This window comes from Cannabis sativa, chromosome 5 (assembly GCF_029168945.1).
Source record: "Cannabis sativa cultivar Pink pepper isolate KNU-18-1 chromosome 5, ASM2916894v1, whole genome shotgun sequence".
Taxonomy (NCBI): Eukaryota; Viridiplantae; Streptophyta; class Magnoliopsida; order Rosales; family Cannabaceae; genus Cannabis; species Cannabis sativa.
In genome coordinates, this window is record NC_083605.1 from 76,021,541 (window position 1) to 76,093,327 (window position 71,787).

Below are 71,787 nucleotides of genomic sequence, written 5' to 3' on the forward strand. Positions count from 1 at the left end.
CCACCTTGGGATGACTGAGAAGAAAAAAAGAATAAACATAAGTAACTGTATAAAACAACATAAAAACACTATTAAAAAAATAACAGAAAAAGTAATGACAATTTTAAAAAAAAAAACCTCAATAAGAATGTCCAGCTTCTTGTTCATCTCAACAACAGATTTCATAAGAATCCTCATTGGGCCGACAACAACAGATAAACACTTTTTAAATTCCTCAAACTCAACTCGGGAGACATTCTCATGAGCGAGTTGATGAAGAAGAACCCATCGAAGCCGGAGTTGACCGGCGGGCTTGGAACCACCTTTAATTTTGAATTTCACGGCCTCGGGAGTAGTCTCACCGGAGAAAAATCGAGTGAGGCTCAAACTCAATCTCTCAACGGAAGTTGGAGTGAGGTTTCTTAATTTTAACTGAAACAACAAAAACCAACAAAAAACAATATGCACATGAAACTGAAATTATAAAATAACAACAACAATAAAAACATAAAGTGTAAATAATGTATACAAAAACAACATTAAAACAACAGTGAAAAAATAATAAAAAACAACAGGATTACCTCTTTCAAAGACCGATCGAAAATGAGGGTGTTCATGACATCCATTTTCACCATACCCTCCTTGTCCTTGGGTAATTTAGGCCAATTCAAGATCCTTGGAATGCCAACATTTGAGTACAAGGATAGTTTCCCAATAACATACGGGCAACACTCGAAAAACCAGAATTGAATAGCCAAAGGAAAACCCAATAACCTGTAATACCCACCATCCTCGTCACTACGAACTACCCTCTTATAACCAGAATCTATCTTACCCTTCAAAGAATGCATAGTGATATCAAAACAATGCTTGCCCCACCCAAATTCATTATATCGACCACTATCCACAACATCTATTTCCTCAAACGAAACAACTTTACCAGGGGGACCACCTAACAAATAACACCGCACAAAATACAATACAAACAACTTGACCGCAAGATCGTCGTTATCCTTAAGATTGTCGGCAATAAAAGCGATCGAATAAGCGCCTTGGTAATTTTTTTGTACCCCTTAAAACTAGATTTGACCAATTCATTATCATCTTGCTTAAACTTATAAAAATCAGAATCAACATGACAATCTAACCCCGTGACCAACGCAAACTCTTCAATACTAAACCTAAGGTATTTCCCTTGGACACAAACCCAAAACTCCAACCCATTAGCCGCTGAACCTCCTCAACAAAGAAACAATGCAAGAATTGGTAATGAATTATGTACTCAGGAATTCGAAGAAAATAACCAAACACAGATTTTGAAAAAATTTCCAATTGCCTTTCAGTTAAAATTCTCTTAATGTCACCAAGAACAGAGTAATAACCAGATGTTACTACTCTAGAATGATAAAATTGAGATCGAGTGTACTTGCATTCCCAATCCTAAAAAACAGAACAATGAAAACACTGATAAAACACCAAAAAAACAATACGAAAATAACAACAACAAAAAAACAACCAAAAAACATAGAACCGAATGCATAACATCACAAACCTCAACCGTCCTATTAACAGGAATTTCTTCAGAAACACCTGATGATGGCAACACCTTCACAGGGGATTTACCCTTGCCCTAAAATAAAAAATACCAACACCAACAAAACAACAAAAAAAAAATTAACAAAAACACAAAAATAAATCGAACAATATATATAAAACAATTACAAATACATAAACAAAAACAAACAAATACCCAGAAATATGAACCTCAAATATCGAATTTAACCAAAAAACAAAAAACCCCAAAAACAACAACAGATAAATAGTAAAATACCTTAACAGAAACAGGCGACTTAAGAAATTCCAATCCAACTCAAAATCCGAGTCCGAATTTTCAACAACGATTCGAGGTCTTTTTCCTCTAAAGTGTTCTTCGAAGGTCCAAAGAATGGTTTTTCTCTTAACGAAGGGGAAGTGGGGCTAGGAGGGTTCTCTTTCGCATTTTTTTACCCATTTTTGATTTGGGTCTGGTTTTCTGGGATTGTTTTCTGGGTTTTGTAACTTTGGCCGGAGATGGTGATGAACGAGTAACGGCCATTATGAAGAACTATGAAGGTATTTATAGACAAAAATAATAAAAATGGGAGGGAAAATGAGAGGGAAGTTTAAGATAGTGGGATGGGATTTGAAAATTTTTAAAATGAAAAAACTACCCACTATTACAACCGTCTAAGCAAACTGGAAAATGGGGAAGAAGATGAACAGTTGAAATGAGAGAGAATACCAATTACAAAATTTAGATTCGAAAATAATATGAAAAAAATAAAAGAAAAATACATAAATACAACACTTTTTCATCATAACACATAACCGTCAAAATCAAAACAATTACTTTTTTTTTATAAAAAAGAAAAAAAAACGTGGCAAAACCCTATCGTGACAAGTGGCAATGAAAACAAACACCACTCACATCAAGCGGCTAAAGTTTTAAAGGCAGTAAACTGCCAAAAAAAAAAAAAAAAAAAAAAACAGTATAAATGTTGAAAATGCCGTGCAACAGTAAAAAAGTTATAAATTGGGAAAAAACAGTATAGGGTGTAAATTTCCCTATTCTTAACTGACAAATTTTGCAATGTTTTGGTTTCAGGCCCAAGACAAATCAAGAGCCCAACAACCAAGCTTTATACACCATAAATCAAGAGCCCAACAACCAAGCTTAGTCAGCAAGAGTCAAACAAAGACTCTTTATCTTTTACAATGGTGGTCCGGCCCAACAAGTCTTCAGCCCAAGAAGACACCAAAGCTAACCCCAAAGATGTAATGTCTCAAAAATATTCAAATTTTCTTTCTTCTCTGCACAAAAATTCTAGGTAGGGTTCTAAAGGGTTCCTCTAATCTTCTTCTACTGAACACGGGTTAAGGGTTCTACAAGTTCTATAGTTCTACTCTTCTCAAACCCAGAAAAACTATGCCACTCAAACCCGAAACTAAAACCAACTCTAAATACCAAACCCAAGAATCTCAGGCCCAAAACACACCAAACCGAAGTTTGTATGCTCCTATTTTGGTGGATGTCTTTTCTAACGAAGTTTGTCTTTTTCAAAAAAAAAATAAAATAAATAATAATAATAAAGGGTTAATATCCCATAAATGAAAGTATTATTGATTACCATAGTAAATAAATAACGTTTACAGCACACCACAACACAATTTGAAATGTGTCAACATACAGAGCCACCTCACCTTTCTTTTATTTCTCAAATTTTATTATACTGTTTTGGGTTAAGAGGCAGCCAGCGACACTGAAACTTGTTTCTCATGCAAACTCATTACTCACCATCTCAAAAATTACGTGTCATCACAACCTACACCTTCACCTCTTTATATAAACATCACCTCTTTCTCTCTCTCCCTTTCATATTTCCCATCATTATTTTCTCAAACTCAAAGAAATGGCTGATCGTTCCCAACCTCACCAAGTCCAAGTCCACTCAACACATCACTATGGTGGTGGTGGTGCTAAGGGTTTTCAACGACACCAACAACAAGGCCCATCAACTGGAAAAATTCTTGCTGTCATGGCCCTTTTACCAGTAGGTGGGACTCTTTTAGCTCTAGCTGGTTTGACTCTTATGGGAACTGTTATTGGGCTTTTATTAAGCACCCCAGTTTTCCTTCTCTTCAGCCCAGTTCTTGTTCCAGCAGCCCTTACAATTGGGCTTGCTGTAGCCTCCTTTCTAACTTCTGGGGCTTTAGGGGTAACTGGGCTTTCATCTCTCTCTTGGGTCCTTAATTTCTTCCGACGGACCTCGGTGCCCGAACAGTTGGACCACGCCAAGAGACGTGTCCAAGATGCTGCTTCTTATGCGGGCCAGAAGACCAAAGATATGGGCCAAGAGATTCAGAACAAGGCCCAAGAAGGGAAGAGGACTTGAAAAAGCACTGTGTGTGTATCTAGAAATCATAGGAATAATAAAGTGAGTCTTGCATGTTTTTTTTTTTTTTTTGGTTTACATAAGTGTTAATGGGTATGTTGTGTTTAGTTTGTGTGTGTTTATGTTTTTTCAAGTGTTTTAGTTTTACATTTTTTGCTCATAATTTATGGTGAGTCGAGAATTTGGTCTATTGTACTTGGCTATCCGTATATTAATGTTTGGTGTTTTGTTTCTACGATTATTGACTTGCACATTTGTTAGCTTTATTATCTAATAAATAACACCAAAACAGTTTTGGAAAATTATACTTTTGAAAAGTCACACACAACTATAAATATAAGGCACACTGCTATACATTTTGTACACATGAAAATACAAAATAGTTAAAATAAGGCATTAAAACAATCATAACAACAAATATATATCCATATTGAGTAATGATATTGGAACCAATGCTTATATTATAATTAAAGATAAATTAATAAGGGTAAATATGGATCTTATGTTGCAAATTTTTGTAATCTTGTATTAAATGACAAAACGTTTTTTTTAAAATAAAATTTAATCTAACAGTAATATAATAAAACTGTATATTTTCGATTTGGGTTAGGAATTGTTTTTAAAATTAAGCAATTTTATTTTTATTATTTTAAAAAATATAGAATTTTTTTTATTATTTAATAAAATAAAATGTCTAATAGTATTTATTCAAGACAGCTTAGCTAATTATGTATGCACATTAGAACCATAGTATTAAACCTCTAGAAGCTTCTATAACAATGTTCCACGACAACAAGGTGAATTAGATTTTTGGATCTTCACTCTAAAAAAAAATATAAATAAAAAAATACAAAAAGTATTAAAGAACTTATGATATTATATAATATATCATACACCCAACTAAATAAAATAAGCTAGCTATGAATAAAAGCTTAAAGGAATTTTTTATTTTTTATTTTGGACTCCTAAAAATATGAACTCTAGGCACGGACCCGCTTATGTTTAAGACCGACCCTGAGTTGTACAAGCTCATTATATTTCCTTTTGTGAAACTATTAAGTAAACATATAAGTAATGGAGGATAAAACAATACGAATGACTAATTTACCAAAAAAAAAACAATTATACTATTTTTTTTTTCTTTGTAGTATTAATAAAAGTTGATATCCCAAATATTTGATTTTTTTTTTGAAGGAAAATGGTAAACTTTATTAGAATGAATTTTCAACCATTACAATAGATAAAAGATCAGCAGGAGCAGTACTCTCACTGAAAATACGATCTGAATACAAACAAGAGCTACGAGCAAGACAATGTACAGCTTTGTTTACCGAACGTTTAACAAAATTAATAGTGACTAAGGGTAAGGAAACCAACAATGTACGACAAGCAGACACATGTTGACCAAAAGGAGATGGAATGAATACCGAACCTCGAACTGCTTGAACAACAACCAAAGAATCCGTCTCAACATCAACCCGACCCCATTGGTGTCTCTTTATCCAACTCAGAGCCTCCTTAACCCCCACAACTTCAGCTATGACCGGGTCCACGCACCCCTCCAAGAGGACCGTGAAGGCTTCAATGAACCGCCCATCATTTGATTTTAAAAATAAATAGAATGAAAGCATTTGGTAGAACTAGAAATATGAACATACTCAAAATCCGATTTCATACATCACAGCCGAGTAGAGTAATGCCAAGTTAGCATTCAAACAAAAAAGTTTAAACTACTCAAAAATCAGATTATTACAAAGATTGAACCTTTGGAATAAGGTAAGAGAAACAAAATTCAATGCTTCATGAAGAAACTCCATAGGGTATGAGTGCAGCAGCCACAATCCTACCTTCCTCGTTCAGTATATTGTAAGTCGAAATAGCGTTTCTCTGAAACAAAAGTAAATGGATATCGTTAGAAAAACTCGAAGCTCAGACTTTGTGGGAGCGAACCGTATCATCGTGCCTAACCATTCGAGCTTATCGCTCTTTCGGTGTTGTTAAGAATTTCACTTGATGTCAATCCTATATATTATCTAAGGAATGAACATGAATACTCACCAACTACAATCCAACTTTTTATGGTTAAAGAGTTCATATAGTAGCAAACTTACTGAATCAAGAACTTCCAATTTCATTCCTGTTGATCGTATGAAGCGCTTTAGTTCAGGATCTACTGGTACAATGTTCCTCCCACAACCGAGAATCAAAATCTCTATAAATTGTCAAAGAGGAAAGGTTAATAGAAATGTCAGAAGCCAATAGAAGGTTGATAATGACACAATTACATATGGTAAAGACAAATCGGGTTCTTAACATAAAGTTGTACCTGGTATAGGACGCACAATTTTGAAGATGGAAAGACTGCATCATAAGATAAAACAAAACATCAGATAACAACATAACACAGGTAGAGAAGGACAAGCCATCTCAGAAAAACACGAGACAATCCGAACACAACACATAATAGCTACCAATAATTATTTTAAGAATCTTGTTCAGAATCATTCTTTACCACCTAAAATAAGATAATAGTACATGTTTGAATTCGAACTATGTAAAGTTTTAATCAGATATCAAAGATGTCTCACTAGTTGGTCATCAAGTATTGACAATTTTTCCCATAGAATATGAGAATCCCTTCCAATGCTTTTATCAATCTCCAATAAATAAGAAATGGTCACCACCCATTTCAGAAGGGTCATTCTGATCCAATAGGAGACCAAAAAGTCTGCAAAACATTCAGCATTTGCATATTCCGAATTCGCATGGGGAGAATCAAGATGTTAACTCTCCTTTCTACCTACAGTTTACAACTTCTGTTATCTCTCCAAACTAATAAGTCTACCATAAAAAGTCTCATTTCCACGAGCTTCTTAAGCAACTTAAAAAAAAGATAATTTCAATTTTGTAGTCCAGATCTTAATCAACGGCCTAGGTGACCCATCATGCTTGTACAAGGGACAATTATCTCTTGCTTTATGAAGTAAATGGTAAGTTGCCTAGCTTTAACTCCAAGAGGCTTATAGCATGGATACCAGTAATAAGACTGTCACCAAGCTCCACAGCAACATATTTACCTTCCTGTCTCATCTTTTGATAACCTTGAATCCAAATGACAAGGGTCGGGTTGCTGCTGCTAGTCCAGCCAGTCCAGCACCAATGATTCCTCCAAATTAGTACATTGTTAAGTACAATAGGAAATAAAAGGCCTATGAGATCAAATGTCTGTACTAATTACTCACAGTTCCTCAAATTTGCCCCTTTGACAACCACATTTTAACATTCCCCCCTCCACCTTACTAATTTATAAGTCCTAACAACAATTTAATCCTTCCCACCAAATTTTCTCACTACCCCAGCTCAAATTTCTTCCTCAAGAAGTGCATTATTTGATGTGGAAACCAAGAAACACAGCTATCTAGTGCATTAAACAGCACCTAGATGCTTTTCGACAATCTAATCATAATTCCAGAAACCTGAAATCTCTCTTAAAAATCACTTTGAAAAATAACCATTTGAAACCGAAGTTTCCATTGTCCTATAAAGGGTAATCTATTCTATCCAAGAGGTTTCCAATCAATCAATTACTTAAACTCACAGACCCAAACAGACATTTCACATCATCAACAGCATTATAAAACTAGCTCTGAATTTCTACACAGCTTCAACAAACCATATAGTCCATCTTTAATACCACTATAAAAACCAATAAATCAGAAAATTCACATCAATCTACTCACCATTTCCTAAAAAGCAAGTCTTTTTCTATAGCTATGTCAAAACCCAACAAAAAATATCTGATATACCAATCCTAATGAGTAAACCAATAATCCAAGTTATCTTCAAAAAAGCACAATCTTTCTTTCCAACTGACAAGAATAACAACATTAAGTTTCAAACACTTCAACCACAAAATCATACACACATACATATATATATATATATAGAATATACAAAAAAAGTACCTGTCAGGAGTGATTTGGGATAAATCTTTGGGTGACCAAGACATGAGCAAATTACCAACAGAAAGCAAGCTACCTTCATAGTCAACACCATTGACAGTAAACCCAGTATCCGTATACCTATAAAGAAGACAAATTTCAGCTAAACTGAATCAAATTGAGTTAGAATGGGAACAATTAAGCTAATAACAATACCTTTGAAAACGAAGCTGGTCTTCTGGAACGTTGTCGATGATATTGATCTGATCGTAGAGGGAAAAAGCTCGCCTTAGAGAAGGAAGCATTTGATTGTGTGGTTGGTGAGTTATGGGCATTGAAACCTTAGGCTTCGGTGGCTGATTTCTCAAACTCCTTATCAGTTTCGGCAGAGTCGCCACTGCTCTCTCTCTCCCCGCCATTGATTCTTCTCTCTTCTCTTTCTCTCTCTTTTTTTTTTTTTGGCCCCAAATCTTTTTGTTTTTGTTTTAATTTCAATTTTGGCCCTTTATTATATATTTATTTCACTTTTTGACCTTTATAATATAAGAAATTATCACATATGTCCTTTAACGTTTTTCAGTATTTCTCTTACATATTGTCGTTTTACTCGGTTTATATTGTTTTTATAAATTAGCGTCATTTTAATGATTTGTTGTCGTTTTCCAAATTTTCTCTTATTACTTATTGTCGTTTATTCATTTTTATGTCGTTTTTCTTATCCATTCATTGTCGTTTTCCAATTTCAGTCGTTTGATGTAATTTTTTTATTTGTCGTTTTCACCTTCTTTCTTTCTTTTTTATTTTTTTTTACATTTACTGTCGTTTTTCATACTCATGTCCGTTTGTATCCTTTATTGTCGTTTTAGTATTTTTATGTCGTTTTCAAAATTGAGTAGTTTGGTGTTCTTTTTTTAAAAATGTCGTTCTTTACTCTTTTTTTTTTTTGAATTGCTGTCGTTTTTCACATTTTTAATTGTTTTTCACCCCTAAAAAAAATACTTATTCATTTATTGTCGTTTTTATCATTTATTGTCGTTCTCTCATATTTTTGTTTGTCGTTTATTTTTATTTGTCATTAATCATGGTTGTAACTTGTAACTATTTTCTAATTTGAATACACAATTAAAGATGAATTTCCACAAATACTGACATCTCAATTTTAAAAACTGGATAAAAATAACAAATATAAAAAGTGCTTGATGAAGACTCATTTTGTTTATTTTGTAATGTTTAATTTGTAAGAAATTAAATTAACAACAGTTGATGGTTATATCTTCAGGCCACCCAAACTCTTCCAACAAAGCCAATACCACTCAATTTGACCAACCAAAACCAGTCTACAATAAAAAACAAATATATCATCAATTGTGGTAATTGCATTACTTAGGATGATATTTATTTATATATATATATATATATAGATATATATAGCTATATCATTTGTATCCCACATAGCTAGAAAGTTAAATTGTATTAAAATATTAAACTATTTAAAAATATAATTACTCTAAATAATTTTTCAAGAAAATATAAATTTATTTATTAAACTCTCTTTTTTAAAAATACTGGAAGACTGAGTGATTATTAAATTTTAAATTTTAATAAGAATATCACTTTATTTATAGTAATAATAATTAGAAAAAACAAAACTTCGATTTATACTAAAGATAATAATCATTTTTAGCAGTTACACTAAATGTTGGTTCAGGTTTGGTTTGTGTTGTAAAAGGAAGTGAAAGTTGAAATCAAAAGTAAAATTATGAATCAACACTCACAACAATTTTTACTCTAGGCTGTCTTGTATGTCAGTAAGTAAAATAATCAAATGGTGCTTGTTTGTTTGCTTCATATGTAATTGTCTCTCTCTTTCTCATATTTAAGATCTTTTCTTTTTTATCTTGCATGAAAGTGAAAGTGTAGAAATTTTGTCATATGGGGATTCTAGAATGGTGCATGAAAAGGGTAAAGAGGCATCTTAGAAGTTGATTTTTTTTTGAATTGAAATGTTCATTGCATATAAATTAGACCACATAGTCATCACAAAATAAATTTGTTGGAATAATCGCTACAGGCAAAATACTAAATTGTTCGTAAGTAAATGCCCACTTAACTATATTATGCACTGCAAAATTATAAGTTCTGAAAATATAAAAAAAAAAATACAACCATCAAAAGAAGTAGAAAGCTTAAAGCAAAAAGACGAGTAGTTTTCAATCTGATCACTATCCTTGAGTCACTTTTCACAATGATGAACTTGTAATATTTGGATTTTGCCAACTTGATTGCAAAGCAACACGTTGCCGCCTCTCCACAGAGTACATCCGAAAAAACTAAATCTGCCGTGCTAACCCCGATCACCTCACCCAAGTGATTTCTAGCAACAACAGCTATACATGAGCTTTCAAATCCCACTTTAACATCGTCGTTCAGTTTGATCCAATCCTGAGGAAGAGAACGCCAGACCTCCTCACGAACAGGAGAGGGAGCAGGGATAAGAATTGCTCTCAAGTCTGCATAAGAGTAACAAATAGAGTTAAGATATTGGTTCAAATTAAAAAGTTTATGATTATGTACCTTTTCATTTCGGGCTCGCCAAATAGTATCAACAACAATAGAAGCATAGATAAAGACTTCGTCAACATTAATGCCCCTATTATTCAGACTCTAAATAAACTTGACCCCGTCTCACATACGAAAGCTAGAATTACACATTGGAAAGATACCCCACAGAGAAGATCTCCACAAATGGAATGCAGATCGCATTTGAGAAACAGGTGCTCCAAAGATTCTTCCTCCACTCCACATAAAGGGCAATTAACATCCTCAACATTAAGTCTCTTACAAAGAATAGCCATGGTTGGAGGGGCTTTTGACAAGATGCACCAACAAAGGGTCTTATACCTCTCCAGGATTTTACTATTATAAAGCTTATTCCACATGGATGGGACAACCTCACAAGGAAGAACTCTACGTAAGGCTTGAGTAAGATAAGTCGATTTGTAAGAGAATTTCCTGTTGAACTCTTTTGTCCAGACCTATTTATCTTTCTCTTGATTAGGGGCTCTACCCCCTTTCAGAATAGCTGAAGTAGTTTCACTCTCAAACATACAATTCAACTTCTGAATGGCCCACTCTAAGGGTGAGCATAAAATTCAGAAAATCGAAAAACCGTTCAAACCGACCTACCGAACACCGTTAGAACCGAAACCGATGAAACCGAAAACTGAAAAATCCGCTAACGGTTTAAACCGCCATTGAACGGTCAATTTTTTTGTAGTAAACCAACCAAAAAAATGAAGCCGACCGCTATACATATATATATATATTAATTTATTAAGTTTTTTTTTTCATGTATTATAGTTACTAATAATATATAAAAATAATATATTATTTTTTTATTAATATTAAAGTTAAAAGAATAAGATAATTAGTTTTTGAACAATTAATTTATATCTTTGTAGTTGTAAAATGTAAAATAATGTATTTATAGAATAAATTGGATAATTTTTTTTTTGTTTTTTAAAAAGTTCGGTTTGGGCGGTTTAGACCGACCAAACCGAGGTTCAAAACGGTCGGTTTTAAGATATGTTCTGGATTGGTCGGTTAGTTTTCAGATTGCACCAATCCAAACCGAAAACTGAATTCTAGATTTTTATATAGAAAAAAACCGACCAAACCGAGCGATGCTCAGCCCTAGCCCACTCTCCTGAGCTAGTCAGGAGGTCTGCCACCTTCCTCAGGCCACACTCAGGGTGACCATTAGATTTAGGGTATAAGGATTTACCATGGGTGACCCTCAAATCCTCCCAAATATTGGTATCCCTTCCATCAGAGATCACTTTACAAGCTCCTTCTCTTAGGAGGTCACTAGCTTTGACCACATTTTTTTAAAACCAAGAATCTGAGTTCTTGTATTTACAATTAAGAAACTCCTTTCTTTAGAGGTACTTGGCTCTCAAAATATTACAGCAAAGAGACTTACTTTCACATAAAAGATTCCACTCCCACTTAGCTAGGAAGGTAAGATTCATCTCCTTAGTTTTACATAAACCAAGACCACCTCTGGACTTAGGAAGACAAATCTTATCCCAAGCTTTCAATTAGATTTCTCGGTTCCCTTTCTTAAATCCCCACCAAAAATCACGAACCAAGCCATCAATCCTTGGAACAAATCTATTAGAGGGCTTGGTGGTTTGCATCACATACATAGGCATGGACAATGCCACAAACTTAATCAGAGTAGCACACCCCACTTTAGAGAGGGTTTTAGCCTTCCAATCCTGCAATTTTGAGGTAAGTTTCTCAACAACAAAGTTAAAATCAACATCCTTCTGTCTAGAGCGAAATAAAAAAAGCCCTAGATATTTAACATTTCCTTCCGACCCTCCAATTCCCAAGGCATCTCGAATCCTTGTTTTACATACATATGGGTATTTCTATTGAAAAATATAAAAGATTTAAGTTTATTAACTTGTTGCCCTGGCCAAGAACAAAACTTTTCAATGCAATCCCAGTAGCCTTTTGCTTCAACCAGAGAGGTTTTACCCACCAAGATTAGGTCATCAGCAAAGAATATGTGGGAGAGAGTGGGGCCGCCCCGACAGAGTTTAATACTCCTTATATTCCCATTGCCCATGGCTCTATCAAAAAGTCTCCGCATAATCTCAACCGCCCAAATAAAAAGGTAAGGTGAAAAAAGATCTCACTGATGTAGACCACAAGTCAGAGTAATGTTCCCAACTTGACCACCATTAAAACACACATTCAAAGACGTAATTGTAATACGTTAGAAAACCCATTTACAGAACACCTCTAACACCCCATAGCGACAGTGAACATGGTCAATAAACTTGACATCATAGTTATAGTGATTCACCTCCTCAATTTTCCAAGCTATCTTTATTTAATAACTTCCTATTCCCTTCATTTTAATTCTTCCCGCAGCAAAATTGCTCACTCTCAATCTCATTTCATCCATGTGCTTTCAGGTCAGTATTAACTAATTTAATTTGACCATTAAGATCTCCATTCTTTTTTTTTTCCGAATGAATAACACTTCAAAAAATACAATATAGAATATGACATGCAACAAGTTAAAGATTGTTCTAAAATAGAGTTAGAGATGAATGAGAATGGGTGTAATTTGTTCAATTCAGTGTTGAAATGATAAGAGCATTGTTTTTAGGTGCCACTAATGTACTTTAGCATTTATTCAAAATAGCTTCACTTTCACATTCACTAAGTATCACAACATTACTATACAATGCAATGTTTCACTAAAACTCCATATTTATTCATGATCCTTAACAATATTACCACCATGGAGCAACAACCTAGGAAGATGTAAAACAATATTAAATTTGACCTTAAAATTCAAAGACAATGACAAGGTTTGGAATTGGATGAGTAAGAAAGAGTTGTATGTACTTCTTTCATATTTTGGATTTTGGGCTGTAACCAGGTACTTAAAGGAAGTGCCAAGAAGATAACCCTTGATCTCATCATTAAAATTTTGCTTGGCATTAACATATACTAATACATTCATTAAATATTATTGGTAACATGAATACCTAATCATAAACAAGAATGTAGGTTTCAATACTTCATTTTTCGGCTACCATCAATCAACCAACATTTGAGTGCCTCAACAAAGAAAAGTAACTGAAACTTTACAGCAACATAATTGAATTCACTGCCTCCCGAGCCGCCACGCGACTAGGAAGTTTATTAAAATAGGGATGGAAAACAATTTTCCAATAATTTTAGATGATTTTTCACCTTAACATAATTCAACCATAGCATCAAAGACATTCAGTTGAAAAAGGTTTCAATTATTCATATAGATTCACACAAATATCACTACATCTTTCTAAGTTATATCTCACAAGTAAAAAACTGAACTTGAAATTGCTTATAATAAACAAACACACCCACACACAAGCTTTCCATATAGAATCACTTTCATTACTTAAAACTGATGAAGTTAACCAATTTCTCTATACCTAAATTTCTCTATATGATAGTGAGTTAGGTTATTAACGATTTGAATAATCAATTGAATATAAGAACTCAATAAGCATAATTCAAATGATATAAAAAACCAATCTTCAAAAACAGTAAACATAAGCATTTAGCAAAATTAAGTAGTCATCAAACAATACCAACTCTCAAAATAAAATCCATTTTTTTAATTAAATTCAAAAAAAAAAACAGAACCTAATCGCCGCCGGCCTTCTGATACACATAGGTCAAACCACACTTGCCGCAGTAATGTCGGTCGAAGTGGTTAGCCATGAAAGTTCCGGCACCGCACTCAGCGTTGGGACACTCCTTCCTCAGTCGCTGCACCTTACCAGAATCATCAACCTTGTAGAACTGGAGAAGAGCGAGCTTAACCTTCTTCTTCTTATGTTTGATCTTCTTTGGCTTGGTATAGGTCTTCTTCTTCCTCTTTTTGGCTCCTCCTCTAAGTCTGAGCACCAAGTGAAGAGTCGACTCCTTTTGGATGTTGTAATCGGCTAGGGTTCGGCCGTCCTCTAGCTGCTTTCCGGCGAAGATGAGACGTTGCTGGTCTGGTGGGATGCCTTCCTTGTCCTGGATCTTAGCCTTGACATTGTCGATGGTGTCAGAAGACTCAACCTCTAGGGTTATAGTCTTCCCTGTTAGGGTTTTCACGAAGATCTGCATTGTTAGGGTTCTGACTCTGATGAAATTGGAATTTGAAGAAAGTGAGATTTTTATAGTGACGAAAATTAGGGCATATATTATCGGGCTGGGCCTTTTTTTAAATTGGGCTCAAAAGTTAATTAAGGGCCCATTAAATAGAAAATTCTTAGTTTCCACTAATGACTGGAAAAATGCCATTTTAATAATTTGTGTGTTTTAAAACAAATCAAAATAGTATTAGAGCATCTCCAATGGAGGTTGCCGAGTCTTACCACAAATGCGATGTGATTTAATTTTAAAGAGTAATTTTATGTGAAGTATTGCTTAATATAGACAATGATCGTGTGACTTTTTTTTCTCATTTTTATTTTTTTTTAGAAAAATGTTATTTTTTCACCTAAAAAGTCATTAATTCAATGTGAGGTGGGACCATAGTAGGCAACTTTTAGAGGTATAAACCATAGAGTATTTTTTTTAAGAGAAGATGACAAATCTTATGTGGATGAGAGAAAAAATAAAAAAAATATATTTTAGAATGATGTGTGTATTTTGGCAACTATAGGTGTTGTCCCTTGTTGGAGATGCTATTATAATATAAACCCTTTTTCTAGTAAAAATAGTTTCAAATTGAAAATTAATTGCTATTTTTTTTTTTTTTTGAGTTTTTTGTGGCTAAACTCTTTCAACTATCATTTCAATTGCATTTAACTCTCTAAACTCAAATTTTGGTGGTAAAACCTTCAAGCTACTGAACTATTAGCAAATTTAAGGTGTCATCTATTTTTCTATTAGCAAATTTAAGTTTTCATCTATTTTTCATAATTAACTGCCAACATGGATTATTTATGTGTACACTCTTGTACATATGCGTCACATTTATATTGGTATATCTAATATTATTATAAAAATTATAAAAAATTATTTCAAAATTTATAATATTTCTATTTTTTAAATCTTTTATTTAATTTTTAAATAAATTTTGAAATAATAATATTAGGTGTACCAATAGAAATGTGCAACGTGTACAAGACGGTACACATAACAATCCATGGTAGTAATTAACCAGATGACACCTTAAATTTACTAACAATTCAGTAGTTGGGAAGGTTATCTACAAAATTTGAACTTGAAATGTTAAGTCCAAGTGAAACGATAATTAAGAATATTTAGCCACTAAAAATTCTTTTTTTTTTTTTTTTTTTTTTTTTTTGCATTACAAATAACCAATAAGTCCCAAGCAATTACAATAAGTTAGAATAAAAAACATTCCAAACTACCTCTAATCTTAATGCAATCCTACCTAAATTATGAGCAAAAACATTCATCATCTTAGTCACAGAGGATAAGGACACACAAGGAAATAATGACAAAGACATCTATTTTCCTAATTTTACAAATAAAACTTTACAATTAGATTCAACAATAGCAATTGGCAATTTAATGGATTTACATCCTATAAGAAGGATCTGTCTCTCCATTTATGCTTTTTCCATAACAAGTTTAAGACTTAAGAGCATCCCAATTAATCTTACCCCTTTTTTTATTATTGATGGCAATAATAATTTCATTCACAATAAATATATTATCAAATATAAGCCTATGAGACAAAAAATACTTTGATTATAAGAAATAATAATATCATGAAGAACTAACTCGAGTCTATCAAAAAAAACCTTAACAACAACTTTATAAATAGTTGAGGAAAGACTAATAGAACAAAAGTTCCTAATCCTAGTCGCATGCTTTTTCTTAAGGACTAAAACAATAATAGTTTCATTAATCAAAGAAATATCAAAATTATTATTTAAAATAGCCAACACAACATTTCAAAAATCATTACCAAAAACAACTAATTCTTATGATAGAAGTGAGCATTGGATCCATCAAAATTCAAAACCAGGGACCTTAATTATCACCCGAGAGTTGGAATAACAAATCAGAAAAGTATTTGATTAAGACTCATCTTGTTTATTTTGTAAGAAATTAGATCAACAACAGTCGATACTTAGATCTTCAGGCCATCCAAACTCTTCCAACAAAGCCAATACTACTCCATTTGACCAACCAAAACCAGTCTGTAATAAAACAAATATATCATCAATATTTATCTTAAAAATGCATATAAATTAAAAAAAAATAAAAAAAATTTTATCGCTGAATTATAATCACTATCTAGTCATGCTTAAATCTTTTTCTCATTGTATTAGATTCATCTAAACTATTATAACTACTAAATCATATTCCTTTCTCAAAAATTTAAAAAGCATGATTTTATAATAGTAATAGTTCGCGATCACCACTTAACAATTAAATAATAATTTAGGATGCATAATTCTACAATAATAATATTTCGAAAGTGTGAAAAATTTAAATATAACATGTTACATAAGTAAAAGATATGATTTAACAAGATAACTAAATCAATAAAGTAGTAATATTAATTAAGGGGAAAAAATTAATTCTAAATATTAAACATCTAATAACACAATTTTTTTTTTTATTATAAGATCAACATGCAAACATAACTATTGAAAATTCTTCAAAAAGAAAAAATCAAACCTGAGGATTGTATTCACCACCACCTCCAAAATCTCCACAAATTTCGACGTTGTATTTCTCATGCATGGTTTTTGTTTTTTTGTAACAAGCATAATTAGTTCTTATCCACCTCATCGCAATATTTTCAGCCATTAATCTTGCTTCTTTGGATCTTGATTTTGCCAAACCTTCAATAATCATATGTTGGATTGGAGCCCACCCATTTGGGAAATCCCTATATTACGAAATCATAATAATGATTGATTTTTATTAAGTCAAATACTATAAAAAAAAAAGTAACATACTGTTATTGGTACATTTCAATATCAAATTTACACATTTTGATTTAATAATTTTATAAAAAATCATCAACTAATTATAAGATGTCACGTCGTTATGGTATTGAACAAGTACTATACAATTTTTACTAACCATTGTTCTCCTGAATCAGTCAAAGATGTTGCTATTCCACAAGAACAAAGAAGACCTGAGCTTTGAAGACTTTTCATAACTTTTTCTACCACAAAATCATCTTCATACACAAAACACACCAAAATAAATTCAAAACAAATGCTCATTGTTCAAGTTTATATTAGGATTAATATCAGTTTGAACTCTCGATTTTAAATAATTACATTAATTTTAAACAAAAAAATAGTACCAATAACTCAGAATATTTCTTCTCACTTTTTCTCGTTTTCTTAGAATAACAAATAAAAATTTCGAATAATTTATATATATAAAAAAAAACATCTTATTTGTAGTTATTTATAACAATAATGATACCACGAAATAAATGCATTAGAACTAAATTAATTCGTGCAAATTAATAAAGTAACCTGAATGAAAAGACTCAATCCATAAGGGAATGAAATTGGAAGCAAATATTTTCTGATTCTGATTCTCAACATTCCAAGTTTGAGTCTCTTGATCCTGCTAAATAACATTTAATTATAATATTAATGGCGAAACTCTCTTAATATTTACAATTGTTACACATATTATTCTAATAAATAAAGTTATTACAATCGTACTCTTTTTTGATTGTCAAGTGTCAATTAAACCTGTTAAGTGTCAATTCAAAAACACGTGACGATAAATTTATTTAGTTTATTTAATACATAGTTTAATAATATATTTTCACGTATTTCTGAGTTGACACTTAATGGCCAAAAAAGAGTACGACAGCAACAAAATCGTAACTTTTATTGTCATTTTTAAGATCATATGTGTAACAATTATAAATGTTAAGAGAATTTCGCGTTAAATATCTCTTAATTATATTAGTTATGTTTAAAAGCTAATAAATCATCATAATAAATAGAATAAACACACTAATTAAACCTCATGAGAAGAGTTTTTGTTGAGCCAATAATCAAACCATTGTCCCATTTCATCATTCCAAAAAACAATTTCCATTGCCTTTTTTCTCATTAGAGAAGCCTTTGTAAACTGTTCAGAGATGCAATCATCTCCTGTAACTTTTGCCAAGAAAGCAATATTCAATTCCATCTGATCATCAAGTTAAACATAAATTAATAAATCTTCTCATCATATTAATTAGGGATATTTGTGACAAAATTCCTTTAATATTTACAATTATTACATATATGGTCCTAAAAAAATAAGCAAAAGTACTTTAATTTATGAATTTTGTTGCAGTCGTATTATTTTTTGGCAGTTATGTCAATTAAGTTTGTTAAATGTCAACTTAGAAACACTTGAAGACATAAGTATTTTACTTATTTAATACGTGGTCCAATAATATATCGCCATATATTTTTAAGCTATACTTGATAGCCGAAAAATAATACGACTGCAACAAAATTATAAAATAAAATACTTTATAAATATTAAAAGAATTTCATCACAAATATCCCAATTAATTATATATATTAGGATCACTTTTGGCCACATACCCCAAGTATGAAAGCATTCAAGTCAACGGGTAGAATTGAAGTTGTAGCAAGTGTAGTAAAATCTGTGTGATCCCTATAACTCCAACAAATTTGATTATCAATTATAACTAAATAGAATTACATTATAAAAAAATCAAAACACCAAAAAATATCAATAGAACAATAACAACAATAAACAATTATTAATATTATATTATGATAAAATTATGTTTAAATAACTATAATCTTTAACACAAATATTACAATTTAGAATAAAATTATTAATTTTACATAAATAAATTTATAAACTATATGCATATATTTTATTAAGATACAATTATTCTTATATAGAGGGTATACAAAATTAAGAAAATATATAACTAATTATAATTTAGAGGTAATTTTTATTTATAATTGATTCAAATTGGAACTTGATTTTTTTTATAGCAAATTAGAGATTATTCTTGAATAAAATATCTTAAATATAGATTCTACTATATTAGTTAGCGTTGTGTGTCATAAACATGACCCCACTCAACTTTTAATAAATTAATTTTTTGTAATTATTTTTTTAATATATTTTCATATTTGGCTCCACAAAATATTTTTTTTCATTTTTTGCCATATTTTTATTTTTGTCTTTGTAAAATTATAATTTTCATTTTTATTTTACATATTTACATATTTATTCTATAAAAATATTTATTTTTATTCTCATATATTTATTTATATCTTCAAAAGATTTATATTTTTCTATTCTATAAGAATATATATATTTTATTAAAAAATTATTTTCCTAGAACAAAGTTCTTTTTTATCCCCTTAACATTCATTGTTGCCTCCGCCACTGAATTGAAAAACTATTAATTGTGGTAATTGCATTACATGGGATGATAAAAAAAAATATGATTTGTATCCCACATAGCTAGAAAGTGAAAGTGTGTTAAAATATTAAATTATTTAAAAATATGATTAATTTTAGCAATTTTTTAAGAAAGTATAAATCTATTTGTTAAAGTTGCTGTGTTATAGTCCAATAAACTAATGTAACCTAATATATTCCGGCTACCAAGATATTCATATTGTGAAGGTGATTATATTTTCATATAAAAATAAATTTTAACGTTAATAAATCATTTAATACCTCATCCATCTTGTACTAAAATCCCATCCAGATTCAGCAGCTGAAGCTACTTCACAATAAAATTGTTGCTTTGCATAAGGGTTAGAGATCATCAAAGCATTTTCTCTGTCCTGAAAAAGATTGTAGTTTATAAATACTAGTTTAATAAAATAATAAAACACATAATCTTATGAATACGTTAATTATTACACACAATAGTTGAAGACTCGGGTCTGGGTTTGTTCCACATAGCATAATATCGACTTAAAGTTTGATCACAAGTTTCATCAACTTGAATTCTCACTCCATGTATACCTTCAACAACAAATTATTGAAAAAAATTTGATAAGATCAAATATATTTTTTAGATAGAAAATTAAAAATCAAATAATTTTAACAATAAAAGTATGTTGTAAGCCAAAATACCAGAATTCCAAAATTTATATTCTTTGATTAGAGAAGGGAGAGATTTTTGAGCCAATTCTAGATCTTTAGTCTTCTTGTATATTTCACAAACCATGGCACTAAGGAGTGGAGGTTGGCTGCAAAAGACAAAATTTAATATTTATATATATTAAAAGAGCGGTAAATATTACTAAAAAGTATCATACATGATATAGTTAAATATTAGGTCCAACATATTTTAATTTAATAATTATTATGAAAAATTGACAATCATTCACGAGAAGATACCTTATGGTAGTTTTGAGCATCACTAATACCTAATAACAATGCTCTTATAAATTACAGACGAAATTCATCTAACTAATCACATTTATTTTAAATGAAAACTCTTATTTTAAACTTGTGTAAAATATTTTTATGTGCTCGTATCATTACTCTCTTTTTTCCGAAGCCTTTCTACGGAGGAGCCCTTGAGACCTTTCTAACTACGAGCACTCAACATAAGCATTGTCTATATCTAAGGCTGACCCTCCATTTAGACTATAAAAAGAGAAGAAAATGTACTAAGAAAGATATGGCTTTTTCTCACATACCTCCTATTTGTGTAATAGGCTCTTGCACCATTGAGTACATATCCATGTTCTTCTATGAGGAAAATGAGGTTATTCACAATTGCTTTTGCTGTTTCATACATTTTACTTGCTAGTAATCCCCTGCCAAGCAACAAAAAATAATTACAATTAAAAAAAAAAAGAATTTATATTAGATATAGAAAATAACGCTCTAATTCTTAGCTATTTAATTATGAAACATCAAACAAAACTAAAAAACTTAAGTGTTGTTTGATTGGAAGGAATGAAAACACATAAATAGTACTGGGAATGAAAATAGAAATATGAATGGAATCAAACTTAAAATACATTAAAAAAAAAAAATCGATAAAAAATTATTAAAAATTTTATCAGTTTACATTGGAATGGTCATTGTATCTATTTTAAAATAAAATAGTCATTCCACCAAAATAATAAATAAGTCTTTCCATTAGAATGACATTTCAATACTTTAAAATGCAACCAAAAACAAAATAAAAATTAGTTTCTTTCTGACCCTCCATTTAAGTGATAAGAATAAACAAATTCAAGATTAAGTACATGTAAAATAATTACTAGAGGGGAAGTATTACTGTCAACCTCCTATTACAATCTCTTAATCAATTTTCGTGCTTGAAAATATACCAGAATTTTTTTTTCATGGCAATATTCGTTAAAATGATACAACATCCCTTGTAAATTTTTTATTTTTTTTAATAGTTTACAGTGTTGAAAATATGTTTGAATTTTTTTTTTTATTTTTTATAAATTTTTTAAAAAATTTTAAATAGTTAACAATAGCGAAAACAAAATTTTTGATATTCTAGTTTACTATTCAAAAAAATTTAAACATATAATTTCGAGTACAAAAATTAATTAAAATGTTGTAATTAATACTCCTAGTTACTAGAATTAGCAAAAGAAAACTTCTATAAATAGAAGAAGTAACACAAAGTCATAAACTCATTTACACTCATCAAAATTACAAAAATACAAATTATGCTTTTTTTTTTTTTTTTTTTTGGAAAAGTACAAATTATGCTTTCTTAATGTACCATAAGAATATTATTTATTTATTTTGAAAATGAATATTATTTATTTTAAAGGACATTTTTCGGCACTTACTTTTTTTAAATAAAAAATCCAAAACTAAACACCTAAAACTCGCAAAACATGACCATTATTCAAAAACAAAAACTTGTTTTTTTATATAAACTTTTAATGCATGGGACCTAACAAATTACACAATTACCAAAAAAAACATCAACTGTTTGTTGGAAAATATAATAAAAATTTCATTAATTCATTCCATTATATTAAGCCGGAAAATTAAATAAAGGGTTATTTTTGGTAAAAATTTTATATTTTAAAATACTATAAAAATAATTAAAAAAAAACTATATAAAAGTAATAAGCAAACAATCACAAAACTATATAAAAGTAAAAAAAAAACAATTAAAAAATCATATAAAAATAATAATAAAACAACATCAAAACAACATAAACAACTAACAAAAATCAACAGTAAAACATAAAAAAAAAAATCATATTTGTCATAATAAAAAAACGTATTTTTATATATTTTTTAAAATAATTATATTAATAAAATTGGACAAAATTACTCATATTCAAAATAGTTAGAGAGAATTTTGAATGAAAGACAAATATATTAATTAGCATTACTTCACAAAAAAACAAAAATCATGAACTAAATTCCATGCACCAAAATAGGAAAAAAAAAAAATTAAAAGTTAAAAGATTTTTATTTAATAAAAAAAAAATAAAGGCTAACCTTATAACCCAATAAGAATCCCAATAATAAACCTCTCTGAATCTTGAGCCAGGAACCATAACCAATTCAGGCAGAGGAAGAAGAGTATGCCGTTCCGGCCGCCGCCACACCTCACCGGAAACTTTCCTACTCAAATTTCGCCAAAGTGAATGAATTTCCAATGCCCATTTTCTCACTTCTTCATTCTTCACCTTAGCCAAAAACCCTTCTGGTTCAGCCACATAATCTTCTGCTTCACAGTACACCAAATCTTCCCCTGCACCCTCAAAATATTCCTCTATATATTCCCTCAAACCCGACCCGGTTTCCACGACCCGATTCAACCCGGCTTCGGCAGCCTTCAAATCGGTCTTTAACGACAAATCAACGTAGAGTTTGGGGTCAAAGTTTGACTTCCCGAATGTTTGGAGTGCTGTTTCTTGAACCCTTTCGAGGAAAGTGACTAAAGGGGTTGTTGGGATTGTTATGGGGTCGGAATCTGAACTGGGTGGGAATGAGAATTTCACGGCGCCGGGGTTTTTCGTCGCCGGTGACGGTAAAGGTTGGGTTTTTGGGGTTTGGGAAATCGTGTGAGGATAAAGATTCGAACTTGACATTGTTTTTTTTTTTTTTTTTGAGAAAATATGGAAGAAGAGAAGAGATTGTTGGGGTTTTGTTTTGGAGATATTTGGATTAATTATATAATTTAGGAAAAATAATAACTGGCTTTATTAATAAAGACTCTAATTAAATAAAGACTTGGAAAAGGTCAAATTTGCAAAAGAAAGTAATTATAAGGCCTTAATAGCAATAATCTCATTATTCTCGCTCATGCATGCAAATACGTACTTTTTTATTATTGCAAAAAAAACTTTTTTTATTAATTTTCTTTTTATAAAGTTAGCTGTTTTTTTTTTCTCTTTTAATTTTTTTGCCACTTCAATTTTTTTTTTTGAAATTAACAGTCATTTACAATAATAGAGAAAATAGAACAAAAAATTTCTCCTAAATATCTTCCATAATAATTAGACAATGAATATTTTTGTAATCAAAATAGGAAAGTCAATATTCCATAATAATCTTTTCTTAACTAAGTCATATGTATTATTAAATTTTATACATTAATTAGATTAATGACACGATCCAAAAGTCACCAAATTGTGTTCACATGATTATTGATTATAGTTAAAAAAAATATGACAAATTTATTAATATGGATAGAATTCGAATAAAAGAAAAAGGTAACCTATGACTATTGGCTATGGCTATGCCTACCATTCATGGAGATTTTTTTATTCTTTTTGTAAGCAATATATTTATGGCTTATTTATACTACAAGTCCCTAAATTATATAGGTTTTAGCAGGTTAGTTCTCAAATTTTACTTTTTGACAAATTAGTCACCAAACTATATAAATTTTGACAAAATGATCCTCAAACTTTATTTTTTAACAAATTAGACCCTAAACTTTTGTTTTCTTGGAAAAATAATGTCATCACTCTTACATAATGGTATTTTATTTATTTAGTTTTGTTATAATTTTAAATATTTTTATATTGATATACGTTATCAAATTAAAAAAATACATTTTTTTTATTTACATGTATTTTTTTTAAATATGGAAAAATAAGAAGAAAAAAAATAAATCAAGGCATTTTCTTTAAACATGCCGAAATAAGATTTTTTTTTATTTACATGTATTTTTTTTAATCAAATCAAGACATATTTTGAACATTGCAAAACTATATATACATGTGAACTAATAATTTATCTTTTTATGAACAACATTCTTACACAAAATATTTCTGTTACCGAATAATTTCTCGATACTTTAAGCAAATATTCCTTCTCGTCCAATAGTTGATGTGCATGCCAAATATACATATGTATATAAGTCAATAAAAATTTTTAAATGCTCTAATTGTTTTCCCTACCATTAGAAGAGGATCATTTCTTAAATATATTAAAGAACTTAATATAAAATCTATTATATATGTAGTAAAATATTATTTTGTAGCCAAAATTATATTATAAAATTTAATTTTAACTTATATACTCAACGACGAACTCATGAAACCTTACCATCATTGATGTAAAGTTATAATGCTACATATTCTTAAAGCAGTAATAAAATGTACTAATAAAATATATTATAAATGCTAAAATATAAAAAGTGAGAGGGCTACAATTTTTTCTAAGCATTATATGGGTCCGTCAGTATTTATGTTTTTTTTTCTTATTAATAATATATATGAATAAAACATATTTTAGTATTAAATATTATATGAATACTTAAAAAATACAATAAATAAGTAAAATATATAAAAATAATTATTTTATCAAAGTATTAAAATTAAAAAAAAAATATGAAATTATTTGAATTTGACACAAGTTGAAGAGAGTGCATATACATTTCTATTAGGGTTAATTTCACAAATGCACAAAAACAACAAAAAAACAACAAAAATATAATTTCACGAAATTTTAAACATTTTTTACGATTTTTTTATTTTTATTTACATAAAATACGATCTTTTTATGTTGAAATTTTGTTCATTTGTTGTTAATTTTTTATTATATGTATGTTATTTTTTGTTGTTTTTTTGTTGTTATTTTGATGTTATTTTCATGTTACTTTTATGTTGTTTTCTTGTTGATTTTATGTTGTTTTCGTGTTATTTTTTGGAAAAACCGTAAAAATGTAAAAAAAATTCTTTAAAAGTAAAAATGTAAATATTTTACAAAAAATAATACCTTATGTAATTATTACTTTCTATTATTTGTTACACCAAATACTATTAAAAAAAATATTATTTGTTACAATATTATTTTGATAAATTAGGCAATGTGTAAATAATAATAATATAATAATAATCCTAACTAAGCAATTGGGCAATCAATGCTTAGATCTTCAGGCCAACCAAACTCTTCCAACAATGCCAACACTACTCCATTTGACCACCCAAAACCAGTCTGCATTCATAAAAAATAAAAAAAGTCAATATAACAACAAATTAAATAAATCATTAGTAATTTGATTAAATCATAATCTAATTAAACAATTAATTAAAGATAAAATTATGTTAAGAGTACCTGAGGCACATATTCACCACCACCTCCAAAAAATCCACATTTCTCCACATTGTATTTTTCATGCATTGTTTTTGTCTTCTTGAAAGTTACATAATTTGTTCTAAGCCAACTCACTGCAATTTCTCTTCCCATTGATCTTGCTTCTTTCAATCCAGATCTTGTTAAACCTTCAATAATCATATGTTGGATTGGAGCCCAACCATTTGGAAAATCCCTGTTTTTTTTGTCACAAGAATTTCCAACGAAGACCGAGAAAGTTGCATTTGTTAGAAATTCATATCAATTTTAATTCATCGATTTGGTTTTGATAAGAATTGTTACTAGGGTTGTTTAGTGATTGGAAGAAATCGAGAAATAACTTCTCACGTGCAAAATTATTGAAGAGTCTCTTTAAGATCGAAAAATATTAATGAACTCAATTACTACCTATTTTAGCTTCTAAAACCCTATTTATTAGTTTAAACCGAGTTAACAATTTTGATAATATATTCAATTCCATTCCTTCTTGGTTAAATTCCTATAACTCCAATAAACAAAATACACATATATTTATATATATAACCAATATAGGAAATAGCATAGTACGAACCATTGTTGTCCTGAATTTGTAAGAGATGTAGCAATACCAGCAGAATGAACAAGACCTGATTTTTGAAGACTTCTCATGACTTTATCAACCACTACACCATCTTCATGTAAATAAATGAAAAAAATTCAGTATAAAATCAACTAATTTGAGTGTCTCTTGTGTTCAGTTGTTAACTAATCTATTAAGGAAAAATTTCAACTTTATGTAGCAAATTGCAATCATTACATAGGTTCGGTACTGAACATAGACGGGCTAGGCCTGTGTCTAGACACGCCAAAAAAAAAAATTTCCTCTTAAAACTACATATTTCTTTAAAAATACCATATTTCTTTCTACATAAAGGCTTAAATTTTTTTTTCTTATGACCCACTAAAATTCAAAGTCGGCCCAAATCATGTTTTTCAACGAAGAATTGCTAGTAAGATTTTAATCTATGAGTTCTTCCTTTTCTACTAATAAATTTTCCCTATGTTCAACCCACAAGTCCCCAAAAAAAAAAAACATCTTTTAAAAATATACATTTTTTTTTACTAATTTTGAAAATACTACATTTCTTTCTAAATAAGAGCCTATTTTTTTTTTTCTATGGCCCACTAAAATTCAAGACCGGCCTAGATCATGTTTTTCAATAAATAATTGCTAGTAAGATTTTAATCTATGAGTTCTTCTTTTTCTACTAATAAAAAAAGAAGAAAATGTACTAAGAAAGATATGGCTTTTTCTCACATACCTCCTATTTGTGTAATAGGCTCTTGCACCATTGAGTACATATCCATGTTCTTCTATGAGGAAAATGAGGTTATTCACAATTGCTTTTGCTGTTTCATACATTTTACTTGCTAGTAATCCCCTGCCAAGCAACAAAAAATAATTACAATTAAAAAAAAAAAGAATTTATATTAGATATAGAAAATAACGCTCTAATTCTTAGCTATTTAATTATGAAACATCAAACAAAACTAAGAAACTTAAGTGTTGTTTGATTGGAAGGAATGAAAACATATAAATAGTACTGGGAATGAAAATAGAAATATAAATGGAATCAAACTTAAAATACATAAAAAAAAAAAATCGATAAAAAATTATTAAAAATTTTATCATTTTACATTGGAATGGTCATGGTATCTATTTCAAAATGAAATGGTCATTCCATCAAAATAATAAATAAGTCTTTCCATTAGAATGACATTTCAATACTTTAAAATACAACCAAAAACAAAATAAAAATTAGTTTCTTTCTGACCCTCCATTTAAGTGATAAGAATAAACAAATTCAAGATTAAGTACATGTAAAATAATTACTAGAGGGGAAGTATTACTGTCAACCTCCTTTTACAATCTCTTAATCAATTTTCGTGCTTGAAAATATACCAGAATTTTTTTTTTCATGGCTATATTCGTTAAAATGATACAACATCCCCGGTAAATTTTTGATATTTTTTTGAATAGTTTACAGTGTTGAAAATATGTTTGAATATTTTTTTTTTTATTTTTTATAAATTTTTTAAAAAATTTAAATAGTTAACAATAGCGAAAACAAAATTCTTGATATTCTAGTTTACCATGCGTATTCAAAAAAATTTAAACATATAATTTCGAGTACAAAAATTAATTAAAATGTTGTAATTAATACTCCTAGTTACTAGAATTAGCAAAAGAAAACTTCTATAAATAGAAGAAGTAACACAAAGTCATGAACTCATTTACACTCATCAAAATTACAAAAATACAAATTATGCTTCTTTTTTTTTTTTGGAAAAGTACAAATTATGCTTTCTTAATGTACGATAAGAATATTATTTATTTATTTTGAGAATGAATATTATTTATTTTAAAGGACATTTTTCGGCACTTACTTTTTTTAAATAAAAAATCCAAAACTAAACACCTAAAACTCGCAAAACATGACCATTATTCAAAAACAAAAACTTGTTTTTTTATATAAACTTTTAATGCATGGGACCTAACAAATTACACAATTACCAAAAAAAACATCAACTGTTTGTTGGAAAATATAATAAAAATTTCATTAATTCATTCCATTATATTAAGCCGGAAAATTAAATAAAAGGTTATTTTTGGTAAAAATTTTATATTTTAAAATACTATAAAAATAATTAAAAAAACTATATAAAAATATTAAGGAAACAATCACAAAACTATATAAAAGTAAAAAAAAAAAATAAAAAATTATATAAAAATAATAATAAAACAACATAAACAACTAACAAAAATCAACAGTAAAACATAAAAAAAATCATATTTGTCATAATAAAAAAACGTATTTTTATATATTTTTTTAAATAATTATATTAATAAAATTGGACAAAATTACTCATATTCAAAATAGTTAGAAAGAATTTTGAATGAAACACAAATATATTAATTAGCATTACTTCACAAAAAAAAACAAAAATCATGAACTAAATTTCATGCACCAAAATAGGAAAAAACAAAAAAAAATTAAAAGTTAAAATATTTTTATTTGATTGAAAATAAAAATAAAGACTAACCTTATAACCCAATAAGAATCCCAATAATAAACCTCTCTGAATCTTGAGCCAGGAACCATAACCAATTCCGGCAGAGGAAGAAGAGTATGCCGTTCCGGCCGCCGCCACACCTCACCGGAAACTTTCCTACTCAAATTTCCCCAAAGTGAATGAATTTCCAATGCCCATTTTCTCACTTCTTCATTCTTCACCTTAGGTAAAAACCCTTCTGGCTCAGCCACATAATCTTCTGCTTCACAGTACACCAAATCTTCCCCTGCACCCTCAAAATATTCCTCTATATATTCCCTCAAACCCGACCCGGTTTCCACGACCCGATTCAACCCGGCTTCGGCAACCTTCAAATCGGTCTTTAACGACAAATCAACGTAGAGTTTGGGGTCAAAGTTTGACTTCCCAAATGTTTGGAGTGCTGTTTCTTGAACCCTTTCGAGGAAAGTGACTAAAGGGGTTGTTGGGATTGTTATGGGGTCCGAATCTGAACTGGGTGGGAATGAGAATTTCACGGCGACGGGGTTTTTCGTCGCCGGTGACGGTAAAGGTTGGGTTTTTGGGGTTTGGGAAATCGTGTGAGGATAAAGATTCGAACTTGACATTGTTTTTTTTTTTTTTTTTTTTTTTTGAGAAAATATGGAAGAAGAGAAGAGATTGTTGGGGTTTTGTTTTGGAGATATTTGGATTAATTATATAATTTAGGAAAAATAATAACTGGCTTTATTAATAAAGACTCTAATTAAATAAAGACTTGGAAAAGGTCAAATTTGCAAAAGAAAGTAATTATAAGGCCTTAATAGCAATAATCTCATTATTCTCGCTCATGCATGCAAATACGTACTTTTTTATTATTGCAAAAAAAACTTTTTTTATTAATTTTCTTTTTATAAAGTTAGCTGTTTTTTTTTTCTCTTTTAATTTTTTTGCCACTTCAATTTTTTTTTGAAATTTTTTTATATTATTATAAATTAACAGTAATTTACAATAATAGAGAAAATAGAATAAAAAATTTCTATCTTCCATAATAATTAGACAATGAATATTTTTTGTAATCAAAATAGGAAAGTCAATATTCCATAATAATCTTTTCTTAACTAAGTCATATGTATTATTAAATTTTATACATTAATTAGATTAATGACACGATCCAAAAGTCACCAAATTGTGTTCACATGATTATTGATTATAGTTAAAAATAATATGACAAATTTATTAATATTGATAGAATTCGAATAAAAGAAAAAGGTAACCTATGACTATTGACTATGGCTATACCTACCATTCATGGTGATTTTTTTTTTCTTTTTGTAAGCAATACATTTATGGCTTATTTATACTACAAGTCCCTAAGTTATATAGGTTTTAGCAGGTTGGTTCTCAAATTTTACTTTTTGACAAATTAATCACCAAACTATATAAATTTTGGCAAAATGATGCTCAAACTTTATTTTTTAACAAATTAGACCCTAAACTTTTGTTTTCTTGGAAAACTAATGTCATCACTCTTAAATTATGGTATTTTATTTATTTAGTTTTGTTATAATTTTAAATATTTTTATATTGATATACGTGATCAAATTAAAAAAATATATTTTTTTTTATTTATATGTATTTTTTTTAAATATGCCAAAATAAGAAGAAAAAAATAAATCAAGGCATTTTCTTTAAACATGCCGAAATAAGATTTTTTTTTATTTATATGTACAATAAATAAATAAAATATATAAAAATAATTATTTTATCAAAGTATTAATTTTTTTTTTTAAAAAAAAATATGAAATTATTTGAATTTGACACAAGTTGAAGAGAGTGCAAATACATTTCTATTAGGGTTAATTTCACAAATGCACAAAAACAACAAAAATACGGTTTCACAGAATTTTAAACATTTTTACGATTTTTTTGATTTTATTTACATAAAATACGATCTTTTTATGTTAAAATTTTGTTCATTTGTTGTTAATTTTTTGTTATATGTATGTTATTTTTTGTTGTTATTTTCATGTTACTTTTATGTTGTTTTCTTGTTGATTTTATGTTGTTTTCGTGTTATTTTTTGAAAACCGTAAAAATGTAAAAAAAATATTCTTTGAAAGTAAAAATATAAATATTTTACAAAAAATGGTGTCTTATATAATTATTCCTTTCTATTATTTGTTACACCATATACTATTAAAAAAATATTATTTGTTACAATATTATTTTGATAAATTAGGCAATGTGTAAATAATAATAATATAATAATAATCCTAACTAAGCAATTGGGCAATCAATGCTTAGATCTTCAGGCCAACCAAACTCTTCCAACAATGCCAACACTACTCCATTTGACCACCCAAAACCAGTCTGCATTCATAAAAAATAAAAAAAGTCAATATAACAACAAATTAAATAAATCATTAGTAATTTGATTAAATCATAATCTAATTAAACAATTAATTAAAGATAAAATTAAGTTAAGAGTACCTGAGGCACATATTCACCACCACCTCCAAAAAATCCACATTTCTCCACATTGTATTTTTCATGCATTGTTTTTGTCTTCTTGAAAGTTACATAATTTGTTCTAAGCCAACTCACTGCAATTTCTCTTCCCATTGATCTTGCTTCTTTCAATCCAGATCTTGTTAAACCTTCAATAATCATATGTTGGATTGGAGCCCAACCATTTGGAAAATCCCTGTTTTTTTTGTCACAAGAATTTCCAACGAAGACCGAGAAAGTTGCATTTGTTAGAAATTCATATCAATTTTAATTCATCGATTTGGTTTTGATAAGAATTGTTACTAGGGTTGTTTAGTGATTGGAAGAAATCGAGAAATAACCTCTCACGTGCAAAATTATTGAAGAGTCTCTTTAAGATCGAAAAATATTAATGAACTCAATTACTACCTATTTTAGCTTCTAAAACCCTATTTATTAGTTTAAACCGAGTTAACAATTTTGATAATATATTCAATTCCATTCCTTCTTGGTTAAATTCCTATAACTCCAATAAACAAAATACACATATATTTATATATATAACCAATATAGGAAATAGCATAGTACGAACCATTGTTGTCCTGAATTTGTAAGAGATGTAGCAATACCAGCAGAATGAACAAGACCTGATTTTTGAAGACTTCTCATGACTTTATCAACCACTACACCATCTTCATGTAAATAAATGAAAAAAATTCAGTATAAAATCAACTAATTTGAGTGTCTCTTGTGTTAAGTTGTTAACTAATCTTTTAAGGAAAAATTTCAACTTTATGTAGCAAATTGCAATCATTACATAGGTCCGGTCCTGAGCATAGACAGACTAGGCCTGTGTCTAGAGACGCCAAAAAAAAAATTCCTCTTAAAACTACACATTTCCTTACTAATTTTAAAAATACCATATTTCTTTCTACATAAAGGCTTAAATTTTTTTTCCTATGACCCACTAAAATTCAAAGTCGGCCCAAATCATGTTTTTCAATGAAGAATTGCTATTAAGATTTTAATCTATGAGTTCTTCCTTTTCTACTAATAAATTTTCCCTATGTTCAACCCACGAGTCCCAAAAAAAAAAAATCTTTTAAAAATATATATATTTTTTTTTACTAATTTTGAAAATACTACATTTCTTTCTAAATAAGAGCCTATTTTTTTTTCTATGGCCCACTAAAATTCAAGGGGAAATTTGATTTTCTATGCTTAGAAAATCAAAAAATTTGATTTATAAACTAATAATTAAAACCCTAAAAAAACTATACCTTTTTTTTCAAAACCCCAAAAATACCCCCAAACTAAAACTATCTCTCTTTCTCTCTCTATCTAGCCGGTCCCAATAATCCCACACCCCAGGTCCGATGGTCGGACCATGGGGTCCGATGGGGTCCGACCAATCGGACCCATCGGACCCCAAGGTCCGACCATCGCACCTCTCTCTTCCCCTCTCTCTCAAATCGCAGAAAAAAAAAAAAAAAAAAAAATTAAAGTCGGTCGGACCTTCTGTCCGATGGGTCCGACCATCGGACCCATCGGACCCGAAGGTCCGACCATCTGACCCTTTCTTCCTCTCTCTCCAAAATCGCGAGAAAAAAAAAAAAAAAAAAAAATTCAAAGGTCGATGGTCGGACCTTGGGGGTCCGATGGGTCCGACCATCGGACCCCCAAGGTCCGACCATCGGACCTTTGTCTTCTTCCCTCTCTCAAATCGCAGGAAAAAAAAAAAAAGTTTCAAAAACTGGGGTTGCTCTTTCGGGTTGGGGTTGGGGTCGGAGGGGTTGGGGTCGTGGTCGACGGGGGTGAGGGTGGTGATCGGCGTTGGGGTTGACGTGGGTGGGTGAGGGTGGTTCGGGTGAGGGTGGGCGGTTGGGGTGAGATAGAGGGAGAGAGAGATGATGCAGAGAGAGAGAATATTGTGAGGGGGGTATTTTTGGGGTTTTGAAAAAAAAGGAATAGTTTTTTTAGGGTTTTAATTATTAGTTTATAAATCAAATTTTTTGATTTTCTAAGCATAGAAAATCAAATTTCCCAATTCAAGACCGGCCTAGATCATGTTTTTCAATAAATAATTGCTAGTAAGATTTTAATCTATGAGTTCTTCTTTTTCTACTAATAATTTTCAAGAAATTATATTGTATACCCACTTTTTATTTTCTATTTTAATTTTTATCTTTTTTTTATTACTCTTTAATTTATACTCAATGTTATAGGTAAGGTCTGTATCTCTAATATGTGCATTAGAGACTCTAATTTTAATTAGCTACGTGAGGTTATATTTATCATTTAAAATTATTTTAAAGTTATATTTAATTAATATATAATAAATAAGGTAGTTCTCAACTTATCCCGATAATTTTTTCTTATGTTCACACTCTTCTACCACAACTTTGAGTTTGAAAAATCAGCTCAAATAACATAAGTCAGATGAGGAACAAACCTGAGTGAAATGATTCAATCCATAAAGGAATGAAATTTGAAGCAAACACTTTCTGATTCTGGTTCCTAGCTTCCCATGTTTCATTTATCTAAGTGTCAAAAGAGAAATTTAAGTAAAACCGAAAGTTACCAAGCCTTAACCCCATGATAGATTGAAGTAAAATAATACCATGCAATTGCTATTATTGCTGAGCCAGTAATCATGCCATTGCCCTGTCTTTTCGTTCCAAAACACAGATTCTATTGCCTTCTTTCTAACTCGAGAAGCTTTCGAGAATCGCTTAGAGATTGTGTAATCTCCTGTAACATTTGCCAAGAAGGAAATATCGAGTTCCATCTAAATCGAAAAGTAAAACACATCTTTGTCACATGCTAATCGAAAAAAGGAAAAAAAACAAAAAGAAAAGTGATCTTCGAGGATTCTTCCTCGAAGATAAGAAATAATACCCCGAGTATGAATGCATTTAAATCAACTGGTAAGATTGATGTTGTAGCCAATGTTGTAAAATCGACATGGTGCCTGTATAGGAATCTTGTCAACTCATTCTATAAACAATCACATAATTAAGATTAGTTTTCACCTCATCCATCTCGTACTAAAATCCCATCCAGACTCAGCAGTTGATGCGACCTCGCGGTAAAACTTTTGTTTCTTAGTAAGAGATGAGATATTTGAAGCAAGTTCTTTGTCCTAATTAAGAAGCAAAATATAATTGATAACTAAATTGTTATGATTATCAGCTAAAAATAGTAATGTGAAATGAAATGACTTACAAGGGTGGAAGATTCAGGCCTGGGCTTATTCCACATTGCATAATATCGAGTTAAAGTATGATTATGAGCTTGATCACCATCATTAATGGACACTTTATGTATTCCTAAAACAACAAAACATAGGACTTAATAGAGTTAATACCCAACTGAAACTGAATACACATATATTATGTATATATTAGAATAAATTGGTATTTCGATCCTGAACTTTGTCACTAATAAGATTGTGCCCTCCAAAATATTAGCTGCGTTAAAAATTCCTTTTCAATCATATTTTGCTTCCCGAACTTTTACCACTGCCAAATCTATTTGTTTTAATAAAAAGGGTAGTGAAGATTCAGGAGACAAAATATGTTGTTGTAAAGGATAAAATTACTAACTATTTAACGAAAGTCCTATATTATAATAGTTCAGAGGGAATATTTACCATCAATAATAGTTTGGTACATGATCTTTTCAGGTATAAAATACATATTTATTTATTATATTATATATATATATAGTACCTGAAGTCCAGAACTTATGTTCTTTGATTAGTGCAGGGAGAGAGTTTTTAGCAAATTCTAAATCTCCAGTCCTCTTGTATATTTCAGTAACCATTGCACTAAGGAGAGGAGGCTGACTACATTGAACAAAAATTCAAACTTTTTCAGACCCCAAAAGAAAAAAATATGTATTACTCATAAAAATAAAGGATTATTTAAGTGTATATATATATATATATACCTTCTATTAATGTAATATGTTCTGGCACCATTAAGAACATGACCATATTGTTGAAGAAGTGAAATGAGATTATTCACAATTGCTTTTGCTGTATCATACATTTTACTTGCTACTAATCCCCTGTGTATAACAAAAAATTGTTTAATTATATATAATTCTTCTTATTCCAAATTATAAATTGATTCCTCATATCCAATTTTGAAAAAAAAAATGATTAATGTTAAACACTATGAGATGTTGTAGAGAGAAAGAGTCCTAAAGCAATAATTTTTTTTCTTTTTCATGAAACAGTGAAACCTATATTAAGAGTAGGTTCTCTTCTACATAAATAGTTAAAAAAGATCCCATTTTTAATCTATTATGAGCTTGTTTAAGTGCTTCCAACAAATGTAAAAGAGCCATGCTTTCATAATATTTACTCCATAAAGAAAAAAAAAAAGTAATCTTTTTACACACAAATACTAGAAATAGAAAGTCACTATTTTTAGTGTTATTTGTTAAAAAGAAATATGAAAGTGTGAACTTTTCCAAAATAACTAATAAGAATCCTAATAATTAACTAACTTAACAAAGAAGAAAGTAAACTTTTTTACACACCAATCCAAGAAAAGTCACAATTTTTAGTGTCATTTATATCAAAGTGTGAATTTTCATGAAATAAAAAAGAATGAAACTAACCTGATTACCCAATAAGAATCCCAATAATAGACCTCTCTAAACCTTGACCCAGGAATGATTACAGGTTTAGGAAGAGGAATCAAAGTATGCAACTGAGGCTGTTTCCTCACCTCATCAGAAACTTCTCTACTCAAATTCTTCCAAAGGGAATGAATTTTCAATGCCCAACTCCTAACTTCTCCATTCTTCACCTTTGGAAGAAACCCCTTTGGCTCAGACACAAAATCCTCTGGTTTACTACCCACCAAATCCTCCCCTGCACCCTCAAAATAACTCTCTATATACTCACTCAAATCCTTAACAGAAACTGACCCATTTGAGTATTTCACAAGCTTATCAAAACCCTTTTGGGAATAAGACAATTTGTACTTTAGGGATAAATCCACATAGAGCTTTGGGTCAAATTTGGGGTTTTTGAAAGTGAGGAATGCTGTTTCTTGGAGGGTTTGAAGAAAGTTGAGTAAAGGGGTTGTGGGGTTTACATGTCCGGAATTGGAAATGCATATTGGTGATGATGATTGTGAGAGAGCCAAGATGAGAGTTGGTAGTAGTAAATAAATGAAAAGGAATGGGAATGGAATGGTGATTTCCATTGTTGGAAAGGAAAGGGATTAGGAAGAGGAATGAAGGGTTGAGGGGACATAAAAGAATAGAAAAGAACATGAATGAATGAATGAATGGTGACAAAATGCAAAGCCGGCCATGTTGATGGGAATCAAATGGTTTTTGACATTTTTTTTATGGTATTTGGACATTTTTGCCGGTCACCATGCAAAGTCATGATTAAGTAAAACTTAGACAAGTGTTGTGTTGGTACTTTGTATTTCTCATTTGAGTATTGTGTGTCGTGTGCATTTTCATTTAATAAATATTATGAGAATTTTGTTATTTATTGAAATTTGTAGTTTGAAGAAGTTTTTAGTTCAATTGTAAATATTTATAAAATTTTAAATAATTTATAATGAAAAAAATATTTATTTATCACGTGTATAAGAAAAAATAAGTATGCATGTAACAAAATATTTAAATTTTAATTTCCATATTATAAATTATTTGATTTTTTTAAAATAATTTACAAGTGATTTTAAATAACTACAATCGTGAAAATAAATTAATTAAAATACACTTAAAGTCAAATATATGTGATTGAGTTATTCTCATTGAAATGAGTTTTTAGAATTTTTGTAATAATTTAAATAATTTATTTGCTACTTTACTTTGTTAGAGAATAACATAATAAATAAGCTTTTTTGTTTTGTGGTACTTTTATTTTAATTACAATTTTATAAATTATGTAATTTTAATAATGACAATCAACTAAAATAATAACCTACAATTTAATTAGAACATTTCTTTATTTGGAAACACGATAAGAATTAAAATTAAAAAAATTACTTAACTAAAATAAAATCAGATGGAAAAGATTACAACGTCATAATTAATCTTAAGAATACCTATATTTTATTACATCTACCGTTCAGAAGATACAATAGTAGAAACTGTTACAGCATGTTCATTCAACCTCGCATTCAACTATTGTGTAAGGTACGTAACTGCACTACTGACAACCTCTTCAGTCGCAGCGAACTTGTTATTACCAACCATTAACAATGGTTTTATGACGAGTCATCGAAAAATAAAGAAGAATCAACAAACAAAACAAAATGAAATCATGCCACAAAGACAAGATTAAACACTCCAAACTATGTCATAGAGATAAGACTAGAATACTAAAATCATATCAAAATAACAAGACTAATTACAATAGCAAAAATTAAATTGTAGTAGCAAAACATAATCCCAATAAAGCCGCACCTAAGCTCAAGGAATGTTAGCGGGCCTGAAGAGAAAAAAGAAAACCTCCAAATTCTAATAATAAAAATTAAAGAACGAGAAACTTTAATTTTTTTTCTCTTTTAATAGCTTTTATTAGTTGTTAATTGTTCTTTGTATTCTAGGCAGCTCATTTGGAGCATTTAAAGAGAGGGACACAAGTATTATTGGAACACCTTTCTATCTCATATAATATGTTTGTTTTATTAGTAACTTTAGATCTTATTAGCTGTCTAGAATCTCTTGTTCTTAATTTGTTGCATTTAGCTTCAACTATACACAAATAACACACATGATTATGACATAGAATAATAAGGAAAATACAAATACACATGATTAGGATGTTAAACTTAGATCTTGAACATTTGTATCTTAATTAATACAGGATTTGCATTAATGATTTTAATCAAGAAGGACATGGTTTCCTTTATGAAATGTTACATTATTTTTATTTTGTTTTATTTTATTTTATTTACTGTAAAAGTAATAGAGAGAAGTGTTTTCACATCTTAAACCAAAATGGTTGGGGAGAGAAAAAATTTTGTTTTCTTTTTTGGTACTCTCGAGAACAGATCCAGTGAAGAGTCTGGAGACAGGATAAGGCTTGTAGCTCAAAGAATTAGAGTACATGACTACAAACTACGATGTCGGGGGTTTGAATTCCTCCTCGCCCATGCCCACAACTGGCCAACAAGGGAATAAATCACAAGAAATATATTAACAATTTGTAACAATTGTGAAGCAAAATTTTATTCAATCTTGAAAATTTATGTTTTTACAAGTTTATTTGGTAGAGTAAACAATTGTACATGTGATCATCATATGAGCTTCTTTTTAAATAAAATATAACAACAACAAAGTATATTATTAATTCTTGTCAGCTTTTGTTAACCAATAAAAACTCGACACATGAGCTCGGGATAGTTTTTTTACCTTGAAAAGCAATTTTTATAATTGATATTTACTCCCAAAAAAATCATAAATAACAATTTTTCCATTTAAAAAAAAATATTATTGTTAAACAAAGGAAATAAATTTTCAAAAACAAAACTTTAGGGAGAGTGAAATTTGATTCAAAAGAAAACAAAATACACAATGCAACAAAAAACCAAATAAACATTTTGAGTAGAGTGATAGAAAATAGAGATAGGAAACCAACAAAAAAAATATGCAAAAATATTTACAACTGTGTGCTACATTGCATTGAGATGACATACCAATCAACCATCATGCTATTCATACAAAATCCAAATCTAAATAAGTACAAACACACCGACTTGTTTTTCCCGAAAAAGATTGGCGTAAGAATGTACATTTTTCGCACAAGAATGATCCAACGAAAGAAAATCTATTCGTAGCGAGATAAGAAATTTTCCATCTAAATAGGACATTGAGTGAAGATCGAAATAATTATTTTTGTCTTCCATCCAATTATTAAATAAGGCAAAAATTAGTAACTAATAAGTCGTCGTGATTATGCAATTCATGCTAATAAAAAGTATCTTCTTCTTCTTCTTTGAACCCTTTTTGCTAGCATTTGGAATTCAAGGTATGAGAGAAACAAAATTAGCAATGTTCTTTCTTTCTTTGATTTAAAAAAATGGAACTCTAGTATACATGTTACAAGTCTTAGGACAAGACTTTTCACGATCAAATTAAGTTCTATCTTTATTTATTGAGTAATTTATGGTGTAATATCTAAATTTAACTTATAAATAATTAAATTTAATTTTTGATGGTAATAATATCAATTGCAAAATATACTATTAATAAAAACTAACTAAAATAAAAATAAAAATAAAATACTAAAATAACCCTTATTAATTATTTAAAAAATTTTAACAAAATTTAAGTTAAATAATTGGAATTATTTACTCTAATAATAATAATAATAAATGTTAAAAGATATCAGTAGTGCCTAACATCTAATCGTATATGTCAATATCGCTATTGTTCTAATTAAATATCGAATTCTATATAATTTAATGTAATAATTTTTAAAATCGTAACCAATCACAAAAGGACTTCTCTAGAAGTACCAATAATATTTATAATAAGCTCCTCAGATATCTCTTCAGTTCCACACAAGCCAAAGAAAAAAGCTTCAGAAATTGGAACAAGTAATATAAATATATATAAATAAAATAAAAATAAAAATACAAAACATCATCAACGGAGCTCAAAACCCAATGAAAAAGTGAAAGAAAACGACGTCGTTTTTCAAAATCCACGTCAGTAAATATAAAAAACTCATTATAGCCTCTCAATTATTTATCTTAACGCATTGTGTTTGGCCTTTTGTGTTTTATTATTATAATTATTATTACTGAATATGCATTTATTAAAAAAAAAAAACAAAAAAGAAGGTGGGTTGTGTTCAAACTTTTCCTCCACACAAGAAAAAGCCAAGGTTGAAGCTTTTTCAAGACCATGACACTAGAAAAATCATTGCCACAAAAGAAAAATCACACACAAAAAACCACTCTCCCCAAATCAAGACCACATTAGATTAGATTAGATTCTCATGATTTTGGACACTTTCACACAAAACCACAAAAATATACATACATTATGATTTCCTTTCTATAATTATTAAAGGAAAATGTTTGGTGAAAGAGGGAAACAAAAGTAGAGATGAAGAAAAATACACACAAATTATCTATAGTATCGGTATGGGGTGCTCTTGCTCGTGCCCTAGAACCGGCCTTAGGCTAACGCGGACTAGGCCTAGATAAAAAAAACTTCTTTTAATAAATATTAATTTTTAAAAATACCACCTATATTCTATACATAATAAGCGCCCAGGAAAACTTATTTTTCTTGAAACCCACTACAACTTATTAGGGCCGTCTGTGCCCGAAGCAACATATGGCTCGATATTAAATTGCACCCGACCCAACTAGTTATCATCACGAGTTAATAACTGTAGAGAAGATTTTCCTCCAATTTGGTAGGGAAAAAATATTTGGTAGACCCTATTTTTTGAAGTGTTCCCACTTACATTGTTTCACTTCCTTATCAAATAACTCTCCCTCCTCTCCTCTCTCCACACCTAATAATATATAGCCTAAGCCCCACAAATTTACTATAAATATATTTATATATATAAGTTCTTATTGTACAAACTCCAAGAAGGGAAAGGGAGTCCTTGAGTGATGAGGCATTAATAAGTCAAGGATGACAACATCATCCTTTGACGGTTTAATTAAGAGGGGTAAGTAAAAGAATTGCTAAAAGGTATCACTGGTGCCTAGCACCCTTCTCGGTGTCATATCGTTATTGGTGTAATTAAATATTGTGTCTCATATGCTCAAACAAATACTAAGCAACAAAAGAAAGAAATTAAATTGATTCAAAATTTCCCTTCCCTATCAGTTATTGTCAAAGGTTGTAATAAAAGTAAGTAATAGAGAGGGGTCTCTCTCTGTAATTAATTTCTTACTTTTGTGTCATCATTCATCATTATTATTATTATTAACCAAAGCTTGTTCAGAACAGAGCGTTACAAATAATAATAACAGTTTTCTCATTTATAATAATATCAGAATAGGTTATATCAGCTAGGGAAGTAAGTGTAGGGCTACATGTAACACAGCAACAAACTTCATTACTATACATTTAGCCCCATTTTTAAAGGGTACATTTTCAGGAAGACTGTGATGTGAAAAGGGCCAAAAAGTTCTTCTAAATAGGCCTAACCAAGGCTAAGCTATGGTTGGTACTAACTATATACACATAATTCAATTATTCAATGTACTATACTATACTATTGGGAGATAAATAGTATAGACCTCAATGTTAATAAAATTTTTGTCTAATTCTGTCAATACAGACTCTGTTAGTATTTTAAGTAGAGTACAATAACACAAACTTCACTCTTCAATACTATAGATTAGCCTCGTTTAAAGGGTACATTTAAACTCTTATGATGAGAGAGAGAGTCAAATGATGGATTATGTATATGAGAAATGCTAAAAAGCACACCATCCTAGTTGTTTTATCGTCATTAGTATCATTAAGTATCGGGTCCTATGTATGAATATCGCTAACCAATTATAGGACACTACCTACAAGTGGTACTAAGCACTACTGGTGCTCAATAATAATACTCTCTAATGTGCATATATATAGGTCTAAACAAGGCTAAGCTATGGTTGGTTGGTTTGTACTAACTATATATACATAATCCAATTATTCAATGTACTATACTAAAGATACAATTATTAAGAGTTACTATATATACAATAATAATAAACAAATTTTGTTTATTTTTTTTATTTTTTTTCTAGAGCTATGTGGTCCATTTGTCTTTTTGGCAATAAATCCTAAAGCAGGCCACTAATATGGTTGGTTCAGAAGACAACTAACCTGGAAGTCCGGATGTTAGACCACAGAAACAGAAGCAGAAGACCACATTTGAAAGCTGAAATCCAGTTCCCTGTTTGACTGCAAAACCTCACAGTGGAGAGAGTCAGTCAATCAGTCCCCCCCTCCTCCTCATCCTCCTCCTCCTCTTCCATCAAGGCCTTTACTACATTCAACAATAATTTACTGACTTACTTCCAAAAGGGGTACTCAAACAACCTCTAGTAACTCCTAAAGATTCCTCTACATAAGGTAAATTCCTTCTCCTTTAACCACAGATACAAATAAAATACCAAATGCAGAAGAAGAAGAAGAAGAAGAAGAAGAAGAAGAAGAAGAAAGGCTAATAAACCAGAAAGAAGACAAAGTTATGGAGATGTCTAACTCCAACTCCAATTCTTCAGAGAAGGAAATAAAAGCTCAAACAACTAAAAGAGTTCTTAAGGAGAAGAGAGCAAGGTTGTACATTATCAAACGTTGCATTTTCATGCTGCTATGTTGGAAGGATCGTGGAGATTGATACATACACACAAACACACACTCACTCACACATAATCATGGTAAAGATGATAATGCTCTTTTTGTTTAGTAATAGTTTGTCTCTCTTTTCTTAGTGGTTTATTTTTACATACTTGTAAGAAACTTTTACTATTTGTAGCACAAATCAAACTTTCTTTGTTCATTTTCTTTAATGCAATGGTTTTGAGTAATACTCTCTAACTTTGAACTCAATATATTCAAGCAAAAGTAGATAATGCCATAAAGTTTCTTGAGCATAGTTAGTACTATTGTGTCTTTAACTCATAAGCCAATCAAAATTAAGAAACACCCTGAAAATAATAATAATAATAATTTATTTAAAGCTATGAGAAGTTAATAGGGTAGGCCATGGCCTTGAGGTTAGTAATGAACTCATAAACTTGTTCAGATATGAATAAGAACATTGTTCAAACTTGAATTGCAAAACAATATTAAGCTTATTTGAAGAAAAACATACTTTAATTAGTTATGAAAATTTTACATAATCAAAACCAACATACCCCAAAAGAAAAATTACTAATAAAGATTAAAAAAAAAATCATTTTTTTATTATTGTTATTACACATTCACAAATATATATATATATAATAAAAGCAAATCAATTTCCCTAATTCCACAAACCCTAATCGAGTAATTAACAACTGGTTTCAGAATTGAGAAATACCGAAGACCAATTCAAACAGGGAGCTTGGAAACGTCGTCGTTTTGGACCTGGGTCTGTTCTGTTACGGATAAAGGAGGGTTCTTTACCGAATTGGCTTCTTCTTTTTCTTCTCCGTCGTCGTCGTCTTCTTCTTCTTCGTCGTCGTCGGTGGTGACGTTGACGCAGGAGAATCGTTCGAGAGAGGAGAAGAAGGCGGAGGAGACGGTGGAGCCGACCCAGGTGGCTACCAGATCCAGCTTCTCCTTTGCCACGATACTGTTGTTAGCGTCTTCTTCCATTGGAGAGGTTCGCAAAAATCGAGAAAAGGGAATTTGAAATTGAAACCAGATAAAATGAAAGATCGAATCTTTAAGACGTGTAGAGTTTTGGGGATTGATTCGTAATTAATGTTTAATTGAGGGTTTTATTTGAAATATTAGATTGACTTAATAGTTGCAATTTGATAAGATTTGGTTTCCCCATTTACAAAAAATTTTAAATAACAATGTATATGATTATATAAAAATTTAGACTAAATTTTTTTTTTTTTTTCTAGATATTGAAATAGATAAAGTTACATTCTGATAAAATAATGGTTATGTTTATTGAGAAAAATTCAATAATACACTCTTAAAAAAGATCGATTGATGTAATCCTATCGGTTTAGTATTCGAAATAATTTTTTAGTCAAATTTTTTCGTAAGTTATAATTATTTAAGACTTCTTGTAAAATTTTAAGAAATTTAGAGAGATTTAAAACGTTAAAAATAGAATTCAAACAGTGTGTTACATGGAGGCTTATTTTATTATATACATATGTAAAATGGACAGTTGTTTATTTTTTGAATAACTCATATCATCAAGTATACCCATTTTGAATTTTATTACAATCAAGTAATCAGTTGCTGCCTATATATTTTGTGGTAACAAAAATATATTGTTTTAAGGTATATCAATCTACGATACGAGCCGATAACAGTTATATACCACATGTGTCTACGTTCTTGAAGGCACTCCTCTCTTTCAAGAGGATTCGCGGCATGTCAAGCTTTAGTAAGGTTCTTCGCTTTACATCGAATTAAATCACATGCTCCACCGTTTTGGTGGCCTTTATCAATTTCTTTGAGTTTCATTATTGAGAACGTTACTACTGGCAAGATACTTAATGTGTTTATTTATTTCTTTGAACTAAGATAAATATGTTTTATTTAGTTTTCTTTAAAAGGCAAATTTTGCATTATCATATTTTTTTTAATGTTTTAAATCTATTATTCGCATTATATATATTTGTTTAAAACTTATAACCAAAAATTATTAACAAAATGAAACAATTAATAATTCAATCAGCAACAACTTTACCATGGAAGCCAAGGACGAACATATTTTTTGCATCCATTACTAAAACAAAATAATCTTATAGTATATACATTTGGTATTAATAATAATATCAAAATCTAATAAAAAAAATGTAAATGATATTAGCAATATTGCCATTTACAATAATAGAGTGAGAGATTGAAAAAAAATAATGAAATTAGCAATTCATATATACATGAATTGGCAAATATTTCGTTTTCTTTTTTCTTGAATATACAAAATAATAATGTAAAAAATGAATTAAAAATACTTTTATCAACATTGCTACTTACAACAAAATACTTTTATAGTTCTTGTTTTTTTCTTTTCTCTATTAATTTCAATAAGGGCTCGTTTGAAACGTCGTATTAGGTCGTATTGTATTGTATTATATTGAATTATATTTTATACAATATATTTATGTAAAACTATATGTGGTATTAACTTTTTAGACACCTAAATATATAATATTTTAATATAAATTAAAGTTTAGCATAGTATTATATAAAAATATAATATATAATCCAATACAATACGACCTAATAGAACATTTCAAACGAGCCCTAAAGGTATTGCCACACCACTCTACTATAGTTACTGTAGTAGTGTTTGGTTTGATAATGGTATGGGCTTTTAGCCTTGCTTTCAGTTGGGTGATCGGTGAAAAATCAATTTACTTATGGCACTTCCAAGTGGTTAGCATGGTTACCTATTATTGTGTTCAAATTTAGGGGATTCTCAAATTGTTATTAGCCATATGGCTTCTGATTCATTTTCTTTAGATTGTTCTTTACATTGTTGGTCGTGTTATTTCCTTTTATTCTTGTTTGAATAATATAGTTATTATTGCCCAATATTCTTTTGTGACATCTTTAGCTGATAGTCATTGATATGTTTGATTTGTCGTTAGTTCACTCAAGTTAAAAATTTAGTATTTTTCACACTTTTTTAATACTTTAAAGTTGAGGGCTTAGTGGTTCTTTCATTGGAGATACTATTGGGATTTCTTTTTTTATTATTGTAAATGACTTGGTTGGCTTATTATTATTTTGTTAAGTCCACTCGTTGAACGATATCATCATGTAATAAATATTGTTCAATTTACCTATTAATAAATATTTTAGTGTTTCTTTCAAAAAAAAAAAAAAAAGTGAGAAATTAAAAATCAAAATAAAAGTATATATTGAAATTAATAATGAAAAAGCAATAATAATTAATTCATAGAATCAATCCATTAATCCCTTTCTAATCTAAAGTTACATCTCATCTAAAAATTCTAGCCAAGTATCTAAAACTAAAATATTCACTCAACACATTAACTCTCTATTAAAAAAAAATATTTATTAATTCTCTGATCTAATTCTCCATTCAAGTCGAATCTACGATTTTCAGCTCACCAACAGATAGCACAAATAAAAATAATTTCGGAGCTATACTATTATTTACATATCGACCTAAATTTAATTATTTTTTATGTGTTTTATGATTGTTTCGCAAAAAATTTAATTAAACAAAATATAATAGAAATAAATTCTACCTATAATTTTATGTTTATAAATTTACAATTTAGAGGAATTCCAATTCATGTGGGAATTTATTTAGTTGGTAAATAGTTAATTAACGTCCTATAGACTATAGAGTAGAAAATTATCTTACTTCACCAAAGGCAAATCGTGTATAGAAAATAGGTCATACATTTTCCTTCTTTTTTTTTTTTTTTTTTTTTGAAAGAAAACGAAAATATTCTATTAAATTTAAAAAACACAGCCTAAATAAAGATAAATAGAGGCTCAAAAAATTAAATAACTAAATCTATAGGAAGTTCCGGTTATAAAATACAGACTCATCTAAAAAAAAATTACCCTTTTTGCTAAAGAGTGAGCACTGAGCAATGGTATTCAAGAACCTATTACAATGAGAAAATTATAAATTGCTAGAGATTTTATATATCGATAGAAGATAAATTACAACTCAATTGTAAAAATAATACAAAGACTAAAATAAAAGATTTATTACATAAATATTACAACACATTTATAATATATATGTATAATATATATATATATATATTATATATAAGAAAGGTAAAAAAGATCAATTATAATACATGTAATATATAACATATACAATGTAATATGAAGAAGAAGATATATATTGTTGGGAATTCAAATAAAGTCCCACATTGGCTAGAAATGGAAAAGATCATGAGTATATAAGGATGTACATATCTCTATTGGTATGAGACCTTTTGAGAAGGTGACAATATCATACTTGGAGTAGAGATAGGTGATGTCCGATGTGATGTACCTCAATGTACTTTCATGATGTTCGTGGATGTGCTCAGTTAGGCAGTGTGCTTTGATTCTATTCGGAGTTGTGTCAAAAATCTTCCTGACAATGAAGGTCAGGGCGTGTTCCGATTGATGATAGCGACAGTGCAAAAATGGAAGATCGTTTGATAGGAGGATTGTTGGGAATGCAAACAAAATCCCTTATTGGCTATAAATGAGAAGGATCATGAGTATATAGGAATGGACATATCTCTATTGATATGACATTTTGAGAAAGTGCCCAAGAACAAAACCGTGAGGACTTAAGCCAAAGTGAACAATATCATACCTGGAGTGGAGATGAATGGTGTTTGATAGAAAACTTGGTTCATTCTAAATGAGCACCAAAGACCTATTTTTATAGTGTTTAAGTGATCGCATTTAGAATTCAAACACACCACACCTTATTTCTCTCACATAAATGAGTATCAATCCATTTTGTAACAACTATATCATCATAATTTTAAATTCTTTAAATCAAATTGTGTAAGAATTATTTTATTACATTAATTATGTGTGATCAACAAAAGAGTTACAAGTGATAACGAATTGTAACTTCTCTCCAAGTTACAACATGTACGTTACAAAGTGTAGTTTAAAACTATAGGTTACACATTTATTTATCATACACTTAAGGCCAGTTTGGCACATCTGTGCTTCGGGAAAAACAGTTGTAGTTGTACTGTGAGAAAAAACAGTTGTAGCAAAACTGTAGAAAAAAGCTGAATTGAGTGTTTAGTAAATATAAATTTTAAAGTGCTATGAATTTTCAAGATTCTATTATAATAATGAGAATGTTATAATCTAATTTATTATAATTATAATCTATATAAAAAAAATATGTTGTATAAATTTTTTATATATTTTTAATTATTTTTTCCTACATTATAAATTTATACACATTTGATAAAATAATTTATAATAATATAAATTATAATTTTATAACTTGTAATTTATAGAAAACTCTAAGTTTACGTGGTTTGTTAATATATCAACATAATATATTTATCACATTTTAATTTATACTTGTTATATTATCAAATAATATAACATAAACTATGGAAAGATTTTCAAATAAGAGATATATCATTACGTCATTACTATTGGGAAGACAAAACGAAGACAATCAGAAAAAGTTTGTAACTCTAATTAAATATAAATATGTAGATGGATAAAGGAAAATATTTTCTAATCAAGTTTTTATTTATATTCTCAATTTAAGTGTAACTCTTTTTTTTTTCTTTTCTTTTCTTTTTTTTAATAAAAAACATGCATAGATAGAAAATAAATCTCTTATTTCATTCATCTTAGAGGCAAATTTTGCATTATTTTGTTATTGTGGCATTTAATAACTCTTCTAGTTCTATTAAATGCCATACTAATTTTTTCATGTACATATAAATGGCCATTAAATTGGAAAAGATAAGCTTTATCATACCTCAAAATCCAAAATATACTCACATTTTTTTCCTTCTTCTAAAGATATAAATAAAATAAAATAAAAAATGATTCCTCAAGTGATAATAAGACTTGTAAAAGATTCAAAACTATATAAAAGGATGGTGCTCAAGAAGAAAATTTGAGTAAGTTTTTACTTGTTTTAAGATTGGAGAATCTTCTTGTACTCGTTGAAAGTTCCATGGAATGGATTCACCCTACCTTCCGACACCACCCATAGCTCTTCCACGCTTCCCGAAATTAGATGTTCGTCGTGACTAACCTGTTTAACCAAAACACACACACACACACAATTTGTAACTAAAGCTTGGGTAAAATTGCCTAGATTTATAGACGTTTTATTAATCGGGTTTTGAAATCATTACCATAAGAACGCCTCCTTGGAAAAGAACAAGTCCTTGAATTAGTGCCTCAACGGCATCCAAATCCTACATTTTCAACAACAATAGGTGAGAAAATTGTAATAGATGGAGATAATATTGTTTGTTTCTTGCAATATATACAGAATAAATGAATTAGCCAATAAAGGGCAAGCACACCTTGAGATTTCTAGACTAAAATGGCTAACTTAAATCGAGACATATTGACAGCTCGGCTTTGCTCGAAAAACAAAGAACCAAACCGAGTAGCCCACGAAGAGCATTAAACATAAAAAGAAGAAAGGGGTAGCTTACCAAATGATTGGAAGGCTCGTCAAGTAATATAATGTGAGGTTTCTTGAAAGTTATCTTAGCAAATGCAACTCTGCTCTTCTGACCACCTAATATTTCAGTTGAGCAAATTGGATGAGCAACCCAGTTAAATATTTTTAAAAAAAAGATAAATAATAAAAAGAAAAGAGCTACTAATCATATACAAACATATATATAGGATGTTGACCATTGTCAAAAGCTGGAGGCCGCGGGTAAACTACAAGTTACATAAAAGTTTTTAAAGTAAACAAGTTAAGAAAGGAAAATACCAGACAAAGTGTACATTGGCTGAAGTGCAAGATTTCCCGTGACACCAAATGAACCGAGGTGACTTCGGAGCTTCTGTTCAGGCACTCCCTGAAAGAAGAGAGATTTTGTTTTCAAATCAGAAACAAAAGTGCTTATATAAACTCCGCCAAAAACCACTCAACCCAAAGTGAGAATGTTTCAGGCAGGAATTAAACAACTTAAATCCCAGAAAAATTGGAGATTCAACTTATGAGCAAGAATAAACATAAACTTCATTAGATATATTTCCCTTGATTGAAAGTTCGATAATTCTAGCATGAAATTTTCTAATGAGCTAAAAATTTGCTAGGTGAGAATGAAAATTTCTCATGCTATCAGAAAATCCATATTGCTAAGGTTAACATGTATTTGAAATACAAGGAAAAGTAGAGATGGGGCAACACTAAGAACAGCTTTCTATATTTGTTAGCTTTGGAAGAAAAGTAGTTTTGTTAACAAGAACTTACTGGGTAGCAGCGCATCATATACAAAAGAGGATTTGAAGATAAGTCAAGTCCATCCACGTGGTGCTGACTGAAGACAGCTATACGAACCTGAATGAACAATATGGTGATCAGATTAAAGCATTAAAACTCCAAGTCCAATGAGTTAAGTTGCTAATCAGACAAGTAGATTGGTAATTAAGAATTATATATGCTTATTTATTTATGGGAAACAAGATAGCTTGATAATTATGAATCCAGCAGTCCTCTTATATTTCAAAGATATCAACCATCAACAAAACACAATCGCATTTCAATTAAAATATGAAATTCGGTTGCTATTTATAATAATAGCGGACAAAAAGCAGTTGAAGGAAAAATGATCAAACCTTAGCTGAGCGGAAAACTGTCCCAGAGGTTGGTTGTAGCTCTCCTGCAATTAGTTTGAGTATGGTTGATTTCCCTATACCATTTGGCCCAACCACTGCAAAATGATTTTGAAACCCAGAAGTGAATTTGGGAAAGAAATAGAAGAACTTACAAAGTTGACTAGTTGAAAGACATAAATGTTAAGATTACACTAGCAACAGTAAATTATTCCAACCATGAGCTTTGTAGGGATCAACATCATCCTTAAGATTGATTTTATATCAAATAAGCAAATGCAAATACACAGTGGGAAAACATATACACACCACACACACTCCTATGTGTCAGCATCACCTTAAAGATTGATATGAGTCACAAATATATTCAAACAAACTTACCACGAATACACACACACACACTGAGTATAAATATCAGCTTTATGATTGATTTCTATCGCATAAATATATGCAGCATACATTGGAAGATCCCACAAACGTGAAAATTATCAATTACAAGCGCAGAATAACGTTAAAAATAGATAAAAACTGTCTACTGCATTCCTAGATAATTTAGAAAGATAAATAAAAGAAAAATCCACTTCAACAAGATTCCTTACTTGCAACACGGCTGTCTAGGTCAATCCCGAAATTTAAGTTCCTAAACAATATAGGACCGCCAGGATAACCAAATGAAGCATCACTGCAAATAATTTCCAACACATCAAAAGATTATAAGCACTTGATCTAAGTGAGACCATGGGAATAGAAAACATCACAGGTTAATCAAGTCAAACATGGTATCTTAAACCAGACTATGACTACTAGGATTCAATATTTTGAAGTTTATCAAGAACATGGCTAGTTGAGGTTGTTTATTATAAGAAAAATAAAGCCAGTATGAATCACAATCACTGGAAGCAGGAGAAATAACAGAAAATGATTTTTTTTTACAACACTTCAACCCAAAGGCCAAAAAGGTATCAATAAATAAATGTAACCACTCAGAAAAATGAGTTGCAAACCTGAAACTTATAATAGGGGCACCTGGCCTGTCATCTGGAGTTGGGAACTCAAATTTATAGCTGCATATGGGGGATAAAGGGACAGCTAAAGATTAATGAAACATAAAAGAAAAGAACAATGGAAGAAAAGTTGATGAAAATTTGGATGTAGCAGCTTTTCTCCGAAATTCAACGTTGAGTATCCAAAAGAAAAAGGTGCTTACTCAGGATCATTAACAACTTCATCTACATGACCCATCCGCTCCAATGCCTAGCATTTAATGAAAAAACATTAATGAATTGCAAGGACAAAGTAATATAACGAAAAAATAAATAAATGGCAAAGAGTTAAATAGATCCAGGATATAGAGATCAAAGCAATCTTTAAATCACAAAACAACAATGTAGGAGGACAGGTCTACCTTGATTCTTGACTGAACAAGAGATGCTCTCTTTGCGTTGTAACGAAACTTATCAATAAATGTCTGCAGTGTTAAAAAGGTCATGTGGTAGTCAAATACGAGTCGTGAAAAATCCAGCGGAAAAAAAAAACAGAAAAGGATGATCTCAAATAACAAGATTTTAGTAACAGCTTAGTTAATTGCATCCACAATAGTGAGCAAATGATCAGTGAATCAGAAAACCACACTTCACCCCAACTAAGATACAAGAAGATCCCAAAGTGAAATGAATTACAGAAAAGTAAAAGAAACGAAGCATCAAATACCAAAAGAAATTACCAATGAAATACAAAAGATACAAAATCTGACTTAACTGCCACTCAGAAGTCAGAATCAGTTAAACCAAAATGTATAGAAGAAATGTTCTGTGTGTCATACTTCAGAGTTCAGATAGAGTTAAAGGTTTTTCTCTTTTGCTTTTCTTTTCTTTTTTTTTTTTTTTTTTTTTGACAATGAGCAGAGATAAAGGTTATTAACAAGGCATACGTCTTTGACAATAAACAATTGATCACCCTGTCTCGGTGCCAAAGCAAGCATTAACGTGGAAACAACCAATAATGCAGACAATGTTAAAAAAACAGATATCTAACCCTAAATAATAAAAAACAATCAGCATAATCATATTTATTTTATTATGAAAGGATTAACAACCTGCATATGGGATCTTGAACGTTCATTTGCTTCAAAAGCTTTCTGTTTATTTTTTATCTGTTCTTCTCGTGTCCTCTCAAAGATATCATAATTACCCTTGTACGCAGTCAGTTTTTGTCCTTGTAGATGAAGAATATCAGTAACCACCTGTAAATACAGGAAAATTGAATAAGACACAATTATTTCCCATACAAAGCTTGGAAGGCATAACAAAGATAATTACCGTGTTCAAAAATTCTCTAGCGTGAGAAACAACTATGAACGTCTTTGGCCATTTCACCAGGTAAGTCTCCAGCCACAACACAGCATGAAGATCAAGATGGTTCTGCAGGTATATAAAGAGTAAGGCAAGCAGCTCAACAAGAGTACTTGGTAAATAACAATACAGATTACAAATAACAAAATGAATGAAGTCAGAGGTACTTATAATGCACATAACATACTGTGGGTTCATCCAGTAGCAATAAATCAGGCTCTATGAAAAGGGCACGTGCGAGGGCAATTCGCATTCTCCATCCTCCAGAAAATGTTTTTGTTGCTTTTAGCTGCATTTCTGGAGTAAAACTAAGACCCTGTAGAATATTTTTATAGCACGACACCAATCAGAAAAAGAAGCCAAAACATAATTTCTTCATGGTTTTTACTAATTACAGATCAAATAAAGCAAACTAAATTTCAGAAAAGAGCATGCGCAATATGTCAAGAGAACTAAGAAGCCACAAAATTCAACCACCAAAACAGAACTCACAGCGAGAATGGCAGCTGCACGAGACTCTGCAGAATCTGCATCAATGAATTCAAGCCGTTTGTATATCTGCTGAAGCCTTTGTGAAATTGCATCTTTGTCCGCTCCTCCATTGGTTTTTCCATCATCCAAGTCCATGTCTCTCTTAAATTAATGAAGGATAGCCAAAAAAAGGGGCATAGAACCATCAATTCAACTAAAAATATCAACCAAAGTAAAGTAGGATAAATTAACACAAACAAAACAACAACAGAAAATATATATTCACCTGCAGAGCACTAAGGCGAGCTTCTTCTTGCAAGAGTTGGGTTCTCTCTATGTCAGAGTTGAGAACACATTGCAAAGCTGATATATCATCACCAACAACTTCTTGCTCCACATGCAATATCTGGCAATTTGAAGGAATGCCGTCAATGGCATGCATAGCCATGTGCCTGAGGAATGTTGTTTTTCCTGTTCCGTTTCTTCCAACAAGACCTAGAAAAATTGCACAAAAACATGTCATCATCATCAAAGTCGGATAACGAATTACAATGAATGGATAAAAGATTATATCATTTACAATTGCCTTTAAATAGAGACCATAAGACTGATGCAAGGTGACTTTTTTTTCCTTTCTACAACAAGCTCACCCTCCCTAAAATGAAGATGAAATAAAGATTATTACAATGCCAACAACATATATCAAACTTACCATAATGCCTTCCAAACGAGAGTGTAAGTTCACCATCCACAATGAGCTCCCGACCACCAACAGAAACACTGAAATTCTCCATACGAATGTCCTTGACAGTTGATCCACCACTGTTGTCGTGAGTAACACACACAACAGGCATCCCTTCCCTAGCTGCTTCCATCTCTGCCAAATGGATTTGGTATTCCACCTAAATAATAAAAATTAGTAAAAATATTGATTAAAAAAACCTTATCAAACAAATATTATGATAGTGACGCAGTTCATATGAAACATCAATCAAATAATCAGCAATGCTCAACATATGGTTTGTAATTGTATGACACCTAATATGTTGCAAACTCAGTTAAAAACTTGTTACTAATTTCTTTCATCTTGTTGTTATTTTGCCATTATGGTTATTAAAATTTACCTCTCTTTGGCGCTCGTCCTTCCTCTTTCGCCTTTCTAGCTTAGCTTTGTCACGTTCAGTGAGCAGAGGACCATCAAAAACTTCAACCTTCTTTTTTGGAGCTTGCTCTTCATCCATTCCATCATCCATTCTAAAAGGTGTTGCAAGGCTCCGCATAGTTGGTTTAGGTTTAACTAGTCCATGCTTCCCAAACTTTTCAGATAATATACTACATACCTATTACAAACAAAAATTAAAATCAATAATGAATCACAAGTTCCATGAATTCAACCTAAAATTGTTAAATTAGCAAAATAACCACATTGAATTTACACTGTGCAACCATATATACACTGTGCAACCATATAGTGTAATTTTTGGCAATAATTTTGTCTGACAAAAAATTTCATAATGACTATTTTTACAAAACACTCCAAAACAAATTAACTGGCATCGAACTCAATATCAATATATGAAAATCGAAAGCGTAATAGGATCAATTCAATGCTGTTACTGTTCAGCAAATTCAAGTAAAATATTCAACTGTCGAATGATTTTTTAGCTGATAAACAAAACCAAAAAGGTAATTGAGGATATGAAACTCACAGAACGACATTCGGTGGTGTCATCGACGCAACCAGCACCGACGAGAAGCTCACCGATGGCTTCAAAAGCACCTTCGCCGTCGATTCCGAAATCGAAGTCTTCGTCGGCGAGGACGTTGATGATGTAGTCCATAATAGGTTGATCCACATCCACGGCCCTTCGGCCAAGCACTTCTTGCACCACAGAGCCCGCTACCTCTGTCATTTTCTCGGAAACTTTTAATTTTCCGGGAAAACAATCTTTCTTCGCACCAAAGGGTTTTGCGGATATTTGAGAGCCCCCCTTTGATGAATAAAAGCCCTTTTAAGGAGTGAGAACTTAAACGACAGCGTTTTGATGAAACCTCATTAAATTTTTTATTTTTTGATTTTTTGAGTTTTTTTTTTTTATATATATATATAATAAGAGCGCGTTTGGAAAGTCACAATGTAATTAAATTTGTGTGTAATTAGAGGTAATTACACAATTTGACATGTTTTTCTGACCATATAATTACACTATAACTATGTAATTGAAAGTAATTGAGTGGTTCCAATTACACTCTCTAATTCTCGTGCCCCCATGAGAATTGAATGTAATTACACTGTGTAATTACTAAAAACTTTTCATATTAAACATTAGCTACTAAAAAATATTATTTTCTCATGTAATTACTAACTATTTTGCCAAACAAGATATTAGGAATTCATATATAATTACTATCTCATATCCAAACACACCTCGCATTTTAAAATATAGGTGGTGTTTGGTTCACATGAATGAGTATTGGAATGGACTTGCTATTCCTTAAGAAAGCTCAATCAAGTGTTTGGTTTCTTTATTAGAACTTGAAAGCCCATTCCAAAGGAATTACAATTCACCTAAACTAAGGATTTACTTTTCCACTATAAAATCACTTGAAAGCTAATTCCATACTAACAAAAGTCTATTTTACCCTATCAATCCTCCTCCACTTCTCACTTTTTTTTGGATGTTACCATCATATTACTAATTATTTAATATTTATATGCAATTTTATTATTTTATTTTTTAATAATTAAGTTTGAGAATGTGCACATTTCCCTCACATGATAAATATATTTTTTTGCTAAGAATATTATTTATTTGTTCAATTCATAAAATAATGGTAATTTAATAAAATAAATATAATTTTTGAAGAGTAAAGGGTAATTTAGTCAAAATAATAAAAGTTCTATTCCATTCCATACAATACCAAACATGATAATTCTTATTCCGTTGTTGATTCCATAGGCTTTACCAAACAAAAGAATAAAAATTCCATTCCTTTCCATTCTTATTCCTATTCCTATTCCCATTCCCATTCCATTTTCACTTAGTAACCAAACGCCACCATAGTGTAATTACTAAACTATGTAATTACCCTACCTAGTAATTACACAGTTACTTCCAAACACACCTTAAATTTTATCTTTCTTTTTTGAACAAGTATTTTGATGAATTAAATCTCATTGTAAAATTCATGAATGCACCCATACCCACGTTGAAGCGAGGTGGGACAGATGCCTCTCAAGAAATAGAAAAATAATGTATATATATTTTAGTTAGTTAAGATATATATTTTCTATTAAAAATAATAATATTAAACTTTGGTATGGTAGTTGAATCATACATAGTGGAGGTTGTTCAAATCTCAACAAAAGTATATTTACTTTTTAGTATTTTAATTTTTTTTTAACCTCTTTAATAAGATTCGTATTTAGTATTTTAATTATTGAAGTAAAATTTTTTATTGTTATTTTTTTTTTTTTACTTATATTTAATACTATAAAAATACAAATTTTTAACATGTTATATTACTTAGAAAAAAATAGTATGTCCCCCCACTTTTAAGAAAAAAAGTATGTCCTCCTCGACTTAAATTCTGAATCTGCCACCGGATGCACACTTCTTGAAAATATTAGAGATAATTCTAATTTTTGCATCTCGAATTTTCAAGGTCATTGAAAATTCTTCCCAAACTATTAAGATGGTTGAATTCAAGGACTTTCGTTCAATCGACTAATACATGTTTGACGTTGATGAAATTTTAAAGGGTATATTAATACATATCAAACTTCGGGAAACACAATTTAATACATATTAAAGTTTGGGAGCACAATTTGAACAGCTAAACAGAATTAGACAAAAGTTACAATTTGGTACATATTAAAGTTCTGAGGCATGATTGGAAATATGGACAATAAATTTTACAGAATGTAACAAAAGTCATTCCTTTCAATCAAACGCTACCTTACTTTCTTCATAGACAAGTTCTAAGACAAAATTATTGTATAGTAGACAATTTCTTCCCTCTTTGGTTCATTCTTAGACAACAATGTCTTATCTTAAAGAACTTTTGCTACTTTCTTCACTACCATAATTCCTTTGAGTCTATGTCTCCAAAGTGAGAATCATCTATAGCATCGAATTTATTAATCTCTTTTCTTTTTGATTATGTAATTGGTCAGTTGAATACAAAAGCTCTAGGATCTTGAACTTTCTCCAATTTGATCATTGAACCAAGCTCTGTTTTATAGGAAATAAAGCTCTAGTTTCCTAGTTTAAGAACCTTAGGGCTCGTTTGGAACGCCGTATTAAGTGGTATTGTATTGTATTGTATTATATTGAATTGTATTTTATGTAATATTTTTATGTAAAACTATATGTGGTATTAACTTTTATGGACACCTAAATATATAATATTTTAGTATAAATTAAAGTTTAACATAGTATTATATAAAAATATGATATATAATCCAATTCAATATAATACAATACAATACAATACAACCTAATACGGCGTTCCAAACGAGCCCTTAAAGTACATGGGTTGAAATTACGAACACTATAGGCAAAACTAGTTATCAAAATTGTTAGTAAACTAAGTATAAAAATGTTAGAATTTATGCTTTAAAAGCAAATATTTAATAAAAAAATATATTAAAAAATATATGAAAAATAAATATGTTAATTATAAAAATTTAATTAATAAATATTTTAAAAATTATGCATTCATATTAAGAATGTATGATCTAGTAAGAAAATACAAGAGAACTAAGATTATATGATATTATTAAAATAAGTTGATAGTTTATTAAAATATGAAATCTTTAATATGGAATTACCAAGTACGACTTACTAAGTACTATACTTTAGTGTGTGTGTAATTTTGATTCGGATTGCAAATGTGAATAGATATTTAATAAATATATTGTGTACAATTTGATATGCATGATTGGACCGATATGAACTAACATCTTTTATCAACGTGTCGTTTTTCATAAAAGAGTTATTCATATCACAACAATGATCATAAGTAGATCAGTCTGAATCCTGAGTATTCATGAACTCATATTTGTGTTTATTAAGTTCTTTGATTCACTTGTTAAAGTTTCTTAAAGAAGATGATTCTTACAAATTTTGTTTAGGAACTTAATAACATGAGAGGCTGAGAATGTTATACAATGGTAGAATCCAAACTTTCTGAAAAGATCAAATATTAGTTCTCTTATAGTGTTAATTCTGGAAGTGCTAACAATTAGATCCAAATCTATAATTGGAGTTATAGATTAGTTGTTCACATTGAATTAAGGGTACATAAGGAATTCTGGAGATAATTAGAAGAGTAAAACGATAATTTTGACCAGCTCTAATAATGAATTAATGATTTGAAGACAAACTACTTATATTGACTAAATCAATAGACTACTAAAAAGAATTCTATAAATATAATTCCATATTATTAAAGAGTGCAATTCTATATTCTCAAAGAGTACAATTTTATATTTATAATGGAGTAATAATATAATTAATAAACCTGAGTATTTTATTGATGAGTTAAGCACTTTCACAACATATATGTTTCTCAACACAATTTTCCAAAAATGGCTCTCAAACGCTAGTCAAAACTAGTATCAAGAGAATGACAGGTATTCGTGGCTCGCAAATAATAATAACCGTTTGTTTATTCTTTTTCTTTTTTCATGCAAATACTTCCAACCATTTATTTTAACAATATATATTTTTTATTTTTTATTTTTTTTGAGAGAAATATATTTTTTATTTTTATTTAAATGATATTCAGCATGTATTACTATAAGTGAAGATGCAACAAAAAATGATAATGAATTACTTTTTTGAAGATGATGAAACACCCATGTCTGAGATATGTTCCACTAAGAGAAATAGATCTCTTAAGAAGATAGCTTTTCGGTCCAAAATACCAGTTTTTATTGGCCAAAATACAAACTCAAATTTAAAAACACCCACTCAAATATCATTTACTCTAATATCAAATTTCCCAACAGAAAATATTATGGCCTCTAACAAAAGGAAGCTTGGCATGGAGAGAAGTTCAAAAGCTACCCTATTAAAGAAGAAAAGATCAACCATTCATGTCTCTAATGGAAAATCACCTCAAACTTCTATAGCAATACCTACCATATAGACTCCTCTACACTAAACACTAGGGCGCTTTAAGAAGGATGTCTATAGGTACGCCACTTATGTCACATTTTTTTTGGTGAATCAGAAAATGTATTCTACAAAACTTCATTTACAAACTAGCAAAACCATTTATAATAGGTCTGTAACTCTAATTCAACATTTGAAACAAATCTCTATCTTTTTTAGTTATCTTCTTAGGCATTATCCCTTTAATTCTATTCTTTACATCACTCTTAACTCTCTTTACAATGGAGTCAACTGTATATACTTTGCTATTCCAAAAAGTTTCATTTCTACACCTCCAAACATGGTATATTGCAGCAGCCAAAGTTGCCGAAAAAACCTGTTTATGAAACTTGTTGATTTTGGATTTTGAAATCCACTTCAATAGTCCCTGAGTAGTGTTGCTAGCCGAATACCATTTAAGCCAAGATTGAATCCCTGTTAAAACATTTTCACTCAAGTGACAATTGAAAAAAACATGGTCCTTTGTTTCCCTATTCAACCCACTTATGTCACGTTTATTATACAGTATTCAGAATCGGAATAAATTAATCGAGAAATGTAACGGAATAAATGAAAAATAATCAGAATCAATATTTGTAATATATTGTTTACTAATTTTTTTTTTTAAAACTGAATAGTTGTGATTTATCTTGTTTACTTTATTAGGAAACGTAATCGGAATACTTAAATTGACTAAATTGTCCTTTTGAGTTAAATTATATTATATGGTAGTTATTTTGTAAGATATATTTCAAAGGACAAAATTGTCATTATATATTTAATATTAAAAGGTAAAAAAAATAATTAAAATCTATTATCCTTAATGACATTTCTTATAAAATTAGTGGGAGAAGTTCTTTCTTTCTTTTCTCTTTTATTTAATTAAGTTGTCCATTTATTAATTTTAATAATGTAAGTAAATAAATATAAGATAATAATTATCTTATCAATTCTCATTACTTATTAATAAACATGCTATTATACTTGATAATGTTGCTGGCTCTTTAAAGAGCATGTGGAAAAGAAAAAAAAGAAGTCCAACTAAAATAAAAATAATTGGGAAAACATCAATTAGTTTATTATATAGTGTATTATATATATATGGAAAGTAGAGATTTTAGATGACAGAATTATAGACTAAAAATTCTCTTGTAAAGTGTATAAGACAAACCATTCGTCAATGAAGTGAATTAAAGAATTAGTTTCTTTTATATATATATATGGGTGACTATTCAATAGTTACATTTTTATTGTAATCATAGTTACATTTTTCTTTAACCTATAATAGCAGGTTACTAATAGGTAGACTTTGCTTTTTTAGATTTAATTAATTATAATTAACTATTTTCTTAAAATAATTAATTAAATAGACATTCCTTTTTTAGAATTATTTAATTATAATTAACTATTTTCTTAAAATAATTAATTAAATAGTTAACAAGACCTCTTTTAGTAATTAATATTTATATTTAAATCCTTACTTGAATTATTTTAATAATTAAGCCATTTAATTATAATATTTACAAAAAAATTTATTTTTTTACAAAAATTAAACTTCTTTTGACACAAATTAAAATTCTCTTCTTATAATAAATTTTCAAATAATTAATTATTTTTAAATGATATTTAATTATTTTGTTACAATTATATGAACTAAGTATGAGGCCTCAAGCTAATCAATCGATAACAAGTGCAGCCATTTTTTTGAAAAAAAATCCTTCAACTTATTTCATTTTTTACTTTTTAAATATCTAAATAAAAAAATTAAATAATTATGCGTAATAATTTAAAATTAAGATTACAAGTATAATAAAATTTAAATTATGATATTATATGTGTATAATTTTAAATTATAAAAAACTTTGCTATAAAATTTTAAATAATTTAAGTATAAAAAAATAAGTTGCTAAAAGATCCTTATATAGTAATAAATTGCAAAAAATTAATTAATAATTATAATTAATTTAATTTTAAAATATAATTAATCTTAATTAAAGTTTTATAAGGAAATAAATGATTAGGTTACTTTCAGGTTACAAGTTATTTTTTATTTATTTTTATTTAATTTCCAAATTAATCACAACCATTAAATAGTAATCCAATGGCTTAAAAAAATGTAACCATGATGGTTACAATAAAAATGTAACCATTAAAACCTCTTCCATATATATATATATCACATTTTAATCTATTTATTAGGTAATATAACACAAAAGTATTATCAAAATAGTTAATAAACTAAGTATAAAAGAATCAACAAATGATTTATACTAGTTAAATTTCAAGATTAATGTAATCTTTATCTTACTCTAATTTAAGAACTATTATCTATTTATTTATTGAATAGAAAAATGAGTTATAGGCATAATTTAATAGTTTCACATTTTTGTTTTACAAAAAAAAATATCTATCCTTTTTCCCAATATAAAAAAACTAGTACAAAACATCAAACATGATTCTAAGAGCAATATTGGATCAAACACTCAAATCTCACAAGTGTTTTTCTCTTAATATCTTAAGTAAGAACTTTATTGTGTTTCTCAATACAATCTTCTAAAGCCATCTCCTTCTCTCATAGTTTGATTGTTGCAAAATGACTTTTTTAAGTTTTGACTAGATAAAATTTCTCCTTAGTTCTTCTCTTTTTAATCTTATGTTACAAGTGGAATGAAATATCTATATAATGACTAATAAAAAATAAATGAGACTAGTAGGAACTAATTCTATACAACTAATTCTACACATATTTTATAGATAAAGATTAGCATGCGCCAATTGTATAAGTATTTTTTCCTCCAATTTTTTTTTAAAGCAATCAATTCATGGTACTTGTTGCTCGTACTAACATTCATTCATATTATAGGAATATTAGGATAATATTTTTTTAACCATGACACATAAAGTGCTTTGTTGGGTTATCACAAAAGAATTCCATCAATAAAATAGATAAATTCATACCAAGTCAAGTCTTAACATTATATTTAACAAATGTAGAAAATTACCTATGCAATAGTTGAATAATTAAATAGTCAAACATACTTATCATCTTATAGATAAAGAGATGAATATTACACATAAAAAATATTGTAAGGTCTTGAAAATTTTTCAAGAGATTACTTAATTTTAGAGTTCTTAAATGATGAATCATCATAAAATAAGATAGACTAATTAGGATTTTTGACCCCTGAACTTTGACATATACCAAATCATGCCCCCTAAACTTTTAAGATCGTTAAAAATACCCCCTGAACTATTGAGATTGTTGGATTTAAGGACTTTTTTCCAATTTTAGTAAAAAAGTCTAACATGGATGAAAGTTTAGAGGGAAAAATTTAGTACATGTAAAAGTTCGAGGGGCATAATTTGGTAGATATCAAAGTTTGGGAACATAATTTAATACATAAAAAATCTTTGAAATAGTAAAACTGAATGAAATTTGACAAAAATCCTTAAATCCACCAATTTCAATTGTTCAAGGGGCATTTTTAACGATCTTAAAAGTTCAAGGAGCATGATTTGATACATGTCAAAGTTCAGGGGGCAAAAATCATAATTAGCCAATAAGATATACACGGTTGATATAAATAGTACATACCAGTCTATTTAAATAATTTTCAATTGTCTTATAATTTTTTTTTCTTCCGATAATATTAGATTAGACAACTTACTCAATATTAAATCACAAGATACTTATTGTCACAAACACAATACAAAGCTTCAAAGCTTTAAAAACTCCTCTAACAAAGAAAAAACATGATAGAAAACTCACCCAACAAAACATAGCTAGTTTTTAGTTAGACAAGAGAATGTAATAAGTACATTTTACATTATTCTTTTCTTCTTCAAAAACTAACCTTATTGAAATATTGAACCAATAAATCATGTATCTTTAAAGATCATGACAAATTATTGTCGTTTTGTGTTTTCAGAACAAACTGCCAAAAAGAAAAAAGAAAATTTAAAAATTTAAATAGAAAAAATAAAAAGAAAAAAAGAAAAAGAATACAGTTGTGATTAGAAGGCTTACAGCGGATCAAGCCCATATCCAACAATAATAAATAATAAAAAGAAAACTAATTATAACACTCATAATAATACTTCCCAACACTCATTCACACGCTCTTCAAAGCGCGTGTCTAACATTTCTCAAGAAATTAAAAGACAATTTTCAAAAATGCTTCTTTTAAAAATACAATCTATTACAAAATAGGGATATGATTTTGTCATGTTATTGTACTTTTACGGATTGTAATTCGTAATGTACGGCAACCGTCAGATGATAGAGTTATTTGATCTGACGGCTGAGATTGACCTAGGGGTAATTAAGATTAAAAAGTAGAAACGTACACTCACACTCATTTAATATACCTTGAGACTCATAGTCATGTAAGTTATAGTTATAAGACATCCTGCAAAATTTTAAGAGATTCGGAATAGTTTAACACGCCGAAAATTGTGTTCAAGCAGTGTGTAAAATAGACTGTTTGAACATTGTTTTCTATATTGTAAATTATTCCAAATTTCTCAAAATTTTGTAACATATCTTAAATAGCTATAGCGTACATGAATATGAAAAAAAAAATTAGGTTAAATTTTTTTTCTAGATGCCGAAACAAGTAGGGGTGCATCAGTACATCCCTTTTAAAGGGGTACATTGTAGAATCACCCACAAAAATATTACTTTTCGATAAATTTTAGTGTATCAATATACCTTTTCGTGTTTTCAATATTCATATAATTTTAGAAAATTCTAGGGTGCACATCTTTAAAATAAACACACTTGTATATTTTTATTTATTTTGGTATCCAAAATAATTTTCTTATAATTATTTAAAAAATTTTAAAAAATTTAACACGCTAAAAAATAGAATTTAAACATTATGTTTGCCCGCGTGATTATTTTGTTTTATATGCGTGTGAAATATATTAATTGAATACTACTTTCTATATTATAAATTACTCCAAATTTTTCAAAATTTTATAGGATATCTTAAATAAATATAATGTACAGGAATATAAAAATAAAATTAGACTAAAAATTTCTTCTAAATGCCGAAACAAATACATGATGCATTAGAGCATCTATTTTAAGGGGGTATATTATAGAAACACCCTGTAATTTTAATCTTCATTATATATATAACTATGGGTGCACTCTTAATGAGTTTTTATGATTAATTTTTTTATTTAATTAGAAAATTTTCTCATTTTTACATTATATGGGCTGGGGTTGTTCCATCAGCTGAAAAAAAAAAATAATAAAAAGAAAATTTTCGGCAAAAAAATGATAAAAAAAAAATTGAGTTTGACTTAAATATTTTTTATATAAACATATTTTTGATATAGTATAAAAAGAGGTATTTTTTGATATTTTCTTTAATTAAGTAGCTAATTTAAGCATAGAAATTTAAATTTCTATTTTATTATTCGCGATTAGATTAAAATTTAATGGTTTAATATTTTTAAAATTAATATTTATAGTTGAATTTGTTTAGTACCCATCAATAGATAATACCCATTAAGAAGTGTTCCATATAACTATATACATTGTAGTTATTTAAGATATTTTGTAAATTTTTAAACAATTAGAAATAATTTAAATAATCTCTCGTACACATGCCTATTTTATTTTAAATCGTACTTTTTGTATTATAAATTATTTTAAAATTTTCAAATTAGAGAATTTCTAAAATAATTACTACATTCTTTTCTTGATTGGAGAATTTTATGAGAATTGAGGGTATAGTTTACTTTTTTATGGTATAAATAAATAACACTATAGGGTTATGGTTTTTTTATTTTGTTTACATTTATATGGGTTTTTAATATAACCGGTTCTGTAACATAATAAATAAATATAAATAACATAAGATAACTCAAACCAATTATAATTAAAATAGAACTAGTTCTATAACAGTGTTATAATGAATAAAAATAAATAACACGAAAGAACTCAAACTGGTTATAACTAAAATAGATCTGGTTATATAACATAATGAATACAAACAAGTAACACGCAATAACTCAAACAAATTACAATTAAAAACAAAGAAGAAATCAGTTCCTAAAACACTGAAATATAAATTAAAGACAAAACTAGTTTCACAATAAAATACTTCATAACACATAATACCTCATAAAACTAGTTATAATTTTTTTTTAAAAAAAGTGGGTTTCAAATGTCTCGGATATAATAAAAATAAAACTGAATCTATAACATAATGAATAAAAAAAATAACACAAAATAACTCAAACCGGTTATAATTCAAATATAACCGGTTCTGTAACAGTGTTATAATGAATAAAAATCAATAACACGAAATAACTCAAAACTGATTATAACTAAAATCGAACCGGTTATATAACATAATGAATACAAACAAGTAACACACAATAATTTAAACCGATTACAATTAAAAAATAAAAGGGAAATCAGTTCCTAAAACATTAAAACATAAATTAAAAACAAAACTAGTTCTACATCTTAACACACAATACCTCATAAAACCGATTATAATTTTTTTAAAAAAGTGATGATCAATTTGAAAAAATACTGAAGCATAAATATGAAAAAAATCAGCTCCCTAACAAAATAAATAACACAAATAATAGCACACAATAACTAAAATTATAATATAAAAAAACCGGTTATATTTATCAACTAGTTACAAATTTGAGAAAAAAAAAAACTAGCTTCGTAAAGCAACTAAGATAAAAACTCACACACAAAAACTAGTTAAATAAAACAAATCAATAAGAAGCTGGTTCCTTAAATTAACTAAATTAAAAACCAGTTCTCGAAATAACTAAATTAAAAACTAGTTTCTAAAATAAATAATTCAAGAATTAATTTTTGAATTGATTAAATAAAAATCCAGATGATATAAATTAAAATAGATTCGGTTCTACAACAAAATGACTAAAAACAAATAGCACACGATAACTCAGAAATCGGTTATAATTTAAAAATAGAACTGATTTTATAACATAATGAATAAAAATAAATAACATAAAATAACGTAAACCGGTTATAATTAAAATATAACTGGTTTTGTAACATAGTGAATAAACACAAATAACACAAAATAACTTAAACCAGTTATAATTAAAATAGAATCGGTTCTATAACAGTGTTATAATGAACCAGTTTTATAACAATGTTATAATTAATAAAAACAAATAATACAAAATAACTCAAACCGGTTGTAACTAAAATAAAACCGATTATATAGGCATAATGAATGAGTATTTTTGAGGTAGATGTGGCATGAGTGTAATTATTTGGTGGGTTGAAGCATGTTGAATGGATGTTTTTGTTTAAGCTATTTTATTTAACTGGTTTTTGTGTGTAAACTTTTATCTTAGTAGCTTTACGGAACTAATTTTCTTGTCTTAAATTTTTAACTAGTTGATAAACATACGGTTTCTTTATATTATATTTGAGTTATTGTGTGTTATTATTTGTGTTTATTTATTTTGTTATGGAACTGATTTTTTAATATTTATGCCTCAATATTTTTTGAAATTGATCTTCATTTTTTTAAAAAAATTATAATCGATTTTATGAGGTATTATGTGTTATGAGGTTTTTTATTGTAGAACTAGTTTTGTTTTTAATTTATGTTTCAGTGTTTTAGGAACTGGTTTCCCCTTTATTTTTTAATTGTAATCGGTTTAGATTATTGTGTGTTACTTGTTTGTATTCATTATATTATATAAATGGTTATATTTTAGTTATAACCGGTTATAATTTAATTATAATTAGTTTGAGTTATTTTGTTTTATTTGTTTTTATTCCTTGTATTGCAGAACATGGTATATTTCAATTATAACCGATTCTATTTTTGTTTATATTTGAGACATCTACTTCTTGTGACTTTTTCCGGCGACGGTGACTTTTCCGACAACGATGACTTTTCCGGAGACAGTGATTTTTCCGACGGCTTTTCGACGCCAATAGTTTTTCCGGCGACATTGTCAGCTCCGGTGACTTCTCCGGCGCCTGTGACTTTTCCGACAAAACTTATTATTGTTTACAAATATGAGATCTTTTTTTTACAAATTTATGACATAAAAAACCTATATAAATGTAAAAAAACAAAAAAACTCATAACCACTTAGCTTTATTTATTTATGCTATAAAAAAGTAAACTCTTAAAATTTTCTCATATTTTGGGTAATTTTTACTTCTCGATTTGTGTGTGTCATCTTTGCAGAGAGGCTATACTAATTTTAATGTATCGTTCTAATTTATTTTAAATATATTATTACGATATTCTATAAAAATAATAAGAAAATCACATAAAAATAACAAAAAAAACAACATAAAAAATCATTATACAAATAACAAAAAATCAACAACAAAATAACAAGAGTTAAAAATAATATACTTTTTGTAAACAAAATATTAAAAACCGTAAAAATATTTAAACCCCGTACAATGTATTTTTATAATTGGGGTAAGTTGAAAAATGCCTCTTTTATTAATTAATTAACCAAATTTGCCTCTAATTTTATATTTATTTGAAACATACCTCTTTTTATATGTATTGTACCCAAAATACCCTGACATAAGAGAGTCACATGGAGAGTATCTTGAAGTGACAGGGGCAAAATTGGTACAATGTTTAAAAAAAGAGGTAAAAATGATAGAATTTAAAAAAGAGGGTAAAAATAAAAGAGGATAATATAAAAAGGGTATAGAGTGTAATTTCCTCTTTATAATTTTTATTTATTTTGTATACTTTTAAAATAATCCATTTTTTTCTTATCAAAACGAAGCCCTAAGGCCCATTAACCCACTAACCAAATCCACTCAGTCAAGCCCCACCAAAACACGCTTCCTCTTTATCTCTTGGCTCACGCTCCTCCACCTCCGCGCGTGGCTTCACCAAAATAAAAAATATAGTTATCTTTATTATTATTATTATTATTATTATTATTATTATTATTATTATTATTATTTTCAATTAAATTATTTTAATTTTAATTTTCTGTGTAAATCGGCGTCTCTGCTTGTGTGTTCCCTTACCACTGTCTCTGCTAGGGTTACACAGTCGCCAACCCATTTCTTCTTCTTCTTCTTCTCTTTCCTGTTACACTTTTTCTCTCTCTCTGACTTGGATTCATCACTCGCTCTATTACCCGAGTCAACTCGTTCGAAGTAAGTATTTGATTGTATTTGAGTTTGGTGTTTTTTTTTGGTTCATATGCTATCTAACAGTTAAATCTAATTTGATTATGGATCTGTGTGTTTTGATCCGAACTCTGTGAATCTTTTCGAGGTTTCGATTTTTACTGTTTGGTTGGTTGATTGGAAAATTGTGAAATATGGAGAGTGTTTGATTAAGGATTGTTCGTTATTTGGTTTGTGTGAAAATCTGATTCGGTAATGGTTTTTTTGGTTTTGCTTTCGGAGGATAGGTTTTTGTGTTTTTGACAGTTTTTGGAAAGCGCGAGAAAATTATATGATTAGGGTTGTTCGTTTTCTTACTCGTTTTGGTAATTTTTTTTATTAAATGTTTTGTTTTTGGAGCAATGGGAGTATATTGTGAACTAAATTATGCTACTAATATCGTAGATTGAATCGATTGGGTAGTATTTTCTTTTCAGTACAGATCTTTAGGTTCTGTTTGGATTGTTAAGCGAGAGGAAGATCAATTGTGGGAGGATTTGCTAAAGTAGAAGAAGAAAATAACCGAGAAATATATTCTTCTGTGATAATTTATCTTTATTGTGATAATTCTTCCCATCTAACATTAAGTTTTGGTTACTTCAATAAATATATGTGTATGTATTAAGTTTCTGCTCTAAAAGATATAGGGTTAAAAAGTTCATGGGTAAAGATTCTGACTTGTTGATTTTGTTATCTGTTTTTTTCTCTCTTATTTGGTGAGAAGAGAATTTAGTATCTTACTGTCATACATCGTTGTCATCATTTGATTCCTTTGACAATTCAATCTTTGGGTTAGTTTTCTAATTGGTTAGAACTTGGGAGCAGAGTTCTTTATTTTTCTACAACTTGGATCCTACTTTTATAAGATTTTCTTAAGAAATTACCATTATTAGGCCGTAACCCATGGTATGGAAAAGGCTACAACTTTTTAAGTAGACAACCCTACTTTTCTGTTTTCTAATGTTACTTTTATATTAAGTTAAAGTCTTTCACATGTGCTTTGGGTGTTATTGTTTGTATCTCAGCTTGGGTGTCTGTCTGTGATTGATTTCTTTCTGCAAGTGGAATCTTACTAGTTACTATAGGTTGCTGTTTCGCTGTTTTTATTTTCATAATTTCATCTAGTTATTAACTCTAAAATCCTATTTTTCAGGTCTCCTGATTGTAAATTGTAAGAATTGTAGATGTTTTATAGTCTAATCTGCCAATAATATGCCCTTTTAAAAATATTTATGTATCAGGTTCAAATGGCGATGGAGGTGACACAAATCCTTTTAAATGCACAAGCCGTGGATAGTGGTGTCCGTAATCATGCAGAAGAAAACCTTAAACAATTCCAGGAGCAAAATCTTCCAAGCTTTTTGCTTTCTCTTGCTGGCGAGTTAGCTAATGATGAGAAGCCTGCTGAGAGTCGTAAATTAGCTGGTTTGATCCTCAAGAATGCTTTGGATGCCAAAGAACACAACAGGAAGCTCGAACTTGTACAAAGATGGTTGTCATTGGACCAACCTGTGAAGTCCCATGTTAAAGCTTGCTTGTTAAAGACCCTTACCTCTCCTGCCCTTGATGCTCGGTCAACTGCATCGCAAGTCATTGCAAAGGTTGCTAGTATTGAGTTGCCACATAAACAATGGCCTGAACTGATTGAAGCTTTGTTGTCAAATACTCACCAGCTTCCGGCTCACACAAGGCAAGCAACTTTGGAAACTCTTGGGTACATATGCGAGGAAGTTTCTCCTGATGCGATAGAGCAGGCCCAGGTGAATAAGATTCTTACAGCTGTTGTTCAGGGCATGAATGCATCTGAGAGTAACAATGATGTCAGGCTTGCTGCTACTCGTGCTTTGTATAATGCTTTGGGTTTTGCTCAAGCAAATTTTTCCAACGACATGGAACGAGATTATATTATGAGAGTTGTTTGTGAGGCCACACTTTCTCCTGAATTGAGGATTCGACAGGCAGCCTTTGAGTGTTTAGTTGCTATATCTTCAACGTACTATGAGAGGTTGGCTTCTTATATTCAGGACATTTTTAACATTACAGCAAAGGCCATCAAGGAAGATGAAGAACCGGTTGCACTACAAGCTGTTGAATTTTGGAGTTCAATTTGTGACGAAGAGATAGATATCTTAGAAGAGTATGGAGGAGAATTTAGCGGGGATTCTGACATTCCATGCTTTTATTTTGTAAAGCAGGCTCTCCCGGCTCTTGTGCCATTGTTGTTGGAAACTTTGCTTAAGCAAGAAGAAGATCAGGATCAGGATGAAGGAGCTTGGAATATTGCAATGGCTGGAGGCACATGCTTGGGTTTGGTGGCACGTACTGTTGGTGATGACATTGTCCCATTGGTAATGCCATTTATTGAAGAGAACATAGCGAAACCAGATTGGAGACAAAGGGAAGCAGCCACATATGCATTTGGCTCTATTCTAGAAGGTCCATCACCAGAAAAGCTCATGCCTCTTGTTAATGTAGCTCTGACCTTTATGCTCAATGCTCTGATGAACGATCCAAATAATCATGTGAAAGATACCACAGCGTGGACACTTGGAAGAATTTTTGAGTTTATGCACGGGTCAACACTTGAGACACCGATAATTACCCAAGCGAATTGCCAACAGATTATGACAGTTCTTCTTCAGAGCATGAATGATGTACCTAATGTTGCTGAGAAAGCTTGCGGCGCTCTGTATTTCTTAGCCCAGGGTTATGAGGATGTGGAACAATCATCCTCACCATTGACTCCATTTTTCCAAGATATTATTCAAGCTCTTCTTAATGTGACTCATCGTGCTGATGCTGGAGAATCACGCCTTCGAACAGCAGCCTATGAGACCTTAAATGAAGTTGTGAGGTGTTCTACGGACGATACAGCTCCGATAGTGATACATTTGGTTCCTGCCATTATTACGGAGCTGGACCAGACTTTTACGGCACTATGTAGTTCATCTGAAGAGAGAGAGAAGCGCAATGAACTTCAGGGTCTTCTCTGTGGCTGCTTGCAGGTCATGATTCAGAAACTAGGTTCATCTGAACCAACGAAGAGTAGCTTTTTGCAGTTTGCCGACCAGATGATGACCCTGTTTCTGAGAGTATTCGGTAGTAAAAGTGCCACAGCCCATGAGGAGGCTATGCTTGCCATCGGAGCTCTTGCCTATTGTACAGGCTCTG

General features: G+C 29.5%; 9 protein-coding genes across 10 annotated transcripts in view; 2 read left to right on the plus strand and 7 right to left on the minus strand.

The window, feature by feature from the left end:
* The first annotated feature begins 3,381 nt into the window (after nt 1–3,381).
* On the plus strand, nt 3,382–4,146 carry LOC115717088 (oleosin Ara h 10.0102-like). Its single transcript, XM_030646027.2, has one exon. The coding sequence runs from the start codon at nt 3,429–3,431 to the stop codon at nt 3,909–3,911; it is 483 nt and encodes a 160-aa protein (XP_030501887.2). The 5' UTR covers nt 3,382–3,428; the 3' UTR covers nt 3,912–4,146.
* A 1,395-nt stretch (nt 4,147–5,541) lies between these two features.
* On the minus strand, nt 5,542–8,992 carry LOC115717866 (uncharacterized). Its single transcript, XM_030646837.2, has 5 exons — nt 8,069–8,992; nt 7,877–7,993; nt 6,238–6,272; nt 6,023–6,123; nt 5,542–5,798 (listed from the first exon to the last, which is right to left on the minus strand). Exons 1-5 carry the CDS (start codon nt 8,269–8,271, stop codon nt 5,712–5,714), a joined length of 543 nt encoding a protein of 180 aa, XP_030502697.2. The 5' UTR covers nt 8,272–8,992; the 3' UTR covers nt 5,542–5,711.
* A 4,933-nt stretch (nt 8,993–13,925) lies between these two features.
* LOC115716647 (ubiquitin-ribosomal protein eS31 fusion protein) lies at nt 13,926–14,775 on the minus strand. Its single transcript, XM_030645494.2, has one exon. The coding sequence runs from the start codon at nt 14,537–14,539 to the stop codon at nt 14,069–14,071; it is 471 nt and encodes a 156-aa protein (XP_030501354.1). The 5' UTR covers nt 14,540–14,775; the 3' UTR covers nt 13,926–14,068.
* A 1,500-nt stretch (nt 14,776–16,275) lies between these two features.
* Nucleotides 16,276–23,715, minus strand: LOC115715618 (probable trehalase). 2 transcript variants are annotated; one of them, XM_030644271.2, is made up of 11 exons: nt 22,865–23,715; nt 21,076–21,195; nt 20,504–20,619; nt 20,292–20,392; nt 20,099–20,208; nt 18,976–19,048; nt 18,401–18,568; nt 17,896–17,992; nt 17,489–17,588; nt 17,078–17,291; nt 16,276–16,593 (listed from the first exon to the last, which is right to left on the minus strand). In XM_030644271.2, exons 1-11 carry the CDS (start codon nt 23,458–23,460, stop codon nt 16,507–16,509), a joined length of 1,782 nt encoding a protein of 593 aa, XP_030500131.2. In that variant the 5' UTR covers nt 23,461–23,715; the 3' UTR covers nt 16,276–16,506. The 2 variants fall into 2 exon arrangements, with proteins under 2 accessions (XP_030500131.2, XP_030500132.2); XM_030644272.2 differs by having other exon boundaries at nt 17,896–17,989; nt 22,865–23,714.
* Nucleotides 23,716–25,606: 1,891 nt separating this feature from the next.
* LOC133038524 (probable trehalase) lies at nt 25,607–30,041 on the minus strand. The gene is made up of 5 exons (XM_061116692.1): nt 29,039–30,041; nt 27,227–27,375; nt 26,526–26,625; nt 25,937–26,150; nt 25,607–25,816 (listed from the first exon to the last, which is right to left on the minus strand). The coding sequence occupies exons 1-5, from the start codon at nt 29,632–29,634 to the stop codon at nt 25,724–25,726; spliced, it is 1,152 nt and encodes a 383-aa protein (XP_060972675.1). The 5' UTR covers nt 29,635–30,041; the 3' UTR covers nt 25,607–25,723.
* A 1,067-nt stretch (nt 30,042–31,108) lies between these two features.
* On the minus strand, nt 31,109–36,960 carry LOC115715704 (trehalase). The gene is made up of 11 exons (XM_030644366.2): nt 36,125–36,960; nt 35,447–35,566; nt 35,227–35,342; nt 34,721–34,824; nt 34,528–34,637; nt 34,394–34,466; nt 34,116–34,283; nt 33,948–34,035; nt 32,088–32,187; nt 31,499–31,712; nt 31,109–31,378 (listed from the first exon to the last, which is right to left on the minus strand). Exons 1-11 carry the CDS (start codon nt 36,715–36,717, stop codon nt 31,286–31,288), a joined length of 1,779 nt encoding a protein of 592 aa, XP_030500226.2. The 5' UTR covers nt 36,718–36,960; the 3' UTR covers nt 31,109–31,285.
* A 6,342-nt stretch (nt 36,961–43,302) lies between these two features.
* LOC115717340 (uncharacterized) lies at nt 43,303–43,948 on the minus strand. The gene has a single exon (XM_030646311.2). It carries the CDS (start codon nt 43,802–43,804, stop codon nt 43,538–43,540), a length of 267 nt encoding a protein of 88 aa, XP_030502171.2. The 5' UTR covers nt 43,805–43,948; the 3' UTR covers nt 43,303–43,537.
* A 4,519-nt stretch (nt 43,949–48,467) lies between these two features.
* LOC115716130 (ABC transporter F family member 3) lies at nt 48,468–55,277 on the minus strand. Its single transcript, XM_030644861.2, has 18 exons — nt 54,990–55,277; nt 54,405–54,620; nt 53,993–54,182; nt 53,567–53,775; nt 53,302–53,442; nt 52,997–53,125; nt 52,777–52,878; nt 52,554–52,700; nt 51,864–51,926; nt 51,666–51,712; nt 51,463–51,522; nt 51,058–51,140; nt 50,462–50,556; nt 50,097–50,183; nt 49,611–49,698; nt 49,324–49,409; nt 49,015–49,077; nt 48,468–48,911 (listed from the first exon to the last, which is right to left on the minus strand). The coding sequence occupies exons 1-18, from the start codon at nt 55,191–55,193 to the stop codon at nt 48,792–48,794; spliced, it is 2,130 nt and encodes a 709-aa protein (XP_030500721.1). The 5' UTR covers nt 55,194–55,277; the 3' UTR covers nt 48,468–48,791.
* Nucleotides 55,278–68,383: 13,106 nt separating this feature from the next.
* Nucleotides 68,384–71,787, plus strand: part of LOC115717178 (importin subunit beta-1) — a 4,873-nt gene continuing 1,469 nt past the window's right edge. The window contains exons 1-2 of the mRNA XM_030646129.2: nt 68,384–68,604; nt 69,858–71,787. The exon at nt 69,858–71,787 is cut by the window's right edge and continues 496 nt beyond it. Coding sequence (XP_030501989.1) covers nt 69,864–71,787 — 1,924 coding nt within the window. The 5' untranslated portion in view covers nt 68,384–68,604; nt 69,858–69,863. The remainder of the gene's footprint in view (nt 68,605–69,857) is intronic.

Coding starts and splice junctions, on each gene's coding strand:
- LOC115715704 (XM_030644366.2), bottom strand. CDS start 36,717: ATGGAAATCACCATTCCATTCCCATTCCTTTTCATTTATTTACTACTA. Junction 35,567..36,124: donor GATTCTTATTGGGTAATCAG/GTTAGTTTCATT, acceptor TGTTATACACAG/GGGATTAGTAGCAAGTAAAA. Junction 34,825..35,226: donor ACATAAGTTCTGGACTTCAG/GTACTATATATA, acceptor TTGTTGTTTTAG/GAATACATAAAGTGTCCATT.
- LOC115717340 (XM_030646311.2), bottom strand. CDS start 43,804: ATGGAAGAAGACGCTAACAACAGTATCGTGGCAAAGGAGAAGCTGGAT.
- LOC133038524 (XM_061116692.1), bottom strand. CDS start 29,634: ATGTCAAGTTCGAATCTTTATCCTCACACGATTTCCCAAACCCCAAAA. Junction 27,376..29,038: donor GATTCTTATTGGGTTATAAG/GTTAGTCTTTAT, acceptor GTTGCTTGGCAG/GGGATTACTAGCAAGTAAAA. Junction 25,817..25,936: donor GTGGTGAATATGTGCCTCAG/GTACTCTTAACA, acceptor TTATGAATGCAG/ACTGGTTTTGGGTGGTCAAA.
- LOC115715618 (XM_030644271.2), bottom strand. CDS start 23,460: ATGTCAAGTTCGAATCTTTATCCTCACACGATTTCCCAAACCCCAAAA. Junction 20,393..20,503: donor ATATAAATTTTGGAATTCTG/GTATTTTGGCTT, acceptor TTGTTGTTGAAG/GTATACATGGAGTGAGAATT. Junction 17,993..18,400: donor ACAAAAACTCTTCTCATGAG/GTTTAATTAGTG, acceptor AATGTTATTTAG/CAGGATCAAGAGACTCAAAC.
- LOC115716647 (XM_030645494.2), bottom strand. CDS start 14,539: ATGCAGATCTTCGTGAAAACCCTAACAGGGAAGACTATAACCCTAGAG.
- LOC115716130 (XM_030644861.2), bottom strand. CDS start 55,193: ATGACAGAGGTAGCGGGCTCTGTGGTGCAAGAAGTGCTTGGCCGAAGG. Junction 51,927..52,553: donor GTTCAAGATCCCATATGCAG/GTTGTTAATCCT, acceptor TTAACACTGCAG/ACATTTATTGATAAGTTTCG. Junction 48,912..49,014: donor TCCAAGGAGGCGTTCTTATG/GTAATGATTTCA, acceptor TTGGTTAAACAG/GTTAGTCACGACGAACATCT.
- LOC115717866 (XM_030646837.2), bottom strand. CDS start 8,271: ATGGCGGGGAGAGAGAGAGCAGTGGCGACTCTGCCGAAACTGATAAGG. Junction 6,273..7,876: donor TCCCAAATCACTCCTGACAG/GTACTTTTTTTG, acceptor CTTATGATGCAG/TCTTTCCATCTTCAAAATTG. Junction 6,124..6,237: donor AATTGTGCGTCCTATACCAG/GTACAACTTTAT, acceptor GACAATTTATAG/AGATTTTGATTCTCGGTTGT.
- LOC115717088 (XM_030646027.2), top strand. CDS start 3,429: ATGGCTGATCGTTCCCAACCTCACCAAGTCCAAGTCCACTCAACACAT.